Below are 72,089 nucleotides of genomic sequence, written 5' to 3' on the forward strand. Positions count from 1 at the left end.
TAAGAGTTTAGGGTATAAATTAATTTCCTATGGACCCTTAAAGGTTATTCTGCTTTAAGAGCTCTTAAAGTGTTTGCTAGTACCTTCTGACTATCTAAAGTAACTGAATACCTTGTGTAATTGGTTTGATCATAAACATACATCCACTAAGGATTATGGGAATGAGGGTCGTCCTTAAATTAACCCGTTAGAGAAAGAATCTTCACTAGAGCTAGTCATAAGAAGTGTTAGAATTTATAAGTTATAATAAAATTTTAATAAAGAAATCAGGAACATGACAATCCCTGGACAAATGTTGATAAAATATTAAATTTAATTACCTTGCTATTTATAAATTTATGATTCCTTATGTTTTCTGATCCCCCAATATCTGTATTTTATTTTAGTTTTTAGTGTTTGCAGTAACATTTTCATTACTTGTTTGTAAGATTGAAGATGACAAATTAGAACTACATGCAACAAAAGGATTTAGCTTATTTTACATCTGACTTTTTTTCTTCCTTTATTCCTTCTTTACCACTCTCTTTCAGGTTGCTGCTAAGTGGGAGAAAATTAGCTCAGTACTGATAGATGACTTTCTTGGAGTTGGAACTGAACAAGTACTGCTACTTTTCAGGGACTCCTTGAATTCAGATTGCCTGAGTTCTTTTAAAATAACGAACCTTGACAACTTAAACTATTCAGTAAGTTCCGTGTACTTTTTATACATTACTTTAAGAACATTTTAGAAAATTTGAGCACTTCAAAGCTTTTGACCTACCCTTTCAATATTTTTGATTTCATACTTAAAAGTAAACTTGTTGAACTTTGAAAATACATACATTGAATCTTCTAAATAATATGACTCTCCTTTCAACAAATGTTTTACAAATTGACTCCTTTTGATATAAATTTGGAACATAATATATCTGGTGTTCACTCAAGTGACAATAATACTGTAAATTATCTTTGCTTCCAAAAGGCACATTTTATACCAATAAACATAATATTGGATTAATTAAGGAATACAGTGAAGTGAAACTGCTTTATTAAAAAAAGTAACAGTTCATGATATTTTAAGATCTTGAGCATAAGGGAAATACTACCCTGTAAGTTTCATATCTATATAAAATATCTCTGAGCCTCAGGGCTTTTCTTGCGTTATTAAAATGAGTATAATTCTTATTTTCTCTAGTTACGGAATTTTATAAACACCTAGTAAGCTGATACTTTTTGAATCAGTATGCAAACTTTAGGTGGGTGGTAATAGTGGTAATAATAGTTTCTATTTTCCCATTTACAAGAAGATGATGGGGAAAATATGTATCTTTTATCTAACAGTGTATTGTGGCACACCGCCTTTTGGATAAACTTGTATTGTTTTTTGTATTATATTTTCTTAATCTTAAGAAATTTCAGTTTATTTCTAAATTTCAGTTATAATGTATTGTTTTATTTATTAGAGTGAAACTTTGGATTGCAATGAAGATGATTTACTTGATGACAAGCAAGCGAATTGTTATTTGGTGATTCCACCTCTGGAAAGAAGATTGAAAGTTAGTGTCTATGTTTGCTTTTTGCTTTTGCCTTTTTGGATTAGTGCTATTCTAAATGAAGGATTGAACATTTAAAGAGCTTAAAGTATAAACAACTCACTGATTGAGGGGGAAAGAAGTGGTACAGGTATCCCCCGCTTTTTGGAAGTTCGCTTTACGGCCACTTTGCTTTCTGCCACTTAGCTTTTACGAAAGATCTGCATTAGCACCTGTTCTTGCTAACTGAAAGAAACCGGAGGAGGAGTTTTGCTTTTAGGAAAAAAGGCAAAAAGTGATTTGCTTTGCAAGGAGCTGTTAGAGAGGCAGCGCGCATCCCGAGCAGCGAGAGTGGCCCCACCCAGCTCCTTCCTGGGAACTGCACTCAGCATCTCAGCATCCAGCCGCCATAGATTTGACCTGTGTCTGTGAGCATCTGTGCCTTATCTCCATTTATTCTGTGCATCCCTTAGCAAGAGTGTCCTAAGGTAATTGCTTTTTCGCTTTACATCATTTCATAATGGATTACAAAAGGTTTCATAGGCGTGTTCTACTTTCAGATGGTGGGGAAACTTGTATTTCAAAGGATCTATTAACTTTTCTGGTACCTCTGTAAAAACTATTATGACATTTCTTATAAATATACCATCTGAAAATGATTCCTTTTTGTAGTAAGATTGTATAAATTTAGTAAGCCTCATAAGATAGCATATAAGAAGCTGACTTTTGACTCCTAGTTTTTAGGATCAGTATACCATTACTCTTGTAAAGGAGCAGCAAATATGATGAATTGTGACATGTTCCAAAGATTAACAGTTTACTTTTAAGTTTTCCATGCAAAGCTCTCTTTTAAAGTTTTTGATTTTTTCCTAATGTATGAAGGTAATGAGCATTCCCTGTAAAATACTCAGACTGTGCAAAGAAATATTAAAAAGAAACTAATAATTACCTATGATTCCACTACTGAGATATAACCTGTTTTAACACTTTGCCTTACATATTCTTGTAGATGTTTTTAATGAATATATGCACGTTTACATGGAAATGTGATTATAAGATGCATGTTCTCATGTAACCTGCCTTTTTTCATTCATAAACATTTTGGCATATATTGAAAAGTTCAGAGAATAGTGCAGTGCTTATCTCTAGTCCCCGCATAGATTCAGCTGTTGTTACTTTTTAAAAAATTGTATTTGCTGTATCTGTTTGTGCTGTTATGTGTGTATGTGCATGTATATGTACATTTCTGCAGAACCGTTTGAAAGTTGTGAATATTGTAATACTTCACTCCTCAGTATTTTAGCAGGAGTCTCCTAAAAAATAGGGACATTCTCCTGTGTAACCCTGACACCATTATTGTACTTGGAAATTTAGTGTAATAATCTCTTAATCTTATTTACTATTCAGTCCATATTCAGATGGCTTCAATTGCCACAGAATGTTTTATATAGCTACCTTTTTAAGGATCCAATCAGAGTTTACACTTACACTTGATTATTATATGTTTCATTGTTTTTTTAATCTAGAATAATGCCTTCTCTCCCTTTTTAAAAAAGTGACGCTAATGGATTTGTCAGTTTCCTTGTGTTGTCATTCATCTTTTTCCTCTATCCCTGGCAAACGTTTTTTGTAAAGGGCCAAATAGTAAATATTTATGATTTGCAGGCCCTTTAGAAGGTTTTTTTGCAAGTATTTTAATATTAAAGTGAATTCACTAAATGCTTATTGAAGGCATAGTAGATGTGAATGTGAACATTAGGTAAATAAAACATCGTAATGGATATAGAACTATAACGGAGAAGGTTGATTACATTAAAACTGTGGTGCTCTGAACAAAGTAAAATAAATAAAAAATAAATTATGTAAAAAGAAATTGTAACATGTGACAAAGGATTAATTTTCTTAATATAAATATACATTCTAAAACAGTATTGTTGAATATGTAAAGTGGGCCGACCGCCTCAGAAGGGAACTTGTTATAACTATTAAAATATGAACTGCACGTATCTTTTTACTCTTGCAATTTCACTTCTAGAAATCTGTTCTAAGGATATATTCATACATGTAAGCAAAACTAATTTTACAGGAATGTTTATGTAGTATTTATAAATAAAATTCAGTCAAAATCTTAATTTCCATCATTAGGAGCATGGTAAATAAATTATGATATAAATGAGCCACAGAATAATATGCAGCTGTCAAAAAGAATAAGGCAACTCTTTATACTGATTTTTAAATGATGCTAAAACAATTAAATTTATGAAAGCATGACTTTCAGAAATTCCACTTCTGGTAATATGTCACTTAATGTATTTGAATCAACTCTCCTGATAAAAGCAACTTAAAATAAGAGTTGAAATAGGTTTCAAAAATCTTCAAAGCTTCAAAAAGCTGAGAATATAAGAATAAATTAGCAGGCCAAACCCTAAAGGCTGGAACCCAGAGAGAGAAGCACAACACGATGCTGCTCTTGCCCTAGGAGCATTTGTACTTAACCTGAAGCAGGAGTGCCCTAACCTGGCAGAAACTACATCGAGTCCTCTTTCAAAACACAGGTTTATCCTAGGCCTCTTCTAGATCTCAGAAGTAATTTTTTAAAGAAAATGAGCCACCCACAGAATAAGCACATAAAGAAACAAAGCATCATGATTAATTTTTCACACACAAAAAATAACCAAATATCATAAAACTAGAAGCACATTGAAATTAAAAGGAAAAACTCAACAGATGAGTTGAACAGTTGATTTAAAGAGATGTGAAACAAATAAACAAACCAGACTGTTAGAAAAATTATCCAGAAGGTAGCCCAGAGACAAAGAAGGAAAATACGAAAGGAACTGAGGGCAGGCCCGGAATAAGGGGTAGCGGAGTGTCCATTTTATTTCAAATATCCACATGTTACCACTAGCTCTCAGTGTGGATACAAACATTTCTAAGCATCGGAAGTCCTTTTAGAGCTGAACAAATCTACCCTCTCCCCAATTTTGCAAATACGGAAACAAATGGAGAGCCAGAAACGTTAGGTGACTTGCAGAGCTGAAACTAGAGTTCGGCTCACTGGTCTTTCCCCTGTGACGTTTATTCTCCAGCTGCTTGTTGGAGGGGATGAGGAGAAACTGGGACCCTGGAGAAACTCGGGCCTAGGTACAGGGATGTTCACAGCAGCATTGTTTGTAATACTCCCCAACTGGGCGTAACCCAGATGTGTAGCAATGGGATACTGGACAGGGCAACTGGTCGAGTGAGCTGATGGAATAATATAGAGCAATGAAACAAGTGAGCTGTAGCTACTCACGACAGATGGATGACTTGAAACCCAAGTCCATACAGAACAGTTCCATTCATGAAAGGCTAGGAAGCAACACGCACACACACAAACTGAACATATTCTTTAGAAGTTGATATAATGATGGTAACATTGTGAGGACAAGCAAGGAAGTCATCTTGAAAGGCCAGGGTAGCATTGCCTGCGGTGGGGACAATTTGGTGATTGGGGAGGACCCACATGCTGCTCCTGAGGGGCTGCTTTTTTGACTCGGATGTGGTTACATGGGTGTGGACTTCACTGTTCGTCTGTACGCTTGTTTTTTTTTTTTTTTTTTGTCTTGTGCATTCTTCTGCATGTATGCAAGAGATCACAGTAAGAATTAGAAAGCAAGTTTTGGTGACAGGCAGTGCAGTATGTGCCTATATTTGATTTGGGGTGGGTTTTATTTGTTTATGGGGAGGAGAATGAAAGCATTCCTTAACATATACATGGAAAAGTTCTGGAAAGGTAAATAATCTTATGGCTGTGCAAATGGGATTGAGGGTCTAGGAAGGGAAGGTGAGATGTCTTTTTATGTTGTTTAAATGGTTTATCATGGGCATATTTTCATAGTTTTATAACGAAACTTATAATAGCATAAAATATTGAAGTAGTCTAGTGACTCGGCGTTTATTCCTGGAGTTGAAGGAAGCAAGGAAGAGAGAACACGTAATTTCATGGCCTCGTTGTCAGTCTGTCCACAGCCCTGTCTTCCACTCCCTGCCCCTCCAGCAGCCTCAGGTTTGGCCCTCCTCCTCAGACAGGTCCATCTCCCATCCCCTCAGTCCTGAATCACTCAGCCAGTGAGTGATGGAGTGTGAATGATGTGGTGCCCACAGAACTAGGTCAGATGTGGTTTTAAAGTATTAGCTAGACGCTTTACATACCTTGTGCAACGAGGTAAGATTGAACTCAGTCTTCACTCTCCAACTGATAATTCATTGATAAAAAGAAAAAGAATGTACCTGCCTTAAAATGTAATTTAAAAGAAAGACAAAATACAGGATGCATTTTGTTTTTTCAGTCTCGAAAAACATGTTATATTAAAAGCTGAATTAATACTTAAACAGTCTCAGATATCCATGTGAAGTGAAATGGTTTCTAGTAGCTCAATGATGCAACTCTTTTTAAATTTTCAGGAGCAAAATATATTTCATGAATGTTTCATCCTTCGTACTGAAATTTGTTTACCTGCTACAATAAAAGGAGCCATTTGCCCTTTGCCCAGTTCAGAGCCAGTCCCCCCGCCACCCAGTGATTAAGAGTTGACCCCAGCCCTGAGTTTATTAGCACAAGATAAACTTGTGACAATTTTGGATCTGTTATGTGTTATCTTTAAAATTTTACTATAAAGGTTATATGAACAAAGGATTTCAAGGAGTATCAAATCAAAAGTGAGCATTTCTATTCATAATGGTACCTTCTGCTTTTTGAAGCAGAGTTATTTCAACAAGAAAATCAGTTTTCTTGTTGGGGCAGGAATGCTTGTAGGCCTTGACTTTTATTCATATTGATTAGAACTCATTCATATTCATATTGATTCATTACTTAACTCAGTAGGGAAACAGATGCAAATACATTGGCATTCTCTCAATTTGATCCATAAACTATTGTAATTATTTGCTGTTATTTTCCTTTGTAATTAGAGACTTAAAATTTATAATTAAAACAGTTTTGCTCTGAGAAGTAGTCTTTGCTTTTCTACAGAAAATGAATTAATAAGCAAGTTTGGAGAAAATACTTAGTGAATTAATGGTATATTGGGTTTCATTTGAAATTTATGTCTCTGGCGGTGATTCTTCTTTATCCTTTACAGGTTGGTTTCATTTCTATTCACGAATTTCAGCAGCATCTCTTGCTTAAGGAAAAAATTATTTCAAAATCTTACAAAGCTTTAATGAACCTGTTTCAAGGGAAAGATGATAGTGCGTCAAGTACAGACGAGGTAAAATGAATCATGTGACCATTTCATCATTTTATGAATTGGAAATCTACAAGATACTGAAGTGATATTTAAATTGGAATGTTGGAATATATTAGACAATCCTGCTCAATGGATCAAGAAGCAGAGTGGCAGGGATTATAATGGTGGGCTTCTATGACATTGAAAACTATTTGGTTAAGAAGCCAGTGTTTTACCAGTTTGCAATTATTCTTATTCTGTGGGATATTAAAATCTCAGTTATCAGTAACCTTGGGAAACAAGTCCTTTTTGTTTAAAAAGATTTAACTATTAAACTTTTTTATTTGTGTGGTTTAGATAGAAATTACTCATGGATGGATTACAGTTAATCCATGGACAACATGGGGGTGAGGGGTGCCAACCCTCCACTCAGTTGAAAATTCATGAATAACTTTATACTTAGCCCTCTGTATCTCCAGTTCCCCATCCGCAGATTCAACGAACTGTGGATCGTGTAGTACTGAAGTATTTACTCTTGAAAAAATCCACATATAAGTGGACCATACAGTTTAAAGTTGTGTTGTTCAAGGGGTGACTATGTTTTCTGACTTCTGAAACAGAATATGTTGAATATTATTTAACCTTGTTTTAATGGTGCCATAATTTCATCACTAATATAATAATTGTTCTTTTAGTCTCTTGCATGGTTCATTTCTAAGGATATTTATTACTCTAGTTACTAATGTCCCTAAGTTGCTGTGCTTTTTTAGTCCTTACATATGCTTTTTATAATTTTACTCTTGTTTTGTTTGGTGGTTGACCATCATAAGAGCCTCTTCAGGTACCTTGCAGTTCCTTATGCCAGTATGGTAATGTAGAAGTTAGCAAAAACTTCTTTGACTTCATAACAAACAGTATTTATGCCCATTAGTTCCATACAGAAAAAGACAGCATACCAAAATTCAAATAAATCAGGAAAAGCTGGACATAGAGAAATTTGATGTTGCATTTTATTCCCTCAAGTCACTGACTCTAAGATTTACCATTCTTGTAATAGTCTATGCCTTGTGTCTGTATTTCAGCCTTAGCAATATGAGGGTTTCACCCCAAAGTATGATTCCGTTAATGTAAGACAAGAGCACATCATGTTGCATTCCTGTATTACTGTTCTAATCTCCTGGGAAACGTCATGCAAGTCATTGTTGAAAGTCATTATTTAAAGTCTTCCCATTTCTCTTCCCTACTTGACCCCAGCGATTTTACCAGTATTAGAAAAGGGGAAGAAATGTTAGAACTTACTGCATTGAAACCACTCTGTGCAAGGCACCATTTTAGGCCCTTTACATTCTTAACTTTAAAAGCAATTCTGGCAGCTAATAAAAATTTCTGCAGGTTTTAGGTGGATAGTCGGCCTCAAATCTCACAGCTACTGGCAGAAGCATCAGATTCCTAGGAACTTGTTGAGTTCACTATAGTACAAGTACTCATATTTTTTTTCAGTAATTACCACATAAAGGAGGAGTATAGACAAATGGTTAATATAGATCATGGGCTCTGGAACCAATTGGCTTTGGTTCAGATCCCAGTTCTGCCTGTTGCTCACTGGGCGTCCGAGGGTGAGGTACTTAACCTCCCTGTGCCTCAGTTTTCCTTACCTGGAAAATGTAGAAAATAATACTACTGACCTAGGGCATTAGGGTTATTGAGATGGTTAAACAAATGGATATGTGAATGGCATTTAGAACAATGCCTGACATATAGTAAACATTTAATAAGTGTCGTGTATTATTAGTTATCACTATTTCTCCTATTTTCATTTGTATTATAAATCCATGTGTGTGGAAATGAATGAGTATGGCCTGGACTTAAAGAAAAAAATTTTAGCTGTAATTGATCAGCAGTCCAAAGATAGTTTAATCAATGTTATTCATACAAAAATTTACAGTTATTAAGTTTAGTTTAAGTCACTGACAAAGACTGGATTGTTTTCAGCATGCCTTGGGCACATATTGTCAGATTATTTCTCAAAGTGGACTTGACTTCAGGTTTCCATCCCCGCTGGCTCTGTGTTGGATACTCAGAGCCTTCTTTACAATCAGGTCGTGCTTCATGATCTGAGTCATAGTTAATTATATGTTTTATAAATTTTATTTTAGTGAATTATATATAATCTATTGTATATATTGTAGATGTTAATGTATTTTAAAATATGTCTGCCATAATGCCTAGCCTAAAGCTGCTTTACGTTATGTTTTTAGTCTTGCTACATTTGGCCGGTTTTTTTTTTTGTAATCAGTTATTTAAACATATTTTTCTATAAGGAATGTCTTGTTACTCTTTGTGGTAAAGAAGAAAATCCTGCCAATACCTTTGATGAAAAGTTATCAGGCAATTTTCAAGATCCAGAACAGCTAGTAGAGAAGATATGGTATCGTGTAATAGAAGATAGCTTGGTTGTTGGAGTGAAAACCACATCTTCTTTGAAGCTGTAAGTAAATTCTAACATGCTAACATCATCTTGATGCCCTGGAATAGCACTGGCCAACAGAAGTATAATGCATGCCCCATAAGTAACCTTCACTGTTCTGGTAGCCATATTAAATAGAAACAGAAACACATGAAATTAGTTTAAATAATATATCCAAGACAATATTATTGTTGATGGGTAAATGATATTCTGTATTAAAATGCAGATTTCATTCACATCATTTGGAGGAGTATAAAATACAATTTTTACTTTAGAGGTATTTCATTCTAAATGATTACCAAATTAACTCTTTTAAAAAATGAGTACTTTTTCCCATGTTTAAGAGGAAAAGAGAAAAATCTACCTCAAAAATAAAATACAAGCATTATTTTACCTTTCCTTTTTCTTACAAATTACTTTCCTAAAGTCCAGCATATTTACAGTGTTTTTGCTTTCCTGTTTCAAGAGAAGTGCTATTACAGGATCTTTAAAAATGTGTTTGGTTTTTACACTTAATTTTCTGATACACTATACATTTGAAATGATAATTCCTGGGAAAGGAGAGAATAAAAATTTTTTGTTGTGTTTGTATGACCTTTAATCATCTGTTTGATTTTAAAGAATGAGCTTGTAGACTAAACTGAGCTGTATTTTTTACAGGTCCTCAAGTCTTGTGACTTTATCGCTGTCAATGGATCAGGCCCATAACTCCAGCTTTCCGCTTATTAAGTGTCAAAATAGGGTGATCACGTTGAGTAGGAATTCTTCCCCAGTGCCATGTGAAATAGGATCAGAGGTAAAAAGAATCAAGATGAGTGTTGGTAGTGAGGAAGAGGAAGGGAAAGAGGAAAGTGTTGTTTGTGAACAACCCTTGGAGAAAGACTGTATACAAATGATTACTGCTGTAACATCTCTGTCACCACTTTTAGCGTTCAGTAATTTTTGTTGCATTGTGCTGCTACAAATTAAAGAGAGAGAGAATGGTAATTATTCTGAAGCTCGTTGCGTTCAGTGTGGCAGAATTTGTTTCAGTCTAGAAGATCTTTCAAGTGGGAAATACCTGCTGACGTTTCCAAAGAAGAAACTTCTAGGTAATTTTTGTAGGTCCTTTTTAATCATATACCTAATCGAATCAGAAAATTTTAAGAACTCCCTTGATGTGGTAATGGCCAGGGTTTGATGACAGTGCTTGTGACGTGTTTTTGTTGTAGAACACACGGAAGATCTCTTCGCACTTCTCGCTGCATTGCGCGAAACTTGTTTTCAAATCACATCACCCAGCTATGCTCTGACTTCAGTGAAGGTGTGGCTCTTAGAACACATGGAATGTGAAGTAATCAAAGAATTTCCAGAAATGTACTTTTGTAAAAGGCCAGGAAGTTTCTATGGGACACTTTTCAACTGGAGACAAAGAACACCATTTGAAGGGACTTTAATAGTCTATTCCAGGTAATGCACATCAAGCTGGAATTGGTCCAGGGAAGTGTGTGTGTATAGGGGGGTGGTCCAGCAGGGATCCCCGCAGTAGTGTTGTGTACCATTGTGGGACATGTCTAGGTCATCACCTGGTACAGCACGAGTGGACAGGTGGTCTCATTTAGGAGCTGAAGCTGTTTTAATTTTATGTTTGTTTTTGGCCTAATAATTATTTTAAGGGTTCCTCTCACCTCTCCCCAACAATGAAATTTTAAAAATACAGTTTTGATCTTACTACTCCGAGAAAATGTAATCAGGAAGCAACCTGATGAATATTAACTGAGTTGATTGAGCATATGTATATAGTTGTTCCTCTGTATCTACAGAGGATTGATTCCAGGATCCTGGTGGATGCCAAAATCCACAGATGCTCAAGCCCCTTCTATAAAATGGCATAGTACAGTCTGCCCTCCATATCTGTGGATTCCACATCTGCAGATTCACCCAAACATGGGGCCACCTGTACTTAGTTGCTACAGTCTGAATTGTATCAGTGCCCACATGCATGCATTATTGGTTCTGTTCATCACTGGAGGGTTTATAAATGAAGATTGATTGATTACTATGGTATGTTGTATATGACTGTTTTGTGCTCTTCTGAGTTTTCTAATAGTGTGTTTGATTTTTTCATTCCAGGAATCAAACAATTTTGTTCCAGTGCCTTCATAATCTCAGCAGAGTTCTACCTATAAACAGTTTCTTCAAAAATCTAAAATTAGGAAGTGAGGATTTCCTAATTGATCATTTGGCATTAGCTTTGGAGAAGGAATTGGTTACCCTTGGTTCTCTTTCTTCTGCCATAGTTAAGGTTGAAAGCAGCTCGGTGCAGAGGTGTGAAGCAAGCCAAGAAAAGAGTAGTGGTGATGTGGCTGCTTTATCAGAGGAAAGCATCCATCTCTACAGAAAAGAACTTCAGAGAGAAAAGAAGGAAACGTTGGGGATGAACCTAAAAGTGAGTGGTGCCCTTTATAGAGAAATAACTTTGAAATTAGCTGAGGTTCAGCTGAAATCAGACCTTGCTGCCCAGAAACTGACTGATGTATAATTACAATCTCAATTTGATTACGTTTTAGAATATTTTTCCCTGTCAGAAGGTTTTGGTTCTACTTGTTTTCATTTTACATTATATGCCTCCTCTGTAAAAATAAAGATTGAGGCTTACTGTAGAATATTTGGTTTTGAAGATGCACACAATAGCATGCCTTAGAGCAGCACTTCTCAACTGGACCTATTTTGCCTCCCAGAGGCTTATGGCTATGTCCAGGGATATTTTTGGTTGTCAGAAGTAGTGGAGGTGGGGAGGGCGGGAGAGGGGTGCTATTCCAATCTCGTGGGTGAGACAAGGATGCTGCCGAACTTCCTGCCCTGCACAGGACAGCTCTACAGCAAAGAATGATCCAGCCTCAAATGTGAGTAATGCTGAGGTGGAGAAATCCTGCCTCCAAGTTACCACTTAAGTGAAGAGACAAGTGATGTAACGGTATTTTGTTCTAAATCTTCAAAAAAGTTAAATAGCCCTTTTATTATATTCTGCTTAATAAAACCTAGCATATAAAAATCAGCTTCAAACAGACAAACAAGGTTGTCAGGATTCAGAAGTTTCTGTAAACATCAGGCCCCTATGGAAATTTAAATGGCAGAGTCTCTAGGTGAGACCATTAAAATGAAAATGTTGGAAACCCTTGTTAAAGTAAATTTTATTAGAAAGCTTCTCTGAAATTGTGTAAGTTCATAGGAATGTGAAAATTTTAGGGCATTTCTCTGAAAAGCATCTCTTTCAGAAGGCTAAGCATACTTCATAGGCCACTCTATTTAAAAAACTGAAAACGCCTTTAAGCCATCTGAAATCCCAATGCTAGGCAAAGCTAAAACATTAAATTATGACTAAAATAACTTAAAGAATATGGTACTCCTTAGGGACTGAGAAATTGAAAAATAAATGAAAATTCATTTCAGTTAGGTGATTTTTAAGGGGTCCAATGAGGCATTTCAAAGGGATAAAAATTCAGTCTATTCTCTTTCCTTTTTGGAGAAATAAGAATCTGGAGTAATAAGAGAATGTCAGGAGAAAGGAAAAGACACAAAAAGATATGAGCCAAAAGGAATGTTACCGATCCTTTTTGCTCTAAAATCCTTAAGTACTTGAGATGAAAGTTTCTATCTCAGTTGAAAGAAGTAAAGATGATTATAGGAAGTGGCATTTTATGCTTGCAGTAATGAAGCACTAACCCCCCCCCCCCCGTGCCTTAGAAGTCCTTGTCCCTAATGTTCTGGGGATGCAAGTGGGTTTTAGAGAATATCCGTTATTATTGCCTCGTCTCGGTTTTTATGGTTGTCGTATAATATGCTACCTCCTTTTTTAGTAATCCATTGCAAATTGAGAGAGAGCTCTATAGCTCTATTTCTATGAAATGTCAATGGAAAATATTTCAGACTTTCTGGAAATGGAAATGTGATAATGTCAGGATTAATTGTGGAAATCTGGATCCAGCATGTGTCAGTAGATATAGTGCAACTGCCCATGACATGTTCTGAAAGAACAACCAACTCAAAAATATAGGAACTAAATTGTAAAATGGAGGCTGTCAAAAGACTAAACAGAATTTAATTGTAATAGTCTATCTGTATGAAAGCTAGGATAGTTTTTAAAAACTGATCTTGCTTATTTTTTATTTATAAGAGCACTGAAGGGTATTAATCTATACGTACCAAATGCCCGCTTTACAAGTGAGCTTTGTACTCCAGCAAAACTTTCCTACTGAACTACAGGCTAGAGAAGCCAGAGTTTAAGGAAGTGATGTGGTTGCCGTGCCCTCCTGATTCAGTTGCATTTCCCTCTGAAATCCCATTCCTCTGACCGCTTCATCGTGAATCTGGCGCTCCCCTCAAGAACCTGTCCTCCCAAATCCACACGGCTTAAGTGGAAATCAATTTTGTTTTGGAGCAGAGCCCTCCACAGTTTTCAGACACAAAACTCTGCGTTGGCCTCCTGATCCCTTAATTTAGGAATATGTGCAAGCCAGCTTCGGCTGCACGTTATTCAGTTTGGTGACCAGGTTGAGGAAAGGGGGAAGAAATGTAACATGTATTGACTATCAACTCCATACCAGTGAGTAGGCTTGAAAGTAGGCGTGCGCTCGCGCACACACACACACGCACGCACACACACATCCGTATCTACACAGATGTATGGTTTAATCCTTCATAGCAGCCCATTAGTGTTGTCCCCAGTATGAAAAAAAGATGCTAAACCAAATTAAGCGAGTACATGCAAGCAACTGGATCCTATGCACTTGTTACAGATTTTTTCAAAATCAGCAGACCCGTTAAGAATTCTAATAATATATTAGTGAATCTTTTGTTGTCCTGGTAACTTCTCTTTATACCACATAGAATTGACTGCTCAGTTTTTTATCAGTCTCAGAAAGGAAAAGATCAAATTAACTTATTTCTTTGCCTGCCCTTCCCAATAACAGCAAAGCTTTCTTACCTTTTTTCCCCCCTAAAACTTGGCAATGCCAGGTATTGAAAGGTATCCTTTCTCTTGTATTCAAATTATGAAAACATTACTTTCCATCCTCAGAATTGAGTGAAAGCTTGTTCTTGGGCAATCCCGTCTGGGGAACTGTAGGCTTTTACTGCTAAAGAAGAGAGTGTGATGTCATAGAAAGAATGCTGATCCATAAACCATGTGTTTAATTCAGTCCTTCAAAGATTTGTCCTTTTTTCACTTTCTGAGTTTCCTGGATCTGTTACATCAAGTGCTTACTGCCTCAGCAAGCCTATCAAACTCCATCCTATCAAATCTTGCTATGTTGAGTATCTTCACAGTGCTCACAGTGTGGCCACTTTCTAGAACCTTACTTCAATAATCCTGTCTTGCCTTTCTGTTCAGTAGGGTAGCCGGCACTATTCAGGTAGTGAATGTTCATAAGGGCAGAAGGTCAGACACCTCTCTGGCCCTCCCTATGCAGGTTTTTCCCTGGGCTACACTTGGGAGCATCTGCACGGGACAGAAGTACCCGTATGCCTCGCTACAGGGCAACACAACACTCCTGAGTTCAGCTAGGAAAATAATTCTTCAGCATCTTTAACTTCATCTTGAATTATCCATTTCCCCACAGCAGCAGTCCCTTACCCAAAAGTAGAAGTCATGTTATGGCCAGTAAAGCATACTCTTCGTGACCAGCTGAAGAAAGCACTTCACTCTAGATACCAAGTCCGTCAGGAGTGGGAGAGAAGTGTGATGCACTCTGTTGATTACCTGTTCTGCATCACTTTCCTCCTTTTCTCATACCAGAACTCTCATTTTGCTCAAGAAACTTCCTTTCCACCGTTCATGTGATTGCACAAGTGGACTCTGTCTCCAGTTGCAGAGGTGAGTCCTGACTAGTCTAAGCCAGTTAGTACGAGACATTTCCCTGGCAGCTGGTACTCTGGGATGGGTACAAACTTAAATTGGGCCTAGTTGGACCGAGTCCTTCCCTTTAGTCTGACTAGGAGGAGGCTCTTCCTATCCTGCTGGAAGTAGGTGGCCATAACTTAAAAAGTTGAGAGTTATAATCACAGGAAGTTCGGCTTTAGAATGAATTTGCCACTGTAGACTGCAAAATTGTTTTACTGTGCTGCTGACTCAAACCTGAATTTCACCCATTCCTGGGACTGCCTCTTATTTCAAAAAAAATTCCTTGTAACAGAAATCAAGGTTTCTATTACTTGCAGCTGAAATAATTTCTCACTGTTAGAAATGGAATATAGAATCCCAGAGAACAAAACTGCTCAGACGTGCAGTCCCAGGACAGGAAGAGTTTACTGTAGAAACAGGGTGCTTGTACCTGCTAAAAGAAGATGAGGGGAACTGACTCACTCTGCTGTACACCTGAAACTAACACAACATTGTAAATCAACTATATTCAATAGAAAGCTGTTAGTTTTGGGGAAAAGAAAAAAGGAAGAGCCTCCCCCCAACCCCGGTTCATTTCTGGACTGTGGCTCATTAGGCCACTTTCCTGTGTTTTTTATTCTTTTAAGTTTACAACTCAAATTAGTTCATACCTGATAGTGGTTTATATCTGAGATAAGATATATATTTTTAAAAAGCCTTCATCTTTTCTTTATTCCTTAGCTTTCCTCTGGTATTACACTTGGTTAATTATGCCTTCCTCATTCGCTTAGTGGTACATGTCAGATTATTTAACCTATTTCTTCATATTTCCTGTTTTAGAATATAGAATTATAAATGTAGGGGCCATATCTATTGTATTTCTTAGATAGCGGAAGAATTCAAGCTTGCAATTCTCTTCTGACAACTTTTCTCATATTCTCAACTGTATCTTCTCCAATAGGAAGAGGAAGAAATCTTTACCAATTTTGATTGCTCTAGGAGTCTTTGTGCTAAGAAAAATGAATTTGATATTATGGGACTGTTTTGGAAATAGGGCAGTATTGCTATATCAAAAGACATGCAGGGCCTTATTGATTAAAAGTTTGTATCCTTTTCGAAGACAACAAATATGTGCCAGAACTTGAGTGGTTGCCTTTTAATATATACTAGGGAGCAAAAGATAAGCTGTCCAGACTTCACTCTAACTTCATAAAAAAAAATCAAGATGATGGAGATACTCAGTGTAGTCTTTGTAAGCCTGATGAGATATTTTAAGGTGTAGAATGACTAAGTCATTTGGTTATGTCAGGTGTGATAATAAAATCCTCTTAATAAGTTATCCAAACAGGAAATGGATATACACTAACACTTGAAAGATGCTGGTAAAAGGAGTAAAAACATTGGGAGTGGGGGTAGCGCTGAGCATCTGAAGGGAGACAGAACCAAGTATGTTCTTGGCAGTCTGCAAAATCTTCAGAGCAAGTGTACGTGTGGTGCATGTGCTGGGCCCACCAAGACGAGGTGGGGCTGTGTGTGCAGACTGGTCTGGTGTTTCCTGAAGCCAGTGCCACCTGGAAGGGGAAAGAAGGAGCCTAGAATTATAAACAGTAGGAAGAATAATTAGACAAAATTTAGGAAAAGCGTTGAAGAAAGCGGTAATCCACACTCGCATACCAGTTTTCTATAATGTGACATGGTGGGAAATAGCAATAGTGAACATCTATGGATCATTTTGTGCCAGACATTGATATGAATGCTTAGCCTGTAAGATGCTTACAACCCTATAAAACTCTGCTTTCCAAGACATTGCCACTAGTCATGTTTGGCTATTTAAATTTACATTTAAGTGAATTAAAATTAAATTAAAACTTCAGTTAGCTGCACTAGCCACATTTCAGATGCTCAATAGCCACATGTGGCTAGTGGCTACGATTTGGGCAGTACAAAATAGGACATTTGCAAAATCTCAGCAAGTTCTGTTACACAGTGCTGCTGTAAGATGTGTACTTTTCATGATCTCTTATTTACAGACCAAGAAACTGAGACCCACACATGTTAAATAATATTCCCAAGGTCATATAGTTAGTAAGGAACAGAGCCAAGATTCAAATCCAGTGTAGCTCCAGGACCTTTGCTCTTCCACTGCTATGCCATTTGACTTAAAAAGTCAGTTTGATAAAACAGTGCTGTGTCTTCTGATAATTTAATATTAACAAAATACAGTTATTTTAAAAATTTGCAAAAAATGTGCAATTGAATAGAAGTATAAATTTATTAATATTGAGATATCAGAGGAAATGTGGGCCATGTCATCTTTTTTCAATATTATTTATTGAAGTACAGTTGACATACAATATTATATGTTACTGGTGTACAATATAGTGATTCACAATTTTTAAAGGTTATACTCCATTTATAGTTATAAAATACTGGCTATATTCCCTGTGTTGTACAATATATCCTTATAGCTTATTTTATACTTAATACTTTGTACTTCTTAATCTCCTACCCCTATATTGCCCCTCACCTCTTCCCTCTCCCCACTGGTAACCACTAGTTCTCTGTTATCTCTGAGTCTGCTTCTTTTGTGTTATATACTAGTTTGTTGCATTTTTCAGATTCCACATTATAAGTAAAATATAGTATTTGTCTTTCTCTGACTTATTTCACTTAGCATAATACCCTCCAAGTCCACCATGTTGCTGCAAATGGCAAAATTTCATTCTTTTTACGGCTGAGTAATAGTCCACTGTGTACACACACACACACACACACACACACACACACACACCCCATGTCTTCTTTATCCATTCATCTGTTGATGGACAGTTAGATTGTTTCCATGTCTTGGCAATTGTAAATATTGCTGCTATGAAAATTGGGGTGCATGTATCCTTTCGAATTAGTGGTTTTGGTTGTTTCAGATACATATCCAAGAGTGGAATTGCTGGGTCATATAGTAGTTCTATTTTTAGTTTTTTTAGAAACCTCCATACTGTCTTCCATAGTGGCTGCACCAACTTACATTCCCACCAAGTGTACAATGGTTCCTTTTTCTTCATATCCTCACCAACATTTGCTATTTGTAGATTTTTTTGATTATAACCATCTGGCAGGTGTGAGGGAATATCTTATGGTTTTGATTTGCATTTCTCTGATAATTAGCTATATTGAGCATCTTTTCATGAGCCTGTTAGCCATCTGCATGTCCTCTTTGGAGAAATGTCTATTCAGGTCTTCTGCTCATTTCTTATGAACTTTCTTTTTAATGATTTGTATCAGCTGTTTATATATTTTGGTTATTAACCTCTTTTCATTCATATTATTTGCAAATATTTTATCCTATTCAGTAGATTGTCTTTTCATTTTGTCAATGTTTCCTTTGCTGTGAGCCATGTTATGTTAAATCCTGTAATGAACAAGTCCTTAGAGTTGACTGATGGCCCCAACCTGACTTTTATCTCTTGACTACTGCTTCTAACTGTATCTAGATAACCTGAGTCTCTCTTCCCTGTCTCCTTTCAGTTGTCTTTGTTAGAGCCATCACTGTCCAGAATTATTGCATTTACCATTGATCATTCATATTTTGGGGTTTCTTAAAAGAAAGTGTCATTTCTTTAAACAACCATTGAGTAACTTCTCTTTGAGACATCTCTAGGAGGTCTTGAAATTCTCTGAAGTATTTGTCATTGACTGGGAATCACTGCAGTAGAGCTTACAATTCCAGGAAACATTAGACTAGAAAACTTGCATCTTTATTCCAGATGAGTACATCACTTGAGAAGAAAAGGGGTGGAATTCAGTTTTCTTTTTTTACCCTTTGTGTGTGTGAATCCTTCCAAATGATGTGCCTGTAGAAAACATTTCATCTGTTTGAAAATTCAGTGGTGTATGAAGTGGACGTGGATACAGAGATCTTTCATCCAGTCATGTGTTTGTTGACATTTCATTGAATACACTGTCATGCCCAGGCTTATAAGTAGGTGCTAGGGATATAAAGATAAACATGACTTTTCGCAGCTTTCAGAGAGCTTGCAGCCTTAATGGGAGAGACAGTAGCACAGAGTTATATGCTACACTGAGATAATTCATAGAAGTATTCCTGGGGTTTCATGGGAATACCCTTATGGGGCACTATACCCGTTAGGGACACCATCTGAGAGCAGGAGTTGGTGATTTTGCATAACAGGACTCTTTAAGGATCTGATAGATTTTAAGGGTATTCATGTTGGGGTGGTTGTGGATTACAGTGGTATTATAACATACTGGAATTTTGCCTGATGATTCAGGGATCATCCAGCAGACCTGTTGCTGCCCCATGAAGAAAGGCCTAGAGAGATATGTATACACAAAGAAAGACGTTCAAACTAGATCACTTGGGACACTAAAAAGGGGTCTAAAATATTTAAATCATGCAATTTTGAAATATTCATTGATCGAAAAATTGGTTTTACTATATTGGTGGACCCATAAAATAATTATATTCAGAACCCTTTTAGAAATAAAATTTGTTCTCAGAATTAAAATACCATATCTGTGTATGTTAAATTTTAAATTGACTTTCTGAATTATTTTACCTATTGTGGTAAATGTATAATATTAAGTTTACCGTCTTAATCGTTTTTAAGTGTACAGTTCAGTAGTGGTAAGTATATTCACACTGTTGCGCAGTAGACCTCTAGAACTTGTCATCTTGTGAAAGTGAAAGTCTTTACACATCACACATGAATACGCCCTCTACCTCTGCCTAGCTCTTGCTTTACACGAATAATTCTCAGCCATGGTTGTTGATAAGAATCAACTGAGGACTTGTTAAAGGGGTTTACTTATCTTAAGCTGCACCCCAAAGATTCTGATCCAGTTGGTCTGGTTTCTGCCTTGGGCCTTGGCATCAGTTTAAAAATTACCCAGAGGATTTTGATGTACAAGCCAGAGCCAGTGCTTTACAACAAGCAGCAAATCCACTTGACCATTTCAGGGGGCACAGCTTCACAGATTTTTCTATGTAAAGGAAATCTCCCCTCATGTCTTACTACCCATATTCAGTCTTAATATGGCCTATGGTCGTTTGAATATCGTGTGTTGATTGGCTTAGATTATGAGAGGGAGACTTCACTGCTTACTACTACTGAAATGTTTTTCTGTAGGCATTTGTTATGGGTTGAATTGTGCTCCCCTCCACCCACGCCCCCACCAAAGATATGCTGAGGTCCTAAACCTTAGTATCTCAGAATGTGACTTTGTTTGGAAATAGGGCTGTTACAGATGTGATTAGTTAGGTTGAGATGAGGTCATACTGGAGTGGGGTAGGCTCCTAATCCAGTGTGGCTGGTGTCCTTATAAGAAGATGTGAAGACAGCAACAGGGAGAAAGCAGTGTGACAATGTAGGCAGAGATTGGACTTACATAGCTGCAAGCCAAGGGATGCTAAAGATTGCCAGCAAGTCACCAGAAGCTAGGAAGAGGCAAGGAAGGATTCCCCTACAGATTCCAGAGGGAGGATGCCCCTGCATACATCTCGATTTCAGACTTGTCACCTCCAGAGCTATGAACCAGATTTCTGTAGTTTTAAACCACTCAGTTTGTGGCCTTTTATTTCAGCGGCCCTAGGAAACTAATATAACACTTATTACCCAGTTATCCATTACGTTAGTTTTAAAAGTTATGAAATCAAGGATCTTTAGGAAGAAGAAGAGTAGGTCATTATAAAGGAAAATGGAAAAAAAAAAAAAACAAACCAGCATGATGTTTGCTTAGGACTGTAAGCAGATGGTTCTTAGTGCTAAAGTATAAGATTCCATCATTATAAGATTCTGTCATTATCTTTCCATTGTTTCAGTGTTCATTCAGTGGCTTCCCTTTACTTTTAGAGTAAATATCAAAATCCATATGTGATGTGTTAAGATACAGTGTCATCTGATCTACCTAGTGATCTACCTAGTGAGTCTACCTGTCCTTGTGGGCACTAGTCACTGACATCCCATCTGTTCTTCAAGCATAGCCTTTTGCTTCCCATATCAAATTCTGCACATACTGTTCCTATTATCTGTGCTGCTGTCTCTTCATTCCTAGTCTCCCATTCATGCAGTTTCATGCTCATTCATCCTTCAAATCTCAGTTCTGAATTCACTTCCTCATGGAAACCTCTGACCCTCGAAGACCAGGTCAAGTTCCCCTGGTACATACTTTAGTAGTACTCTATACTTCTTTTCAGTGGCTGTAATTATAATTTAATAGCTAACTAATTATAGGCAGGTACTATAGTTAACTCCGATTTGAAATCAGGGCTGTTGAGTCCAAAATGTAACCCCCTCCCCCCCAGTGCTCTTAACTTCTTTATGGGCAGGGCCCATTTTCTGTCTTGATCACCTTTGTATCCCATCGGGCATAGTACTTTGCACATAATTTGTGCTTAACTGATATTAGTGTACATTTTTTCTAAAAAGAAAAAAGTGAATGAAATGTAGTTTTAAGAAATTTAAGTAAAGAGCCAACCTCAGTGTGTTTGTGTGTTTGAGGTAGGGGAGGTTTTCCATATCATGTATCATATTAGGTTGCTTGTACTTAATTCTTCTATCACTGGTTCCCAGCCTTTGATCATGTGAGTGGGTGTAGTTTTCAAAACTGGGGAGACCAGCATAGATTTGATAACTTTTTGCCATGTAAGGATGTTAAACAATGGCACCCATGCCACCATCATTTCATAAAACAGAATATATGGATGCTAAATGTGTAATCATAGAATACAAATAATTTAAACTGAATAAATTTGGTCTCATTAATAAATCACTACGTTGTCTTTATTTTTCTCAGTCTTATTGTACAACACAGCAATGGAAACTTATGGACTGACACTAGTCAGTGGATCAATGTTTAGGAATCATAGATGGGAAGTTTTGTTGGAATTTATGTTGGCAGGTGGCCACCCTGATACTGAAACCAGACAAGGATATCACAAAAAAAGAAAATTATAAGCCAGTTTCACTTATGAATATAGATTCAAAAATCCTCAACAAATTACTAGCAAATTGACTCTTAACAATGCATTAAAAGGATCATACATCATGATCAAGTTGGATTTATCCCAGGCATGCAGGGATTTTTCAATATATGCAAATCAATCAACGTGATACACCACATTAACAAATTGAAGAATAAAAACCATATGATACTCTCAATAGACACAGAAAAAGCTTTTGATAAAATTCGACACCCATTTATGATCAAAACTCTCCAGAAAGTGGGCATAGACGGAACTTACCTCAACATAATAAGGGCCATATATGACAAACCTACAGCTAACATCATACTTAATGGGGAAAAGCTGAAAGCATTTCCTCTAAGATCAGGAAAAAGACAAGGATGCTCACTCTCACCACTTTTATTCAACATAGTTTTGGAAGTCTTAGCCATAGCCATCAGAGAAGAAAAAGAAAAAGGAATCCAAATTGGAAACGAAGAAGTAAAACTGTCACTGTTTGCAGATGACCTGATACTATACGTAGAAAACCCTGAAGAAGCAACCAGGAAATTACTAGAACTCATCAATGAATATGGTAAAGTAGCGGGATCCAAAATTAATATGCAGAAGTCAGTTGCATTTCTATACACTAACAATGAAATAGCAGAAAGGGAAATTAAGGAAATGATACCATTTACCATCATGCCAAAAAGAATAAAATACCTGGGAATAAACCTACCCAAGGAGGCAAAATACCTGTATGCCAAAAACTATAAGACACTTACGAGGGAAATTGAAGATGACATAAACAAATGGAAAGGTATATTGTGTTCTTGGATTGGAAGAATCAATAATGTTAAAATGGCCATACTGCCCAAGGCAATTTACAGATTCAGTGCAGTCTCTATCAAGATACCAATGACATTCTTCACAGAGCTGGAATAAAAAAAGTTAAAATTTGTATGGAAACACAAAAGACCTCAAATAGACAAAACAATCCTACAAAAGAAGAATGGAGCTGTGGGAATCGTGCTCCCTGACTTCAGGCTATGCTACAAAGCTACAGTAATGAAAACAATATGGTACTGGCACAGAAACAGACACATAGATCAATGGAACAGGATAGAAAGTCCAGAAATAAACCCACACGCATGTGGTCAATTAATCTATGACAAAGGAGGCAAGAATATACAATGGAGAAAAGACAATCTCTTCAATAAGTGGTGCTGGGAAAACTGGACAAGCTACCTGTAAAAGACTGAAATTAGAACATTCTCTAAAACCCTGTATAAAAATAAACTCAAAAATGGATTAAAGACCTAAATGTAAGACCAGATACTATAAAACTAGAGGAAAAAATAGGCAAAACATTTGTGGATATATATTACAGCAATGTATTTTTTGAACCAGCTCCTGGAGTATTGGAATTAAAAGCAAAAATAAACAAACGGGATCTAATTAAACTTAAAAGCTTTTTCACAGCTAAGGATACCATCAACAAAATGAAAAGACAACTTACAGAATGGGAGAAAATATTTGCAAGTGATGTGACTGATAAGGGACTAATTTCCAAAATATATGAACAGCTCCTACACCTTAATATAAAAGAAACAAGCAACCCAATCCAAAAATGGACAGAAGACCTAAACAAGCAATTCTCCAATGAATACATACAAATGGCCAATAAGCACATGAAAAAGTGCTCAGCATCGCTAATTGTCAGAGAAATGCAGATCAAAACTACAGTGAGATATCACTTCACACCAGCCAGAATGGCCATCATTGAAAAGTCCACAAACAGTATATCCTGGACAGGGTATGGAGAAAAGAGAACCCTCCTACACCATTGGTGGGAATGTAGAATGGTGCAGCCACTATGAAGGACAGTATAGAGGTTCCTTAAAAAAACTGAAAATAGACTTACCACATGATCCAGCAATCCCACTCCTGGGCATATATCCAGAGAAAAATAAAATTCAAAAAGACACATGCACCCCAATGTTCATATCAGCACTATTTACAATAGCCAAGACATGGAAACAACCCAAATGTCCATCAACAGATGACTGGACAAAGAAGCTGTGGTGTATTTATACAATGGAACACTGCTCAGCCATAAAAAAGAAGAAAATAATGCCATTTGCAGCAATATGGATGAACCTGAAGACTGTCATTCAAAGTGAAGTGGGCTGGAAAGAGAAAGAACAATGCTATATGGCATCATTTATATAAAGAATCTAAAAAAAAAATAATAATGACACAACTGAACTAATTATTATGTTGATTTCGTGAATATGTGTAAGCACATTTGACTGTCCTTTATGATTGGATTACTACATTCTGTTGTTTCTTATTTTGTAGTTGGCTTTATTCCTTTGATAACTATGTAAGTTTAAAAAGCTGAAGATCTACTCCATTCTTAGATACAAAAATTAGTACATATATGAAAACTAAAAAAATGTGCAGTATACTGTTTGTATGTATTTATGTGCAATATAATGTGTATGTGCAGTCAAAGTAATAATTCTACGTAATAAAACTGGAAGGAAAAAAAGGAAACAAAAATTAGATGAAAACAAGGGATAAATTCCTTGTTAACTTAGAGTTGAAAAGACTTATCAATCTATTTCACAAAATCCAGAAGCCATAAAATTCAGTTACATAAAAAGAACAAAAATTTATTAAAAAAGAAGTCAAAAGATAACACTGGAAAAACATTATTTGTGGTATAACTCAAAATAAGTTCTAATTTCTACTATGCAGAAAAAATATCTTGAAAATGGTAAATGGAAAGTATCAATAGAAAGAAGGACAAAGAAACAAACAAAATTAATGGAAAAAATGCAAATAAACATTTAACAACGTGCAACTTCACACAATAAGCAAAAAAAGAAAAGAAAAAGCCCACCAAAGAAACAAAAACCTGCATTGATAAAACTGGACTTTCATGTAATAGTGAAATGAAATATGTTGCCACTGGCCCTCTCTCCCACCAAAGAAAACTGAATACACTACAAAAATCACATTTTAAAGGATTCAGAGAGCTGTGGAAACAAGGACTGGATGGTGTAAAATTACAGAAAAGGGGAAACTGTTCCCAGGTAACTTGATAATTGCCAGCCCTTTGTTTATCTGAGGACAGGCTGTAGATTAGGCTTGTTTCAGACAAAGGGCTTCTGCTTGAGGGCAGAGACGTCAGCAGCCTTTTAGCAGTTGCTTGGTGCTGTAGTGACAAATGTAATAGTAAGGGGCTGTAAAAGCACACAGTTTTCACCTTGGGATATTTTCATAGTTCTATGGCTACACAAGAAATGGAGGAGCTAGCACAAAATCTTCTAAAACACAGACTGAAATATCTTTCTATTGTGCAGTGCTGCCAGGGAAGAGCTCTATGTCAAACACAGCGCGTTTCCTCTTAAAGACATTTGCCAAGTTTTGAGGCTGAATGAAGTAGGAGGCTAAAGAAAGCTGAAAGCTTCTGAAGGTCAGAACTGTCTGTTAGCTTCTAGGGCTGAAGAGATTGTATTTCCAGGATCTAGGAGCAAGAACATACCAGAAGGAGACTGGGTCTTACTAAACATGCAGCAGATCCCAGATCAAGTTCAGTTTCTGACTGGATTGAGGTCATTAGCTACTCACCTTAGTTACTTAATGAAATTAAAGGGAAACCTTCTTTTCCATGGAACTTCTGTGGTTCTTCTAGACACACTTTAGGGCACTGCAACAGAATAATTTCTAGATATGCAAAAAGGCAAGACTGTGTGACTGATATTTAAGAGGAAAAGAATAGGTGCAGATCCATAGATGTTGCCCATATTGAAGTTAGCTGATAAGAACTCTAAAAAATATATATTTAAAATAGAGGAAAATAACAAAATAGATGAAGGATAGAAAGTTTAAAACAATTGGAGTATTTAAACAATAATCAAGTGGAAAGTTTAGAACTGAAAAATGCAGTATGTGAAATATAAAGCCCAACCTATGAGTTTGACAGGAGAGGGGATATAGCAGAATGTAGGATTAGTGAACTGTGATATGGGTCATTAAAAAATAGGCTGAAGAAGAGAAAGAAAAGGCGGAAAAAAGGTAAGAGTCAAGTAAGACATACTCAAATGGTTTACCATTCACGTAATTGGAATTTGGAGGAAAAGAAGAAAGAATGAGGCAAAAGCAATATTTGAAGAGATAATCGTTTAGAATCTGTTTAAAATTGATGATAGACGTCAACTTGTGGACACAAGCAAGTAGGAAACCACACTTAGGTTCATCATGGAATAACAGCTCATAAAGACAAAGTCAATTACAAAATCAGAAAGGGGTTAGAGAAGAGCAATACATTGCCTTCAAAAGAGTGAGACGATAACTAACAGCCAATGTCTTAATCAGAAACAGTTGAAACCCAGAAAGCAATGGAATTTCAACTTTAAACTGCTTATGGAAAATAACTGAGCCTACAGTTCTATGTGAAGTGAAAATTTGCTTCAAAAATGAAGATAAAATACAGACATTTTCAGACAAGGACTGCCAGCAGGCCTGCTCTAAAAAACATTAAAGAGATTTCTACAGGCAGGAACAAAATGACACTATATGGAAATGTGGAATATATACAAGATCTTGTGGAGGCTCACAATGAAAAAAAATGTGACAGTGAATATATGTATGTTCATGTGTAACTGAAAAATTGTGCTCTACACTGGAATTTGACACAACAAGAAAAGAAACTGCAGGAGGGAATGAAGAACATATGAAAAGTTATATAGTGAGTAAATATACATGAATCAGTATTGTACAAAACAATAATTGTTGTGTTTTGAGTTTAAATTAAATTATTTTTAGAATTATAATGTATGACAACAGGTGAGTGACATTATCAAGATGGCAGAGCAGGAGACTGAAGCCCCTGCCCGTCCCCCCCACAAAGAACAGAATTAGCTATCCACAAATTAAAATAGCTCTGGGAGCACTTAGGAGTCCACTTAAGAAGCTTTAGCAACACAGTGGACCAAAAGCCTGAGAATAACTTCATTTTTAAAAAAGGGTAGAAAGAACAGTTTCATTTTGCCTGCATCATCTCAGTGCCAGGTTAACACTGCTCCGTGCCAAGTGGGCGCTCCCTGGCCCAAGATAATTCCTTTGCTGGGAGAACAAGAAAGGGGTGAGTGACCAGCTTACCCAGACTTTCAGGGCACTTGCACAAAAGACCCACTTCATTTCAGCCCACCCAGAGGCTGGCATAGCTGAGACATCTGGAGATGGCTAGGAACAAGGAAGAGACACAGTGCACCCCCCGGCAGACCCAGAGGCACTACATGCCCTCACATTTGGCACCTCACACCACTAGACCAAGGGCCGCGGCATGCACCGGCATGCACCAACATGCCCTGACCCACAACTGAAGGTTTTTTTCTAACCAAAATCAGTCCATAGAATGTGGAAGAGGTTAATCCTTCTTCAAACGCCCAGACACATACACAAGGTTCCATGGATCACAATGAGTTTGGGAAACATGACACCACCAAAGGAATACAGTAAACTTTCAGTAACTGATCCCAAAGAAGTGGAGATCCACAAATTGCCTGACAAAGAGTTCAAAATAATTGTTCTAAAGCTCAGAGAGCTACAAGAGAACATAGATTGACAATTTAACAAAATCAAGGAAAGGGTACCAGAACAAAATGAGTTAAGCAAACAGATAAAACATTAAAAAGGCCAAATTTTGGAGCTGAGGAATACAGTGATCAAAATTTTAAAGTTCCATAGAGAGCTTCAACAGCAAACTTGATCAAGAGAAGAGAGGATCAATGAACTAGAAGACAGGTCATTTGAAACTATCCAATCAGAGGAGAAAAAAAAAATGAAAAGGAATGAAGCGAACCTACAGGACAACATCAAACCAAACAATATCCGCATTATAGAAATCTCAGGAGGAGAAGAGAGAAAGGAGCAGAAAGCTTATTTAAATAATGGCTGAAAACTTCCCAAATTTGGAGAAAGATAAGGACATCCAGGTACATGAAGGTTAAAGGCCCTCAATTAGGTTTAACCCAGCAAAGACTTCACTGAGACATACTGAAACGGTCAAAAAAGAAAACCAAAGAGTGCATCTTTCCAGAGAAGCCAAGAGCAGCAAGAGACAAACAGCTCATCACATACAAGAGAAACCACCCCCCACCCCCACCCCCCACCATAAGGCTATCAGTAGATTTCTCATCAGAAACCTTGTAAGCCAGGAAAGAGGGGGATGACATTCTCAAATTGCTAAAAGAAAAAAACTGTCAGCCAAGAATACTTTGCCCAGCAAAACTGAACTTTAGGAATCTTTGAAGGAGAGATCATCGTATTCCCAGGCAAACAAAAGCTGAAGGAGTTCACCACGACTAGACATACCTTGTAAGAAATGCTAAAGCAAGTTCTTAAAGTTGAAAAGAAAGGGCAAAAAAAAGTAACATGAAATCCTATGAAACTATAGAACTTACTGGTTAAGGTAAATACATAGCCAAATTCAGAATACACTAATATTGTAATGGTGGACTTTAAATCATGTAACTTTAATGTAAAGGTTAAATGACAAAAGTATTAAAAATAAATATAGCTACAATAATTTGTTATTGGATACACAATATAAAAAGATGTAAATTGGGACACCAAAATTCTAAATTGGAAAAGCAAGTGCATTGTTGGTGGGAATGAAAATTGGTACGGCCACTATGGAAGACAGTATGGAATTTTCTCAAAAAATTCAAAATAGAAGTTAAATTTAATTAAAAATTAAATAATTCATATCCAGCAATTCCCACTTCTGGGTACATATTCAAAGGATATAAAATCAGTATCTCGAAGAACATCTGCAATCCCATGTTCCTTTCAGCATTATTCATAGCAGGCAAGATACAGATACAGCTTAAGTGTCCATTGATGGATGAGTGAATAAAGAAAATGTATTGTATATACATAAACGAATATTATTCAGCCTTAAAAAAGAAGGGAATCCTGCCATTTGTGATAACATGGACAACCTAGAGGACATTATGCTAAGTGACATAAGCCAGACAAAGACAAATGTCACATGATTTAACTTACGTGTAAAATTTAAAAAAGAAAAAAAAGTTGAAATAGCGTCAGAGAGTAGATTGTTGTGTACTAGAGGTTGGGGGAGGTGGAGGAAAAGGAGAGGTATCTGATCAGAGGGTACAAACTTTCAATTATAAGATGAATAAGTTCTGGGAGCATAGTGTACAACGTAGTGACTAGTTAATATATATTTGAAATTTATGGAGAGTGGATCTCAAGTGCTGTCACCATAAAAAAGGAGATAATGGATATAATAATTAGATTGTGGTAATCACTTCACAATGTATCAAAATAGCACAGTGTGTACCTTAAAAATACGTAATTTTTTTTGTGTCAAAAATAAGGAAATAAAGGGGAGGAGGGTATAGCTCAAGTGGTAGACCACATGCTTAGCATGCATGAAGTCCTGGGTTCAATCCCCAGTACCTCCTCTAAAAATAAATAAGTAAATCAAATTACCTCCTCCCCCCAAAAATAAGCAAATAAAGTATTTTAAAATAATAATATAAAATGCATGATACCAATTACAAAGCAGTCTGGAGGGTAAATGGATTATTAAGAGTATTAGGTTGTAAACACATCAGGAAAATGAAAAAAATATAGTTTATATGAGGCTGTAATAACCCCTAAGAGCATGTTGTAATCAATAAGTTAAACACTACAAGTTAAGAGATGTCTGGATGGCTTAGCAAGTCCACTACTAGGTACCTACTCAAAATAAAATTTAAATATATCCCTCAAAACTCCTGTACACCAGTGTTCATGTGGCTTTATTGGAATAAACCCTGAAGTAGACAATTCAGATGTCCTTCAGTAGGAGAACTGGTAAGCAAATTATAGTATTGTATCCCTTCCATGGAATACTACTCAGAAATTAAAAGGAACAATGCCATGGATTAATCTCATAAACAATGGTATATGGAACAAAAACATAAAAGAGTAAATACTTTATGCTTTCACTTACATGAAGTTCTAGAACAGACAAAATTAATCCCTGGCAGGGGAAGATGTTAACTAGAAAGGTGCATGGAAACTTTCTGGGATAATGAAAAATTTCTGTATCTTGATTGGAGTGCTGGTTACATAAGTGTATACATTTGTTAAAAATCATCAAACTATACCTTTAAAATCTGTGCACCTTATTTTATGTAAATTTACCTTGATAAAAAAAATTACTGATAAAACAACAACGTAAGGAAAGAGTAGCAAAATTTTTATTAATTAAAAAGAAGGCAAGTGAAAAGGGAAGAGGGAACATAAACCAGATGGGCCAAATAGGAAACAAATAGTAAGATGGTAGATATAAACCCTATATCAGTAATTACATTTAATGTAAATGGATTGAATATTCCTGATAAAAGGAACAAGTTGTTAGTGTTATTTGTATATCTCTTAGTTTAGATTTGTCTGTCCTGCATACAAGAGATACACTTTAAGTAATAAGATATGGAAGGGTAAAAAGTAGAAGGGTGGATAATGATAAGGCATGCCAACATTAACCCAAAGCAGGCTAGCATAGTGATATTAATCTGCAGATAGTAAGAACAGAATTAGTTTTTGGTTACATGTTGTCCAGAAACTAAAGAATATACTCGGGTATAAAGTTAACACCAAATATAATGTCATCCCCATTTTCACAAAGAAAAACCACCATGGTTCTTATGAGTGAGAAATCATTCTTTTCAGGTAAAAAGAGCAAGCAACATTTTGCAGTCATTAGAGGGAAGCAAACCTAGAAATATAGTTAATTAGATTCTTCCAGAGTTTGTCGAACCAGGAAAGAGTAATTTCCCTCAACCACACACAGCTTCAGAAGGGTTCAGACCAAAAATTAACACCAAAACCCTGTGAATTACTTGCAATGAGTAGCAAGTCTTAAGGTAAAGTTTACCATTTTGTGAACTCTGCGTGGAATGGCTCATTGTGGGTTTAATTACTCTCAGCTAATCATGTGTATTATTCTTATTTTAGAAAACAGTCTGGGTTCAAATCTGGGATCCACCACTTACTAGCTTGGAATATTTGTGCTAGTTAACTTAACGTCCACAGGCCTCAGTTTCTGTCTGGAGCTCAGCGGAGCTGGAGAGAGCTGAGCTACCAGGTGTGGGAGTAGATGATTAAGACATTAAGCCAAAATAAAGGTAGCCATTCAAGTATTTACTCTCCTAGTGCTATAGTGTAAGTGAGAGCAGAGAGAGCAGGCCCCAGATAAGGAGGCCTCTCAATGAGGGTGCCTGGGCTAGGAATGCAGGTACTTACAAGTATTAAGAACATGGCCATTCAGGGACCTGAGTCCTGGACTGCAGCTCCCTTCAGAGAGTGGCATTGGATTGGTTGTGCACTGTCTGCTGTGGTGGGCAGCTTTCCTCCTCCACCCCTCTAATGTGAGGCCTGCCAGGTAAAGTCTTTTAACTGTCTCTGGTTGGGCCTGAAAAATCACACGTAGGTTTTTGGCCAGAAACTGGACTCTCCTCAGTTTCCACTGTAGAATGGGAGATCATAAATGACAGAATGCATATAACATGTGCAGGAAAACACCTGGCAAGTGATAAACGCCCAATAAGTGTCTGTATTGTTATTTTGCTGTAGTTGTTGCTAATATTATCCCTGAGTTAAAACTCCTTACATGTTGTGATGTGATATATAAGAAATATATATAATGTGTATATACGTGTATGTATATATATGTATATATACACACACATATACAATTGACGCTGGAACAACACAGGTTTGAACTTACACGTGGATTTTTTTTCCATAATAGATATTACAGGATTACAAGATCCTCGGCTGGTTCAATCCAAGTGTTAAGGAACAGGGATATGGAGGGCCGACTATAAGTTATCCTTGGATTTTTGACTTTGAAGAGGGCCAGCCTGTCCAATCCCTGCATTGTTCAAGGGTCAACTGTATTAGGTCCTCATTTCAGGCACTGATCTCCTGAAACCCTTGGAATTTCCTATAATGAGAGTTACAAAATTGTGTTTTGTTATGTTAATGAGGTGACCATTGGGCTGCACCTAAAGATGGAGGCGGGTTGCCAGAGGGACCAGCCTTGTGCCTAGAGGTTTGGAATTTGCAATCTCACCCTCTGGGAGGGGAGGAGAGGGGCTTGAGATTAGATTCAGTCACCAACTGTCAGTGATTTAATCACTCATGCCTAGGTCATGAAGCCTCCATAAAGACCCAAAGGACTGAGTTTGAGACCTTCCAGGTTGATGAACATGTGGGAATTTGGAGAGAGTGGCGCTGGTAATCTAGTGAGTAAATAGGTTTCCTGAGTTCTGTGAGTTGTTCGAGCAAATTAATCGAACCCAAGGAGGAGTCATAGGAAAGTCTGATATGTAGCCCTTTGGTCAGAGTTCAGATAGCAACCTGGCCTTGCACCTGGCATCTGAAGCAAGAGGGCGGGCTGTCTGGTACAAGTGAACCCTTAAGCTGTGGAGTCTGATGCTGTCTCTGGTTAGATAGGCATCAGAATTGAGCTGAATTGTAGGACACTAAGTTGGTGTCTATAGAACTGTTTGTTGGAGATGTGGGTAAATCCCCACCCCACCCCCACATTGAAATTGGGTCCAAGAACCCAAAAGACTTATAAATGCTTACTTACAAGCAATTTCTATAATTAACTGCAATTAAGACTCTGATATCTGCCCCTCATATGGTACTGGTGAAAATAAAACAGGTAAAACTTTTCTGCAAAGTCATTTTGCATTATGTATCAAAGACCTTAGGTACTCAAAGTCTTTGAGCGTGGGCACTGCTAGAAATTTACTGTAAGAAAGCAATCCAGTATGTGGAAAAAGACACATGCTCAGAGATGATCATTGCACTGTTTCAAACAATAAAAAATGAAATGTCTAGCAATAGGAAAAATGATTTTAGAATTTGTTTCATTCATATGATGGAATATTCTGCAACTCTTAAAAATCATGTTCACACGTACATAAGCAATTCACCGAAATAATTTCCATTGACTGAACTGGCACAAATTGATTGATTGATTGATTGATTGGTTGATTGATTGATTGATTGATTTAATGTTGAAGTATAGTCAATTTATAATGTGTTAGTTTCTGGTGTACAGCAAAGAGATTCAGTTATACATATATATTATTTTTCATATTCTTTTCAATTATAGTTTATTACAAGATACTGTATAGTTCCCTGGGCTATACAGCAGGACCTTGTTGTTTATCTGCTTTATATATAGTAGTTTGTATCTGCTAATCCTAAACTCCTAATTGATCCCTTCCCCCTCCCCACTTTGGTAACCATAAGTTTGTTTTCTATGTCTGTGAGTCTGTTTCTGTTTTGTAAATAAGTTCATTTGTATCATATTTTACATTCCACGTATAAGTGATAAATGTTTGTCTTTGACTCACTTCACTTACTGTGATTATCTCTAGGGCCATCTTTGTTGCTGCTAATGGCATTATTTCATTCTTTTTTATTTATTTTTAATTTTTAAAAACATTTATTTATTTATTTTAAATTCTATGATGTATTCTACTTAAATGGCTTTACATTTAAAAAATTTTTTTTATTCAGTTATAATCATTTTACAATGTTGTGTCAAATTCCAGTGTAGAGCACAATTTTTCAGTTATACATGAACATATATATATTCATTGTCACATTTTTTTCTCTATGAACTACCATGAGATCTTGTATATATTTCCCTGTGCTATACAGTATAATCTTGTTTATCTATTCTACATTTTGAAATCCCAGTCTGTCCCTTCCTACCCCCCACCCCCTTGGCAACCACAAGTTTGTATTCTATGTCTATGAGTCTGTTTCTGTTTTGTATTTATGTTTTGTTTTGTTTTGTTTTGTTTTGTTTTTTAGATTCCACATATGAGCGATCTCACATGGTATTTTTCTTTCTTTTCTGGCTTACTTCACTTAGAATGACATTCTCCAGGAACATCCATGTTGCTGCATATGGTGTTATGTTGTCGGTTCTTATGGCTGAGTAGTATTCCATTGTATAAATATACCACTTCTTCTTTATCCAGTCATCTGTTGATGGACATTTAGGCTGTCTCCACGTCCAGGCTATTGTGAATAGTGCTGCTATGAACATTGGGGTGCAGGTGTCATTTTGAAATAGGGTTCCTTCTGGGTATATGCCCAGGAGTGGGATTCCTGGGTCATACAGTAAGTCTATTCCTAGTCTTTTGAGGAATCTCCATACTGTTTTCCACAGTGGCTGCCCCAAACTGTATTGCCACCAGCAGTGTAGGAGGGTTCCCTTTTCTCCACAGCCTCTCCAGCATTTGTCATTTGTGGATTTTTGAATCATGGCCATTCTGACTGGTGTGAGATGATACCTCATTGTAGTTTTGATTTGCATTTCTCTGATAATTAGTGATATTGAACATTTTTTCATGTGCCAGTTGATCATTTGTATTTCTTCCTTGGAAAATTGCTTGTTTAGGTCTTTTGCCCATTTTTGGATTGGGTTGTTTGTTTTTTTCTTATTAAGTCGTATGAGCTGCTTATATATTCTAGAGATCAAGCCTTTGTCAGTTTCGTTTGCAAAAATTTTCTCCCATTCCGTAGGTTGTCTTTTTGTTTTACTTATGGTTTCCTTTGCTGTGCAGAAGCTTGTAAGTTTCATTAGGTCCCATTTGTTTATTGCTTTTATTTCTATTGCTTGGGTAGACTGCCCTAGGAGAACATTTTTGAGATGTATGTCAGATAATGTTTTTCCTATATTTTCTTGTAGGTGGTTTATTGTATCTTGTCTTATGTTTAAGTCTTTGATCCATTTTGAGTTGATTTTTGTGTATGGTGTAAGGTAGTGTTCTAGCTTCATTGTTTTACATGCTGCTGTCCAGTTTTCCCAACACCATTTGCTGAAGAGACTGTCTTTATTCCATTGTATATTCTTGCCTCCTTTGTCGAAGATTAGTTGACCAAAAGTTTGTGGGTTCATTTCTGGGCTCTCTGTTCTGTTCCATTGGTCTATATATCTGTTTCTGTACCAATACCATGCTGTCTTGATGACTGTAGCTCTGTAGTATTGTCTGAAGTCTGGGAGAGTTATTCCTCCAGCCTCTTTCTTTTTCTTCAATAATGCTTTGGCAATTCTAGGTCTTCTGTGGTTCCATATAAATTTTACTATGATTTCTAGTTCTGTGAAATATGTCCTGGGTAATTTGATAGGGATTGCATTAAATCTGTAGATTGCCTTGGGCAGTGTGACCATTTTAACAATATTGATTCTTCCAATCCAGGAGCATGCGATGTCTTTCCATTTTTTAAAGTCGTCTTTAATTTCCTTCATCAATGGTTTATAGTTTTCTGTGTATAATTCTTTCACCTCCTTGTTTAGATTTATTCCTAGGTATTTTATTACTTTGGGTGCTATTTTAAAGGGGATTGTTTCTTTATTCTTTATTTTTTAATTGAATTATGGTCATTTTACAATATTGTGTCAAATTCCAGTTATTTCATTCTTTTTTATGGTTGAGTAGTATTCCATTATATATATAATATGTAATATAGATATACCCCATTTTCTTTATCCATTCATCTGTTGATGGACACTTAGGTTGCTTCCATGTCTTGGCTATTGTAAATAGTACCACTGTGAACATTGTTGTGCATGTATCTTTTCAAATTAGTTTTGTAGGTGTATATGCCCAGGAGTGGCATTGCTGGATTATATAATAACTGTATTTTTAGTTTTTTAAGGAACCTCCGAAATGTTTTCCATAGAGGCTGCACCAATTTACCTTCCCACCAGTAGTGTAAGAGGGTTCTCTTTTCTCTATACCCTCTCCAGTATTTATTATGTATAGATTTTTTGATGATGGCCATTCTGATCCTTGTGAGGTGATACTTCATTGTCGTTTTGTTTTGCATTTCTCTAATAATTAGCGATGTTGAGCATCTTTTCATATGCCTGTTGGCTGTCTAAATGTCTTCTTTGAAGAAAAGTCTTTTTAGGTCTTTTGCCCAGTTTTTGATTGGGTTATTTGGATTTTTTGTTACTGAGTTATATGAGCTGTTTGTATATTCTGGAAATTAAGCCCTTGTCAGTCATTTGCAAATATTTTCTCCCAGTCTGTAGGTTGTCTTTGTTTTGTTTATGGTTTCCTTTGCTATGCAAAATCTTGTAAGTTTGGTTAGGTCCCATTTATTTATTTTTGCTTTTGTTTCTATTGCCTTGGGAGACTGACCCAAGAAAACATTGCTACGATTTATGTCAGAGAATATTTTGTGAATTGGCACAGATTTAAATGTTCTTTAACAATACCTTTTGCCATCAAGGACATGGAGAATTTGGTGATACCTCAACAAAGTTGCAAATGCTTATGCTCTTTGACGAAGAGCTTCTAGGAATTTATCCCAAAATATATTTGCAAACATGTATATATATGTATGGGTACGTATCTGTGTGTATGTATTTACTTTGACATTGTTTGTAATGGCAAACAAATGAAAACTGGAAGGGAATGGTTAAATAAATCGCATACGTCCATTCAGTGGTATTTTATGCACTCGTAAAAATGGAGGATGTGCTCTCTGCAGTGATATGGAAAGATCTCAACATATATTGTTCAGTCAGTAAAGCAAGATGCAGAACTGTGTACAGTAAATTACCTTTTGTGTTAGAAAGTGAAAAAAAAAAAAAAAACAAACCATGAGTGTATTTTCCTGTGTGCTTGCATTTGCTTCTATCTGGAGAGATGCATCAGAAACTGGCAGGCTCAATAATGGATCCTAAAGATATAGCCACTTCCTAACCTCTGGGACCTGTGACTGTTACCTTATATGGCAAAAGATGTGATTGAGGAGATTATCCTGGGTGATGTGGGTGGGCTTTAAATGCCGTCACAGGTATCCCTATAGGAGAGAGACGGAGAGTGACTACAGATGCAGCAGAGGAGAAGGCAGGGAATAGAGTGATGTAGTCAAAGGTCAAAGGATGCTAGCAGCCACGAGGAGCTGGAAGGGGCAAGGAGCAGAGTCTCTTCTGGAGCCTCTGCAGTGAGCGTGGCCCAGCTGACACCTTGATTTCCTGGCAGTGACACTAAATGGAGACTTCTGGCATCCAGAGTTTGACAGAATAGATTTCTGTTAAGCCATCAAGTTTATGGTAATTTGTTACAGTAGCCGTAAGAAACTAATTCAGAAACTAATAATAATAATAACCTCTTATGGAGAATTAGATGACTGGAACAGAAGTGAGAGTAAGATTTTTCACTGATGATCTTTTTATAGTGTTTATTTTGTCTAACAAGATGAATACATTTACGTTTAAAATGTTAACTGTTAGACATAGAAAACAAACTTATGGTTACCATGGGGGAAGGGGGTGGGTGGAGGGATAAATTGGGAGTTTGGGTTTAGCAGATACAAACTGCTATATATAAAATAGATAAACAACGAAGTCCTACTGTATAGCACAGGGAACTACATTTAGTATCTTGTATTAAACTGTAATGGAAAAGAATATGAAAAATAATAAATATATAAATAAAGGAAAGAAAAATAATATATATGTATAACTCAATCTCTGTGGCTGTACACCAGAAACTAATGCAACATCGTAAACCGACTATACTGCAATTAAAAAGCGTAAACTGTTAACACATTTAACTGAAAGATTGCCCCTCTTCTCCGCTCAGGCCGGCCCCCAGTTCTGCAGACCAGCAGTGAGGGAGGGGACTAGACTGTATTCTGGGCCTCCACTCACTCTGCTGTCCCGGCTGGCTTCTGCTGTCAAGATTCAAGGCAAAGAGCAATCCCCCCCAAGTGGCCTTAGCGCAGTCTAGGCACCTGTGTCACAGCATGCTGAGGCGACTGCAAGCTCTTCATCTCACAGCATGTTTCTGTGAGCTATTCAGACAGCTCTTGGAGGCCTTGGCGCTGCCACATTCCACGACCAGCGTGAGAAACAACTTCCTCTGCCTCCCCTTTAACTCCTACTCTTTGAATCTTGGGAAGCAGGTACGGAGTTCCCATATCCTGCCCCTTACTGAACAACGGGGGGGCCTTCTCCTCTGGTCCTTACATAACCAAAGGAGTTCAGTCGATTTCACAGAACGATGACGATCAGTTTCAAGGAGGCCGTCCTCCACGGGCACTCCATTCAGTATCTGCCTTAACAGGCAGTCTATTACACAAGCAGTCACAGAGTTCTGCCATTTTGAATGCCAAGGTATTTCTCAGTTCCATTCATTTGCCTTGCCACCACCTCGTTCAGGCCACATCTTCCACCGGGATAATTGTGACAGCTTCCTAACCCTGCCTGCGTAGTATCATTTCGTTCCAGTCCATTTCCTAAACAGTAGCCAGAGCACTCTTTCCAAATGCAAATCAGATCGTGTCACCTCCTGGTTCAAAACAAGTCAGATGTTTCCCACTGGCCTCCTAGTGAACCCCTACTGTGATTTTACAAGGCCTTCACGATCTGGCCCCTTCTTACTTCTCCAGCTTTGCATGTCATCTTCCTCTGCCTCCCCCACTGCTCACCAATCCCTTTGCTTCTTTCCTAGTCCTGTCCTCCTGATTTGCTTTCCATTTCTGGCAAATACTAACCAGTTTCTCTCCCTCTCCCTCTCTTTCTCCAACCTTGCTCCTCTACCTCTCATCTCCCAGCCTTTCCCGATCTTGTTTCCCAGCCTGAAATTATCTTCCCTCCTTTCTTTACTGGTATGTTTCCTAATTCTCCTTTATGTCACAATTTAAAGCCACTTCACTGAAAAAGTCTTTGCTGATCCCTGAGACTAGGTTAGAGTCATGTTTTACATGCTCCCACAACTGTTGAACTAACTTTTTTGTATTGTAACATCCATCACATTGGTACTGTAATTGCCCATCTTATTTGTTTTGTCTTTCTTTGGTTTCCTAATTAGAAGGGAAACTCACTGAGGGCAGGGACTTCATAAGAGTTTAGTCCATAGAAGGTACGGAATAGAAATGTGACCATAGGAGGTCACATAAATGAATAAACCCTAATACAATTTAATATCAAAAGTAAGTGAACCAGTAAATGCAGAACAGTGGTAATAAACAGCCTTTGTTAGGGTACAAATCCAGTTAGACCTCAACCTAGATTTTACCTTCTTGAAGTTTAAACCTAACAAAGATAACTGCAAAAGATAGACGGCAGTAATCTCAGCTATCTCAAACTTTATATGAAAATAGTGTTTTTATTATTAAAATACATTTTATTATAGTTACATAAGAAGTTAACATACGGAGAAGTTGGGGGAATAGTATCCAGGAAATCAACGCTATTTTTGCAATCCTTCAGAAGTCTAAAATGATCTCAAATTTTAAAATTTTTAAAAATGCTTTTTTGTATGCATTCTTAGTTATGTAATTCTCTTCAAAATAGGAATTTCACTAATACGTTAAGACAAAAGAGATGAGAATCTGAACATTTTTTGAAGTTAATATTGATCTAGAATTTCAGATATGAATTTGGAGTGCCTAAAATATCCTACTCATTGCATTACTAAAAGTGCAATGAGTTTGGTCTATTACACATTCCCTTTATTGCTATAAAGATAAAAGCAGATATAGAAAATTAAGATATTTTTCCATAAATAGGTTTGATTCTCAAAATTCCATAATGCCTATAATGGCTAAAATATTTTTAGGTAAGAAACTGTCACATTAACTTAGTTGAAATACACTACGTTTGTACCACAGTTCAGTAATAGGTTACCTATCTCATTTACAGAAAGCTGTTGAGAGAGAGAGAAAAAAATCATATGAAAAGTGAAGCTCCATGCTGAGGGTATAAACTTGATAAAAGCCAGTAAAGCAGGAAAAAAGGCATTTATTTGTCTAATTTCATGTTTTCATTATATTTTAAAATATGTATTCAGAAAATGCTGCCCTCTAACAAATTAACCCTCTGTCATACAGCTGATAAATAGTTATGACATATGACTTGGCACAGAACATAACATAGACTGAGATAAAGCATTTAATATAATTTATGACATATATAACCTAATTATTTTAACAAATGATTATTCCAGAAGGTTTTCTTTTGATCTGCTACAAATTCATATAGTCACATAACCAGGCTATGTTTAAACTACTGTAAAGTGATATTAAATGGGGCTGTTTTTACTGTCTGGGGGTGGGGAGGGGGTCCCACAAAGCCCACAGAGCTGAGGTCAGAGGGTGTCAACTGTCTAGTCATTCTAAAGATAGGTGATGACTTAATCACCTAAGAGACAGATTCAGTGACCACGACCTACCACCAGCTTATGTAGGAGAAGCCCAGAGCAGCTTAACAGAAAAATTGAAGGGGAGGTGTTCTTTCAAAGTGAGAAGAAATCAGAATATCCTGGCATTTTTGTTCTCTTCTTCTTGGGGCCATTCTCTACTCTTGCAAACCAGGTCAAAGAGGTTCAGGAATCAGCAAGAAACTCCTTTGGGGAGATGAGAAGACAGGACTAGGAAAGAAGCAAAGGGATTGGTGAGCAGTGGGGGAGGCAGAGGAAGATGACATGCAAAGCTGGAGAAGTAAGAAGGGGCCAGATCGTGAAGGCCTTGTAAAATCACAGTAGGGGTTCACTAGGAGGCCAGTGGGAAACATCTGACTTGTTTTGAACCAGGAGGTGACACGATCTGATTTGCATTTGGAAAGAGTGCTCTGGCTACTGTTTAGGAAATGGACTGGAACGAAATGATACTACGCAGGCAGGGTTAGGAAGCTGTCACAATTATCCCGGTGGAAGATGTGGCCTGAACGAGGTGGTGGCAAGGCAAATGAATGGAACTGAGAAATATCCTGGCATTCAAAATGGCAGAACTCTGTGACTGCTTGTGTAATAGACTGCCTGTTAAGGCAGATATTGAATGGAGTGCCCGTGGAGGACGGCCTCCTTGAAACTGATCGTCATCGTTCTGTGAAATCGACTGAACTCCTTTGGTTATGTAAGGACCAGAGGAGAAGGCCCCCCCGTTGTTCAGTAAGGGGCAGGATATGGGAACTCCGTACCTGCTTCCCAAGATTCAAAGTTAGGCAGTCCTGTAAACATAGGCCAGAAAGACCTCTTCTGACATCAGACAGGCAGTGGGATTCTGTAAATACAATGACTGAAGAAAGGGGGCTGGTGAACAGGGACCAAGACAGGGATCTTGGAGTTTATTGAGAAGGGCTGGTGTAGGCATAATCTGTGGTTGGTCCTGGAGGCTTCTCTAGACCTAAGGTCCCGAGCTTTTATGGTACATGATGTGGCACTCCTTGTAGCCTGAGATGGGCTCTTGATCCAGCAGCAGTCAGCGGTACAGAAGTTGTTTACAACAGCAAAACTGTGGAAGAACTCTTTTCAATAGCCATTCTCTAGTTGGGTCTTCCCTTGGTATTTGTATGAAGAACCAAGACCATCCTTTCTACCCTGATCCCACCCCATTGATTAGGTAAGCCCTGGAGGTCATGGCCTATTATGAGATGTGATACAGAGGGAGGAAATGGACTTGCTACTACCAGCAGGAATGGAGTCTTGAATTTATAATTGTTTCTGTCTGTATTGAGCTCAGGGATGGTGAAACAGGTAGCACTGGTTCCAGTTGGGTATTAGGATTGAAGGAGAAGGAGGAGTCAAGAATGTTTCTCACGATTTTGTTTTGAGATCTAGGTGAACAGTGACAACGTTCCCAACCGTGTGGAATTCGCTGCCTATCCCTGTGCTATACTTGGCTAGGGTTTTATATCTTTTTCCAGACCCCAGACAATAACTAACATTTGCATAGTAGTTTACCATTTTTTTAACTTTAAAAAGTCATTTTTATTTATTTTTTATTTTTTTAAACATTTTTGATTGATTTATAATCATTTACAATGTTGTGTCAAATTCCAGTGTAGAGCACAATTTTTTAATTATACATGAACATATATATATATATATATATATTCACTGTCACATTTTTTTTCTCTGTGAGCTACCATAAGATCTTGTATATATTTCCCTGTGCTATACAGTATAATCTTGTTTATCTGTTCTACAATTTTGAAATCCCAGTCTATCAGTAGTTTACCATTTATCAGGAGCTTTCACACATATTATCATATGTGATGCTTTTCAGTGCCCTGCGATGTCCACTAGGCTGTCTGCTATTTCTCTTTATTGTGATAAAGAAATTGAAGCTCAGAGAGGTGGAATGAGTTACTCAAGGTAATACAGCTAATAAGAATTCCAGCTCTGGATCCAGTTCTTATAATTCAGTCATCTGCTTGTTCATTTATATATCCATTCTTGATTTCTTACACAAATATTGGGTGCTTCCTAGACCCGTTACTGGGGTAATCTCCAGAGATACAAAGGTATGCATGCTATTCCTTCCCTGAAGGACTGGCATGGACAGATGTGTTCACGCATCAAAAAAATGCAAGTAGATTTCTCCAAAAGAGTAGATGTTGTGTAAGGGCGCCGGAAAGTCCACGTGAATGATGTGTGAGAAATGTCAAGTGGAGGAGGAAGAGAGACACCCCAGGCAACTGCTTTATGTTACTGCATGTTCCATGGTTCTCTGATGTATCACTGAGAGAGTGAAGTTAATGAGACTGACTTTTATGAAATTTTATGAAAAATTTGGAGGGAAAGAAGTAAGGACTGAATTGAGGGACAGCATTGTTTTATGCAAATGGTGAGGTTTAATGAATAAATTCCTCCTTTAAAGGTCTTTTTTTGAAGTCAGCTATGTAGTGAAAGGAATTATGTTTCTAAGATGGGCAGTGTTCTCTATTGTGTTTCACAGTTTGAACCCAGAATGCTAAACATTCCTCCAAATTACAAAGCAGGGGAAATTGAAGTTTCATAACTAACAAATGTAAAATCGCAATTGTTCACCAGGATAGTATAAAAGTCTGTATTAGAGCAGGTGAAAATATGGTGGTCCCTTTGATTCTTAATGGAAAATATTGTGACATTTCTATGGAAAGAGAAGTTTACAAAGTCAGACTTTTTTATCCTAATTCAGTCTGAGCACTATTCCTTTCCACAGTTAAGTGGTATAACATATCATCAGTTCATATTGAACTGAATGTCCTCCGAATTTTCTTGAGTCATAATTTATGTCTTTTCTATACTTCCGCACCCATCTTTTTACAGCAACTAATAGATGGGGGACTGACGCCAACTTCGCTCCCCAAAGCCCTGTGTTACCTCCGGCACCGTCACTACTGTAGAGGAGATTTTCCCATCATCCTGACTCTACGCAGTCCCACCTTTTCTTTTCCCTTTAAGATCTGATTGTAATTACTTTGTTAGTGGTGGTAAAAGTAAGATCTTCCTTGAAGGGCGTTTTTAGAAGTGGTGGATGAAACTTCAAGAAAAAGAATGCAGTTTAGACTGGCCTGTCTCCAAGGCCAGAACCCCGCCAGTGACTCCTACTCCATTGTGGTGTAGGACAGAGACCCTGCTGCAGGCTGAGGCTGTCTGGGGTTCAGGCCTGGCTGCGACACTCGCAGTGCACTCCTCCAGGATGGCCCACCTCACTTGTATCTGGCATGCGAACACCTAGGCCTTTGTCTCAATAGATGTTGGGCGAGTGGATGAAGCCGTGGAGCAAACCCCTCTCCCCTCTCTCTCTCCTTCTCACCTCCCTCTCTGCGCCTCCCCTTCCCCTCCCCTCCTCTCTTCTCCTCTTCTCCTTTTTAATAATAGACCCTTTGCATTCCCAAGTGTTCCACCTCAAGAATCCACGAACTGAAAACCACTGTGGAAAATAATTTTCCCTATTGAATGCACGTAGAAGAGAGAAGAGGAAAAAAAGTGCACAGAACAAAAACCCAAACAAAACACGAAACAGGCAGAGAAAACCCAGATCCCTCTGAGGTCTTCAGATGGTGGCCCTTCTTCCGTGTCCATCTAGTCTTCAGTCTTGTCAGTTCCTCCATCCAACAAACAGCCTCTCGGACTATCGTCTCCCCCTCATTCCTCCTCCTACCTCCAGTTCCGGTCCTCGTTACTTCACACTTTACTTACTACAGTAAACTGTCCGCTGGTCTTCCTGACTTTGCTGTTTTCTGTTTGTTTTCTCTAGTCTGTTGCAGATTAGTGGCCCTAGACATCTCGATATCTCCTTTCTTCTTGGCGGGTGGTACAGAGTGGCCCCAGTGAATGTACTGGCTCATATGCGGACTCTCTCCAGGAGCTCTATGTCAACCATCCAAGGGATGTATGTCACCCAGCAACCCTGCTTTCCACTCCTGAAAGCCACTTATAGACCTGCGCGGCCCAACACAGAGCCACTAGCCATATGTATAATTGAACCTTCGAAATTTGCCCTGTAGGCCTGAGCAATCCAACTTTTAATTCATTTAATTTTAATTGTTTGGCTTTTAAATTTAAAAACTGAGGCAGTTTTGTCAGGGTAGCTGTGAATCTTAACAGAAAATGATTTTTGATGTTTGATTCAGTTGTGGGAAACCTTTTATGTATATGTATTTGGAGCATCTTGGGTAACTGAATTCATCTTTTCAGTTGTAAATTTGACAGTGTCTAAATGCAGATCAAATATTGCTGGTGAATTTAGCATCCAAATTGAGGTCTGTTGTAAGTATGAAATGCACATTAGATTTCTGAGACTTAGTATGAGTAACAGAATGTAAACTATCACATTAATAATTTTTGTATATTGAGTACATACTGAAATAATAACATTTTAGATATATTGCGTTAGATAAAATATATCTTAAAAGTGAATTTAATCTGTTGCTTTTTTGCTTTCTTTTAATGGGGCTACTAGAAAATTTTAAATTGTGTATCATGTATTATATTTCTATCAGATAGTGCTGTTCTAGAACCATTGAGCCATTTTCCGTGTTCTCCCTTCAACTTAGATTTTCCAGGGCTGGCTAAATTTTTAGTATTTCCTATAAGTGCCCCTCTATCTGTATAAATAACTCATAATTGTTAGATAACCTGTTTGAATGAATGGTTTAGAAAATGTGATCCAGGCTTCAACCCCCTTCTAGTGTTTTCTAACATTGTTCTTTGCATTTGGAACATCCTTGTTTTCTTTTCCAAAGTCTGCATATCCTCTCGGTTCAGCTCAGATGACCTGTCCCACCCTACCCCTCTGCCGTCTGTGACCGCATGCTGTGGGTTGATGTTTCCTATCTCTTGATTCCCAGAGCACCCAGAGGCAGTTTCCACATACTCAGATTCATTGCCACATTCCACACCACTCTGCATTGTTCTGACTTCTAGCATGTAAATCTTCCCTTCCCTTCTAGAAAGTTCAGCCACTTGAGTTAAGCATTAAGCTTTCTCCTTCATCTGACACATCCCCCAGGTTTAAACTACTTTTTGAGCAACAAAAAGGCCAGTAAGGACCAGTGCAGGAAAATTCCGCATATTTGACTTGTACCCTTGTTGAGTTGCCAAATATTAAACTGTGCAATTTTAATTAACTAAAGAAAAAATTTATATTTTTGAAGATGTGCTGGAGTGGAAAAAGAATTTGCCACAGAGTCAGCAAGCGTTTAGTTCCAATCCTGCCTCTCTGGGCACCTGATTTTGGACAAGTACACTTCACCTTTCTGGAACTTTCTTCGTCTATAAAATAAATTAGGTAAGCTCTAAGGTATGTTGCAAATCACATATTTTATAAGTCCACGATGGAAATCTTTCTGAAATGTCTTACATACTACTCTGAATTTTTAAAATGGAACAGGCTGAACAGAAATTAGCATTTTTAAAAATGTCAGAGTCATCATTAGGGATGTCAATTATTATGCACTGACAGTGTAATGCAGCCAAGGGGTTATTGTAATGTGTCTGACTGCTTACTCTCCAGAGCATATGGTTTTTGTTTTTTAATTAATGTCTGCCCTTTAATTTCCTCATTTAATGTCAGACTGTCACCTGTCACTTACTGCTGACGCCAGTCCTGCCTGTATTAGTACCTTCCCTGTCCTCATCCCACATAATCTGGGCTTCTTAACCTCGGGTGATGTGGGGAAAGCCAGTAATGGTAAGCTTGTTTGACTTAGGTCTGAAAGAGGTCATTTCATCCCTCAGCAACCGTCGACCGGGTGTCTGTCCCTCGTGTGAGGTGCAAGTGGTGCGGGGGCTGAAGAGGAAATAATGCAGAAACCATCTGAATAGCCTTAGGGAACTTAACAATGGGGAGAGTATCTGAGCTTCAGTGCAAGGATTCTGTAGGCCTTTTTCTCCACCTCTCAGTTTCCAGCTCCTCTCCTGATGGCCGACTTTCCCAGACAAGTCGCCGACAGGTAATAGAGGGCTTAATAATAACAATGGTGAACCAGCATTGTGAGGAACTCTTGCAGGAATATGCTAAGAGACAAGAGAACAGAAAAGATAGGCCAGAAATAGACCCTGTGTATATATAGGAACTGGATGTATACAGAAGTAGTTTCCCAGAACAGAGAGAAGGGGGGAGGGTATAGCTCAGTGGTAGAGTAGCTGCTTAGCATGCACAAGGTCCTGGGTTCAATACCCAGTACCTCCATTAAAAAATTTAAAAATAAATAAACCTAATTACCTGCTCTCCTGCCCCTGAAAAAACCAACAGAGAGAAAGGAATGGGTTATTTTATGTCTCATTTAATTCTTACAGTAAGCTTGTGAGCCAAGTGACACTACTCTCCCCCTGTTACGGAGAAGGTAAAGAAAGGGTCAGAGACTTGCTCAAAGTCTCTGTGGTAGATCTGGGAGCAAGTGTGTTGTCTTTGGTCTATTTCTCGCCTTCCTCTGTCCTGCGTTAGATCATGTGTTAGATGATCTAAACACTTCTGACAGTCAAAGGAAGCAAATAGAAAAGTGGTTCTCAAACCGGAATAATTTTACCCCCTCCCGCAGAGGAATTTGACAATGTCTGGAGACATTTTTGTTTCTCCGAGCTGAAGTGGGAGAGATGCTGTAGTTCGAGACCAGGGATGCTGCTACATATCCTGCAATACAGGGCAGCTCCCAAGAATGACCCAGCAGAGGCTGAGAAACCCCACACTGTGTAAAAGAAAGCTCTTAGCCCTTGGCTAGTCCTGTGGATTGGATTAAACTAAATAATGTATGTGAAGTCTATGTTTTTATTCTTTTTTTCTCCTGGTCACACCACGCTGAAGCAAGGAACCAGTGGAAAGAAGATGAGAAAGAGCTGCTGCTGCTTGAAATACCTGGAAACATTTTCATTTTATCTATAGGAATACAAGTAAAAGTCTAAAGATCTGCTACATAGCTATAGCAGACATCACTAATACTTGCCAGCAAGATTTCTTATCCTCCGTTTCAGGGTGAGGGTGACGGTGGTGAGCACATGCTTCTTGAATTCAGGTGTAGTCCTGTGAGTGAAACCTGAAGTATGGATGGAAGCAAGTTCATGGTTTTCCATGCTCTCATCCTAGACCTCAGCAGCCACGGCAGTGTCTGTCGGTGTGGAGAACGCGCAGCATCTAAGCACCGTGGGAAACTGCTCCAGTTTGTGGAGAACAGCCGTCCTGCCCAGGCTCCCAGAGCTGCTGAAGACTTTGTATGAGTAAGGACTAATCTTCTACTGTGCTAGAGTCGTGAGAGTTTTGGAATGATGGTTGTAGCATATTCTAACTTATCCGGACTAATACATCCAAGTTAATTGGCAAGCACTGGAGGAATTCTTGAGCCTCCAAATTTCTGGGGTGTTGCTTCTGCCTTGGGAATCAGGATATATGAATATTCCACTACATGTTCATTCACACCGCTGCCTCAAATTCTGATTAGCATTGAGGTCCTAGAGAGATGTCAGTCTCTGTAAAACTCCAGTGACTCTGCAGTAAGCACCAAATGTTCTCACATATAATTGCTGGCTCTCTATGTGAAGAAATATTTTTTTAAGGCTTTGAAAATACATTTTATGTCAGAAATGATTTCTATTGACATTAAAATATGTCCTGAATTGTGACATCTCAAGCTTGGTAACTTTTACCTGCTTAGTATATAAATTCTGTTGTATAAGATATAATGTAAATTTTATTTGGTTTGCTGAATTTCGAGATCAGAGATTGTGAAAATTCTAGGACAATACTAATCAACTCCTCCCTCTTCCCTTCCACACACTTCATGCTCTCTTGCTTCCTAATTTGACTCAAACCCCTGGCATAATTTCTCTGACCTGTTGGAAACAATTCCCTTTTTTTGTAAGTTAAGGATCCAGAGACTGAACACCAATCTTTTCTTTCTAAGTTATCATCAGTACTCCTGTAGTGTTACTTTATGTCTCAAATCCAGTGTGATTTCTACCCACCCCCTTCTAAGTATTTAACTTATATCTAACATATTTATTATTGCATTTTTTTTTACTTACTCAAAAGTATTTATTTACTTCATAGCAATCCTATAACTTTATTGCATGAGCTGTGACTGTAACCCAAGGGTCAGTGGTCTGGAAATCCTCAGTTCTTTTCGCCTCGGGGTACTTTGTCTCCTTTTCCTCTGACGTCACATAAACCACTCTGAGGTGCACTCCCTCAGGCGGTAGAAAGTCTCCCATGCTGACCAGCGTCCGGGCTGTACCATGCATCTGACTTTCTCATGGTCAGTCCGCCCTGTGGCCTGCTCCCCTTTCGCCCCCTGCTCTCTAGTGGCTGCTGTTGTCTCTACACCAGCAGTGGCCTCTGCGTGTGTCCATCACTTCTGGTATGGGGCACTGCTCTGTGCTGGGACAGAGGGCTGTTGTCACAGATTCTGATGGAAGGTTCAGGGTAACAGAGAGGGACCGCAACGCAGACTAGGCACGACGAGCCGTGTAAGATTGGCTCATGGGCACTCCAGTTCTCCACAGTCCCTTGGCCACCCTCATTACCGAGAATTGGTCAGTGGGTGTCTTTCTTTCCCAGCTGCAGTCGTCACCAGGACACTGGGCTCCTTCATTTTCATGCTCTCCTAGCATCTCCCCTTCCCTGTTTCTCAGGGCTCTCACTCCACCTCCATCAGACTCTCGTCACCCAGCTCCTCTGAGGCCCATAATTCCCTTGCTCCAGTATGGACTACACTTTGACTTTTCTCGTCTTTAACTCAACCCTTGTCTTGCTTTTTTATTTTGTAAACTTCAGCTAGACATTCTGCCAAACAAAGGCCATCTCCTCTGGGTAGATGCCCTTTGAAAACGTATACTTTCAGATTCTTGTTTTCTTTAATCTAGTGCATTTGTTAGAAATGGGAGTTCCTAATTTCTAGAACAAGGAGGAAGCAATATGAGGTATCAAGGCACATGAGGAGCATAAGGAGTAGACAGCTTCATGGGAAGGAGACGTGGCATGTCAGAGCACAGGAGAGTTGTTGAGTTGTAGCCAGCGGGCTTGGAGTGGTCAGAATGGGCCATATAATGGAGGCTCTTGGGAAGTATTATGAGGGCAGAAGGAAGCTTTTGAAAGACGTAAAGGAGCAGAATGTCATGTCCAAAACTACATTCTAGAAAGATCACTCTAGGTTGGGTCACAGGGCCATAGAGTGGAGTGAGAGAGAGCAGTAATAAGACTTTCATGCCAGGAAGAAATATAAAATGTGTGGGCTGAGGTGGGTAATGGAGTGAAATGGATTTGAGAGCTATCGAGAGGGTGGCACTGAAGGGGCTTGGCAGCTGTTTGGGCAGATGAGTCAGTGCGAGGATGAGCCTGGCTTAAGCAGCGTAGGGGTGATGGTGTGCTCGCCGAGGTAAGGGAATGAGGAAGGAGCACTTTGAGGTGGGGCCGGAGGAAACCGTGGGTGCGGTTATGCCCATGGTTAGTCTGAGGTACCAGTGGTACCCTCTTGAAGATGCTGAGTAGGAAGCTGTAGATCCCCAGACGCCGGCACCCACGGATTTGGCATGCTTGGTTTTGATTGTTCCTCGGGGTCATGACGTTGTGGCAGCACAAGTGTAAATCAGGAGGTGAAAAGTGGGTGTCTCAGAGTGAATCACGTAGCCTGCGAGTGAGATTCACACATCTACCTTTTTGAGGATCAGGAGAATTCAGGAAGGATGGGTTCAGAGACAAAAGTGAGAAGTGGTGGCTAGTAGGCCGGGAAGGAAGAGACAGTAGGTAGAATTTAAGCCTGTGGAGTTGGAGTGGATGGAGTGACACCAAAAAGCCACTAAGTCAGGACTGGAGCTTGCGTGGTACCAGGACTGCACTGTTGATGAGGGAAGCAGAAGTCGAGTCCATTTGGACAAACTACAGCCTTTGATTTTTTGATTTCTTAGCTCTGTGAATTAGCTTGGAGCCAAGAAGCTGGCCCTAACATTTTGAGTTTGCTCTGCTTTCTTCAAGCACCACCCCCCACGACTGGCAGGGACTGGTAGTTCTTTAACAATCTGCAGAGGGATTGAGGCGAGCAATGAACTTGGAAAAGAGGGTAAAATCTAACCCGCATCAGCAGGGTTATATCTGTTATCTCTGTATGCCTGGGGATGAAAAATAGCATGGTATTTGAAGCCAGAAACGTGCTAAATTTTCACTTCTGACACTTTAATTTTTCTTGTTTTAAGTTTATTGATACTACATGGTGTCCCTCCGTTCCCCACCCTACTGCTCCCGCAAAAAAGCTTGGCAAGAGTTTCTTGTCCTCCCTAACACTCCTGTGCTACACCCCACCCCTGCCCCTGCGCCAGGTACACACACCCAAAGTCCTACTAAGTAATTTGACACAGACATTTCAAAATACAATTTCTTCATTGGTGAAGAAATACATGGTGATTATTTTAAAATGCTGGGTGGGGAAAGGAATTCCTGAAGTCTTAAAGGTAGCAGATTCAACTGCAGTCTGGTTCTGCAGTTACATTTTCTGGCACCAAGTTTATTGCTGAAATCCAAGTAGCGTCTCTGCTTTGCCCCAGCACCGCCTGTGCCTGTGGTTGATTGACAGGCAGATCTCGAAATCCCTGGGTGATCTGCACACCTTGTCCCTAGGAATAAACATCACTCCCTTTGGGAGAGCTCAAGGCTGAGTGATTCGTAACCACATCCTTTTGATGTCTACAAAACAGTAGCTTTCTTGGAGTCAGAGGCAAATTCGTGACTGATTCTTTGCCACCAGTGCAGATGTCTTGGCTCTCAAAATGAAGCTTGGTTTTCACACGGTGGAATGAAGAGAATTTATTCAAGTCTCAGTACTACCTAAATCTGAAGATACCAGCATCGGTGCCCTAATTTTTCCAGAATTTCCTGTATTTGCCGCGTACTGAATCTTTTCTCCTTCTGAAATACCTTTCCAAGGACCATAGTAGAAACCACGGCCTGGTGACTTTAAAGGAAAGGGTTAATTGACTGAAGGCCTATACGTTTCTTGGGTTGTTTGCATTTCAGCTTAGAAAACAAAAGAAAGAGGGTACCACATTCAGTTATCTAGTATCCTAATGCGTTTAGATGTTCTACAGTCACATTAATTCAGTGTAGCCCAAACTGCATTTTTTCTCTCTCCCCAGTGTTGCTTCTCCTCCCGCAGTTCCTGTCCTAACGGATGGTACCACCACCCATGCAGACACCCAGTCGAGAAGGATGGGAGTAACCCAGGGCTCCTCTTGCTTCTTTACCAGTCTCCACATTCTCTTGATTCTATCTCTTCAACCTCTTATTTCTGTTTTCTCCTCTGCTTTCCCACCACTTTAATTAAGGTCCCCACCATATCTTACCTGATCTATGGTCATAGCGTTCTGTCAAACTTTACTGCCTCCGAAAGCTTACCACCCCTTATGTCAGCAGTTGGCCTTGTTGTCCTTACAAAATGACCCTTGTGTGTTGCAAATCTGATTGCTTTATTCCAGCTTGAGACCCCTCAGTCATTTCCCATGACTACAGGATAGTGTCTGAAGTCTCTAGTATAACTGCCAAAGCTTTCCCCCTCTGACCTGGTCTCTGCCTTTCCTCCTGACTCTCTAGGCCAACATTCTGCCCTGTGACCCAATGTTTCAGCCATATGGTATGATGCCATGCCGTCCTATGACATACCAAGCTCCATGGACTTGCTGTTCCTTTCACGTACCCGGCATATTCCATTCTCTCTGGCTGGAGTGGCCTTCCCCCTCTCCTCTGCCTAGGAAACTCCTCGTTACCTTTTAAGAACATCTTACCCTTGGTAGCAGCTGCCTAGTTTTTCTTAACCTCACCCTAACCAGGGCATTTACAGCATTACCTTACAATGATACTATCTGAAATGTCCTTCTTTGCTATCAATCTAGGAGCATCTTAAGGAGGAGCCATGATCCATTTATCTTTGACCCTAGTGCCTAAATAGCCACAAGAAGGGAGGAAGATGAGTCAGGTGGCCTCAGTCCCAAGGTTTCAAGGAAATCACAGGGCTCTTGAAGGAGAATAAGCCCCAGAGCTCTTCTCGTGGTCCGTTTTGCCCTTTTGTTTGTATTTCCCAGGGACTGGAGTCTTCAGAATTCTTTTTTTTTTTTTTCCCTAGCAGCCACCAGTGCTGTTGGCCTGGGGACATGGTGTTAATAAAAAGAAGTGGAGGAGGGATGGATGTGTTAATGCGGCAAGGGGCTAGCAGTCATTTTAAACTGAAAGGAATTGGGAAATCATGATTATGCCTAGAGCTATATTTTTCAAACTTTCAGAAACATAATCCCCCCCCCAGAAGGATATACGGCTTTGTTATGCTCTCATACACATAAACACATGCACATACATATGTGGAAAAACAAGTGAAGAAAAAGGTTCACGAAATGGTTACCTTTCCTATGTGTCAGGCATTCTGATACTTTTTTTATGTTCACAAAATTAAAAAACAAATTTATTGACATATAGTCAGTTTACAACGTGGTGTCAATTTCACAGAAATATAAGTAAAATGAAAAAGCAGAGGAACCACTCCCAATTAAAAGAACAAGAGAAATCCCCTGAAAGAACGAACGACGAGATAAACCCCAACAGTCTGCTAGTCATGACTTCAAAAAGGGGGTGATAAAAGCACTGAAGGACATTCTCATATTTTGTATTCTAGTTAGTCTATCCTGTTCTATCTTGTTTTTTAAAAATTCTGGTTATGACCCATCAGATGATTTTACAATTCACCAGTGGGTCACGATCCCTATTCTGAGGAACCCTGTTGCCAGACCTGCCCCTCTTCCACTCAGGTGCACGCTTGTACGCGGATGAAGATGGCCACAGTCCCAGATGCCCTCCCAAGACACAGCTGTTTGTGGGAGGGAACCGTGCATGACAGGGGAGATGAGCATCCAGCTGAGGAAGAGAATTCCTTGCAGCTTTAAAGAACTGAAAGAAGTGTGCAGTGTAGCTCAATTTTGACTCCCAAAAGCTGAATAAAGCAGCCTGATTAACCGAGCACGAACTCAGAACCTGGAACAGCCGATGGCTGTTTGGTCCCAGCAACCTTGGTCATAGGGATTTGGAAATCTACACCGTGGCTCCACCAGTTGAGGTGGCTTCCAGCACCCGCATCGGGTGTCAGTCTCATCAGTGTGGGGCTTCTGCTTTGGTAATTTCCACTGCGTGGTTGTTCCCCGTGCCTATCAGACTGACTGACAATTAGTGGCTGAGTGTGTAAACAAAGCCCGGGCAGAATTTAAATCCCTTACTAATGAGCACTCATGTTTGTCAAGGGAACACTGTTGTTTATTCCATTGGATTTCACATGCAAAAGTATTGTTCGCTATCTTCACAACAATGTGAGAGGGGAAAAGGAAATTAGAGATCAAGGTAGATGTAAACAAGGCAAAATGACAAGTAGTATAACTTCCAAATCTGTCTTAAGCCAACTAAATAATGAAATTATTTAGTTAATCTAATCTAATCTAATCTGTTTATTAAATTAAAACACTTCTCTGTTGTTCCCTGGAGCAGGTACTGAATATATGCAGGTCCAGTGCAAGAGGAGACCTTAGCTAGTATCTATTTTCCACACATCCACTCTTCATTTTCTAGAACTTGTAACAAAGTACCACACACTGCGTGGCTTAAAACAATAGAAATGTCTTTCCACAGGTCTGGAGGCTGGAGGTATGAAATCAAGGTGTCAGCAAGGCCATGTTCTCTCTGCAGGCCCTCGGGGAGGATCTTTGCTTGCCTCTTCCTAACTTCTGGTGATTTCCAGCAATCCTTGGCTTGTCCATGTGTCATTCCAATCTCAGCCTCCATCTTCACATGGCATTTTCCTTGCCTTCACATGGTATTCTCCTCTCTGTCCCTCTCAGTCCAGGCTGACAGTGGTTTTGCTGCTATAAAATTCTCAAAAGCATGTCAGTATTCCGGTGAAATTCACAGGAATATGACCCGTTAGACAGGAGCATCCTCCACGGCCCCTTCCTGGATAACCCCATGTCTATTCCTGCTTCTGCTGTGACAGCTGAGTGGGTCCATAAATCACAGGTCCAGTCTCTTTAACAAACTGTTGTCCGGCCACACTCTCTGCAGAGCACACTTTCTCAGCTTTTCCTGCTATTTGAATAGGCTGAAAAATGTCCAGATCATCATGTGCTGGTCCCTTTTTGCTTATCAGTTCTTTCTCAATTTATTCCTTTCCTTTGGCATTTTATTATAAGCAGCAGAGAACACCTTTCATGCTTTGCTTGGTTACCTCCTCGCTGATAAGTTCTACTTTCTATAAAACTCTAGGATACAGTCCACCCAAGTGTTTTGCCACTTTAAACACAAAGACTGCCTTTCCTCCAGTGTCCAGTGACAGCTTCCTCATTTCCATCTGCGACCTTTAGTGCTCATATTCCTGCCAGCAGTCTATTCATGATGATATATGCATTCTCTGGGATGACAGGAGCTTTCTCTACTGTGTTCCCCACTTCCATATTAGCCTTTACCGGGATAACTTTTAATGTCCATGTTCCTGCGTCTCTTCAAGGCAATCTAGGCTTTTTGTATCAAGCATCTCAAAATTCCCCAACTCCAAACCCATTTCCACATTTTCAGGTATTTGTTACAGCAGCATCCCACTTCCAAGTACCAAATTTACATCAGCCAGGGATCTCCAGAGAAATAGAACTAGTAAGATATATATATATATCTAAATATCCATATCTGTATATCTATGTTCTGTACATCTGTATATCTGTCTCTGTCTGTGTGTCTGTCTATCTATCTGTCTGTCTCTCTGTCTAGTTTGGCAGGATGGAAACTCAGGCAAGAGTTGATGTTCCAGTCTTGAGGCAGAATTTCTTCTTAATGTGGATGGGCCTCATGCAATCAACTGAAGACTTGAATGCAACAAAAAGACTAAGAGGGAACTCCTCTTGCCTAATTTGAGCTGGGACATCAGTCTTTCTGCCTTCAGACTTGAACTGAAACTTGTATTCTTGGGTCTCCAGCCTGCTGGCTTTGGGATCAGAACTGAGACCATCGGCTCCCCTGGCTCTTGGGCTTTTGTACTGGGATTGGAACTATAACATTGCCTCTCCTGGGTCTCAGGCTGGCTGACTGCCGATTTGGGGACTTCTCAGCCTCCATAAAATGTAAGCCAGTTCCTTATTTTATATATATTTATATCCCATTGGTTCCTCTTTGGAGAAACTTGACTAATACAGCCTTCTGCCAATAGCCGTGTGAGTGAGCCATCTTGGAAGCCCCAGTCAAGCTTTCAGATGAGTGCTGCCTGATCTGGCATCTTGACTGCAGCCTCATGAGAGATGCTGAGCTGGAACCCCTTACTAAGCCATTCCCAAATTCCTGATCCAGAAACCATGTGGGATAATAAGTGTTCTTTGTTTTAAGCTACTAAGTTTTGTGGCAGTTTGTTATGTAGAAATAGATTGCTACCACACTAGGTGATTCCAGTGTGCAGCCAAACTTAAGGAGTACAGCCTTACTTTTCTACCAGTAAAAAATCGTGAAATACCTGCCTTTTAGGTCCTCAAAAGAATCCTGAGCACTTATTTATATTGTACGGGGCCTGTCAGATGTCTGCGTGAAGCGGCAACTTTTCTTTGCTTCTCAATATTTTCCAATTTCACCCTTACGTCCAAGCAAACTCTCCCATCGGTGAGTTTCATACCTGGGCCGTTTTACGTTGGCCCGGTCCTTGTCTCTGCACTCAAAATTGACTTCCCAGCTCCAGTAATTCTGTTATCTCATGTTTGGGTGTAGGCATCTTTGTGTTTAGGACATGGTAAAAGCCCTATGAAAGACATAATATTGTTCTAAATTTTCCTGCTGGCTTGAACCTTGCCTCTTGATTTTCAGAAGGAAATTGCACAGGAAAAATAATAGAAGCCACTAGACACAAGTTCCATTAATTTTCTTGTCATCGAACTGCTTTTATACCCAATCTTCCCTCTCCTCTGGCTGTTCTTCTTGAAGAGTGGCTGTCCTCTTTTTCACAGGCTAAGATTTCCAGTTGTGCTCTACAGTGCATCATCTCCTCCTCTCCACAAGGACTGGTCTGCATCCTCCCCACTCCCTCTCTTCTGGCTTCTCCTCATTGACACTACTCATGATTTGCACTTAAAGATTGAACTCTTTCCCCAGCAGAAGTGCAGTCTCCAAGAAGGCAAGGGCAGTGTCTTGTTAGTGGAGAGTCATTGAAAATATGAGTGAATGCATTAATTTTTCAAATACTGAAGCATTTAATGAAGAATAGAGTCACTCTTTCATTGTCTACCCCAAAATTTGTATTTCATTTTGTTGAGAATAAAAACCAAGATGGAAGTTAGAGCCTCTTCTCTAGAGGTGTAGTAAAAGAAGCTACAGTGGTATTAAAGTTAAAATAGGAATGTGTCTGATTGGTGGTCAACTACCAATTTGACAACCTAATGGCCACTTGACAGCATTGAAAGCATCATATTGAAACTGAGAAGCTGCAGATCTGAGACACCCTTTCTTTTATTGCCGCTTAAGTGTTCTTGATTTCTCTTTATTTTACAAAGTCAGAAAGTCACATTCACTCAAAGAGCCTAATGAAATTTTCCCTAGGAAGCAGAGTAACAGCCGTTATTAGGTGTGAAAATCACAAGGTGGCCATCGTCTCTCTCAATCACATTATTTATTACGTTCGCCTTTTGGAATGTGCACTACAAACTGACTATGTTTGATTTTTCCATCACATCCAATACGGTGCCTATTATCTCCTTACCCTATAGGCTTTTCATGGAAGAGTCAATCACTACCATTACTTAGAGAGGGTCAGTGAGACAGAGGAAAGAGCATAGACTTTGTATTTAGATTTAGTTGAGGAGGGAGGATAGAGCTCGGTGGTAGAGCACGTGCTTAGCATGCATGAGGTCCTGGGTTCAATCCCCAGTGCCTCCATTAAAGTACATACATACATACATACATACCCCCACAAATAAATAAGAATTGTAATAAAAGTTATTTTTAAAAAGTTTCCTAGAGTTAGTTGAATGCTGGTTCTGCTATTATTAGCTATGTGGCTTTGAGGAAATTATTTGGTCTTTCAGAATCTCAGTATCCTCATCAGTAAAAATAATGTACAGCCAGAGTTGTCGTGGACAATAGATAATTTTGAAAACATTTATTATGGTGGCAGTTTCTTTGCCTTCCGTATTCACAGATGACTTCCAAATATATGTAGCCCCACTCTTCTCCTTAGATCCAAATCCGTGATTCCAACAGCATATCTCAAAGATATCTCATTAAGGCATCTTCAACACAGTTGCTTGACTCACTGTCTTCCCTTTCATCCTTTCTCCTCTGGTGTTCTCTAGTTTAATTCACAGCAATATCACTCAGTCACCCAACCTAAAAACCTTTGCATTATCTTTCATCTTTCATTTTCCACTCTCTCTGTCTTCATCCCCGGGGGCTGTCAGTCAACAAACTGTTGATTCTGCCTTTAAAATTATAACCTGTCCTCTTCCTCCCCACTTCTACTGCCTTGGTTCTGACTCTTGACTCTTCAACCTGGATCATTGCCAGGCTCCATGTAAACAGAAGCAAGTCACTCATCTGATTATACACAAGACACATTAGTAACAGTGTCCCAGAGGATCCCAATATTCCCTGTGTAGCCTCTATGGATCCCCCACAGTGCTCACCAAAGACTGTGCAGTTGTTGATGCTATGAACCCCAGTACCCAGAACCACTAAGTCACCACAACCCCCCCAGACCCAGAGTTACCACTTACCTCTGCACCTGGCACCTTGAAACACTAGGCCCAAGGTCACAGCATACTCCAGCATGCCCCCATCCACAGATGAAGGTCTTTCCTTACTAACATCAGCCCATAAAGTCTGGAAGAGCTGACTGTGTCTTCAGATGTGCAGACACCTGTGGAAGTCTTCAGGGATTACAAAGGTTCAGGGAAACACGACTTCACCAAAGGAACACAGTAAACCTCCAGTAACTGACCCCAAAGAAGTGAAAATACAGGAATTGTCCCACTAAGTTAAAAATAATTGTTCTAAAAATGCTCAGAGAACTATAAAACAACCCATATAATCAATTTAATGAAATAAAATAATACAAGAACAAAATTAGAAGTTCAACGAAAAGACAGGAAAAAAATAAAAGAATCAAACAAATTTTGGAGCTGAAAGAAAACAATGTCTGAACTGAAATTCAGTAGAGAGTTTCAACAGCAGACAGGACCAAGAGGAGAAAGCATCAGCCAGTTCAAAGACAAATCATTTGAAATTATCTTATCAGAGGAACAAAAAGAAAAAGGAATGAAAATAAATGAAGGAAGCCTATGGTCTTTAGGGGCACCATTAAGAGAAATAATCTATGCATCATTGGAGTCCCAGAAGAATAAAAGAGGGAGAAAGGGATAGAAAGCTTATTTAAAGAAAGAATGGCTGACAGAAGGAGAAAGAAAAATACCATATGATATCACTTATATGTGGACTCTAAAAAAAAGAGAAAAAGAGGACACTAATGAACTCATCTACAAAACAGAAAGAGACTCGCGGACATAGTAAACAATCTTATGGTTACTGGGGGAAGGGGGGTGGGAAGGGATAAATTTGGGAGTTTGAGATTTGCAAATGTTAGCCCTATATATAAAAATAGATGAAAAACAAATTTCTTCCGTATAGCATGGGGAACTATATTCAATATCTTGTAATAACCTTTACTGAAAAAGAATATGAAAATGAATACATGTATGTATATGCATGACTGGAACGTTATGCTGTACACCAGAAAGTGACACATTTTAACTGACTATACTTCAGTAAGGAAAAAAAAAAGAAAAGAAATAATGGCTGAGAACTTCCCAAACCTGAGGAGAAACTTGGAATTTCAAGTTCATGAAGCTAATAGATACCTCAAGATTTCAATCCAAAATGATTCTCTCCAAATCACATTATAATAAAACTATCCAAAGTCAAAGAGAAAGAGAATTTTTAAACAGCAAAAGAAAACAATTCTCTCATGTAAGTGAACCCTCATAAGGCTATCAGTGGATTATTCAGCAAAAACCTTTCAGACCAAGAGAGAATGGGATGATATAATCAAAGTACTGAAAGAAAAAAAATTCTGCCAGCCGAGAATACTTTACCCAGCAAAGTTGTCCTTTGGAAATGAAAGTGAGATAGAGATATTTCCCTGAGCTGAGGGAGCTCATCACCACTAGACCTGCCTTACAGGAAATGCTAAAAGGAACTCTTCAAGCTGAAATGAATGTGCACTAACAAGTAATATGAAAACACGTGCAAATATGCAACACATTGATAGTCAGATTCAAGTACTCTGATACTATAATACGGTAGGGTGTTAACCACTTAACTCTAGTATAAAGGTTAAAGGACAAAAGTGTTAAAAATAGATACAGCTATGATAAGTTGTTAATGGATACACAGTATAAAAAGATATAAAGTGTGACATCAAAAGCATAAAAAGTAGGGGTGGGAGTAAAAGGATAAGAGTTTTGTGATCATAGTCAAGTTCTTATCAGCTTAAAATAGACTGTTATATCTATAAGGTGTTTCAAGTAAGCCTCAGGGTAACCACAAAGGAAAATCCTTCGTAGATCCACGTAAGATTGAGAGAAGAGAATCAAAGTATACCAACATGGAAAATTATCAGTTCACATAGGAAGACAGTAAGAGAGGAAGAAAGGGAGGAAGGAAATACAAAACAGCCAGAAAACAACAAGATGGCAGTAGTAAGTCCTTACCTATCAGTAATTCCTTTAAATGTAAGTGGATTAAATTCTCCAGTCAAAAGGTACAGAGTGGCTGAATGGATAAAAAGACAGAACCCAACTAGATGCTGCCTACAAGAGACTCCAGCTTCAAGTACACAGATAAGCTGAAAGTGAGGGGATAGACAAAGATATTCCATGAAAATGGAAACTGAAAAAAAAAAGGCCAAGGTATCTGTACTTACAGCAGGTGAAATAGTCTTCAAGTCAAATGCTGCAATGAGAGACAAGGTCATTATAGAATAAAAAAGGGACCAATTCATCAAGAGAGTATAACAATTGCAAATATACATCAACCCAATGTTGGAGTACCTAAATATATCAAGCAAATGCTAACATCTGAAGAGAGTAATAGACAACAAACAATAAATAACAGTAGGGGAATTTAATATCTCACTTTCAAAACAAGCTAAATGTCCATTGATGAATGGATAAGAAAATTGTGTTACATGTATATACAGTGCATATTATCAACCATAAGAAAGAGGGAAATCTTGCCATTTGTGACAACGTGGATAGACCTTGACAACGTTATGTTAAGTGAAATAAGTCAGACAGAGAAAGACACTGTACAATCTCCTTTATATGTGGAGCCTGAAAACATTAAACTCACGGAAACAGGGAGTGGAATGGTGGTTGTCAGGGGCTAAGGGGTGGAAAAAATGGGGGGATGTTGGTCAAAGAGTATAAACTTCCAGTTATAAGATGAATGAGTTCTGGGGGTCTAATGGTGACTGTCATTATCAATACCATATTTTATACTTGAAGTTGCCAAGAGAGCAGAGCTTTAACGTTCTCACCATAACAATAACAGCAAAATGGTAATTATGTCAGGTGAAGGATGTGTTGAATAAGCTTATCGTGGTAACCACTTTGTAATATATACATGTATCAAATCATCACATTGTATACCTTATACTTACACAATGTTATATATCAATTATATCTCAAGAAAACTGAAAAAAAAAAGAAGTAATGAGAACTTCATGCTAGAAAAAAATCTTTGCTTTAAATTCCTTATCCAACATAGGCCCTAAATGGCACATTCCTTTTTTAATTTACAGTATTATAAATGGAAATCTTATTTGTGACCAAGTGTCTAGATTACTTCCAACTTACTTTTTGTGTTTTTAACTCTTGACAAATTACAACTCCTTTTACAAGGAGGCAATCTGCCTAATTTTTAAAAAAAAATGGGGCATTGATATTGAAACCCAGCTCCCATTTCTGTTGGCCAACAGGATTCAATGTATATATTCATCCCAGAAAGTTGCTTAGCTTCAGGAAGGGGTAGGTCAGTCAGGTGAGAAGGGACAGTCAGGTTCTAATCAAAGTGGGGCATGAAAAAGTAACTGACTTCCATGGAGAGTCTTGCTTTTTCTTCAGACCCAACATATATAGTGTCTTGAAAAAACTCCTCTCACTAATTTGTGCACATATTTCTTTTGAGATTGATGCTTTTGGAAGGAAAGTACAAAATAACAGTGTCTGAGAACAGTGCTTTTAGGAAGATATTCCTGACCCAGTTAAAGAACCTCAGATTTCAAGCAAAAACCCATGCTCCCAATTTCCTCGGCAGTTCTGTGACACATTTTAGTGAATTCATTACAATTTTTAAACCTTTCCCAATGTAAAATATTATGAATATAAATGTAAGATTTTTATAGTTGTAACACAGTTGTCATCCATTTTTTGTTTTTGTCATTCTTACCCTACGAGGAACGGAGGCTGCTCTAGAAACCAGGCTGTTAAAATGTCCTGTTTTCAAATGTGTTAACAAGTGTAATTGGTTCATAGAAAAGAGGACATGGAATCTCAAAGGCTGCCTTAGCAAGAAAAGGCGTGTTACCAATTGAGAGGATAATAGGCGGCTTTATCATCGCTTCAAGTTTAATGAACACACAGAGCACACCTTTTGACAGTCTGGGTTCTAGTTCTAGCCATCGTGGGTTGTAGCTTTCACACCCTTTCTTTACGGGGAGCTGAGAAGCAACAGGGTAATCTCTTAGCCTCAGCGTGTCCACTGTCTAGGGACTCTGTCAGAGACGTCTTTAGGGCCCATGTCAGCTCCCTTGCCTGCTTCTAACTTCTGCCACAGCTGGGTTGCACAGTTCCTTGCCCGCCCAGACTCAGCATGACACTGTACTAGTGTGCCAAGCCTGCAGGAACAAAGTACCGTGAATCTCTCACGGTTCTGGAGACTAGACATGCGAGGTCAAGGTGTTGACAGGCCACACGCCCTCCTAAGGTGCCAGGGGAGGGTCGTCCCAGGCTTCTCTCCTCGCACCTGGGAGTTCCTTGGTCTGTGGCAGCAGAACGCCAGTCCTCACATGATAGTTTCCTTGTGTGCTTATGTCTGTGTGCAGGTTTCCCCCCTTTTCCAAGGATGCCCGTCATACTGGGTTAGGGCCTGCCCGAGTGACCTCGTTTGAATTTGATTACCTCTGTCAAAACCTCTCTTCGAATAATGTCACATTTCTGATGTGCTGGGGGTTAGAACTCCAACATGTAAAGTTCTGAGTGGGGGAGCAGGAAACACAGTCTAACCCACGGCAGCATCACACCTTGGACTTGCCTTCTGTCTCTTGGCCTTCTCAACGCTGAAGCTGTGGAAGTCTGCTGGGCTCAGGAGGTGAGGCCCTTGACATCCTTGGGGCAATCCTCCATCAGTCAGGGCTGGGACCCTGTGAGAGGTGCACCAGCCTCCTCTCCTTTGCGTGGATTATTCTGGCAGGTATTTTGTCTTTGCTCAGAAGTCCTGATGAGACTGCGTCCTAATTGCTAAAGCAGCAACTTCATGAGTGTGCCTGACACTGGCATTCTCCCTCGTCTCACAGCTCCCTTCTCTTAGTACAGCTTCTTGGGGTCCCCTCTCAGATAGATTATCAGCACCTTGCTGAGATTATGTCTTTGTCTCAGACTCTGCTTTTGAGACCATCCAAACAGCTGCTTTTGCTATCTTCAGTAGGAAAACTAGTCCCCTAGAAGGCTGCATCTCAGTTTAAGTTATACATGATAGTAGTGCCTGTGATTATGGCATTAACTATGAAAAGTGTATTTTTCTGGTCTTCATAACTGTGCCCTGTCTTGCTAGTATGATTATAATAGACATAAAGAAAATATAACTTTACTGCTGAAAATACCTACTCTCACTTTGGCAGGTGAGAAAAACGGAAGCTCACAGAGTATAAATGATAATACAGAAAGTTAGAAGCAGAGATGGAGCTGGACCATAGATTCTCTTATATCTAAATTAGCATTTTTCCCCCTTAACACGTTTAATTCCAGATATCAGGGATACTTTGTATGCTAATAAATGTTCCTTTTAGAGGGTGTTTTGTAAGCTTTTAAGGTAATGGAATATAAACTTCTTAAAGACAGGGAAAATTCCTATTTATATTTGTGACAAATAAGGTTAATGTCTTTCATAGAATAGGTGCTAAATAGATATAATGTTAGCTCCATATGGCACAGATTTTTGTCTGGTGTGTTGGTTGATATATCCCAAGAACCCAGAATAGTGACCATAGTAGGCATTTGACAAACATTTGTTGAGCGAACAAATGAATGTATACATGCTTAAGAGACAAGAAACAATTGTTTCTGTCTCTTTTGCCTTCTGTTAGAGGGCCACCTAAAATCCATTAATAAGAGCACAGTTAGACATGTCAAAGAATGTTCCAGATTGTTTACATATATCCATGATCTAATTTAATCCCGCAACATCCCTATAAGGTAAGGAAACAGAGACTTAGAGAAACGTCATGACTACTCCAATATCACAAAGCTAATGACCGACCCAGCCGTGTCTGGATCCTGTGGTCTCTGTTGACGTAGCTTCGATAGCTGCAGTGTTAATGCTGTCAAGAATGACGGCACATGGAGCTTTGGTCTGCACTCATCAATTAAGCAATCATCTTACAACCATCATAACCAAAAGGTGAAGGGTTCAATCCACGATATTTCTAAACACTGAATCTGATGGAGTATCATGACTCATCATAAAACCAGAAAGAACCTTTCTCTCTTCCTGTTGGGTTGTTGCAAGTCTGTAGGGAGGGAATTTTATGAAAGTGAAATTACCTTCATTGTCATAATTCCTTATGTTATTAAGTACTCTTCTTAATTGTTGGTTTTCTTTGTCCGCTTTATTATTTTTTTCTGAGGAAATAATGTTCTGCTGAACAATGGCAAGCAAATAAAATCTCCTCCTTGTGAAATGTCAGCTCTCTTTGACAGCCTGAAACACTATATTCCAGAGGTCACGTCAAGGGCTCTGCAGTCAGCCGTGTGGCTTTGACAGGTTCCTTGCCCACTGTCAGTTCCAGGTTCTATGTCTGTAAGATGGGCTCAAAAAAGTACTTAGCTCATTGTGCTGTGTTATGAAATGGAATACTGAAACCAAAATCCTTGGCACAGGACCTGGCTCTCAATGTAAATGCTCAGTAAAATATTGCCATACCACCACCACCACCATCAAATTCAAGAAAAGTCCTTTTTTAATGGCGTAATACCATTATTTGTTTGAAGAAAGATCAGCTTTGCTAGGGTATAGATGGCTTCTTTGGGTTTGCAGATACAACATAGAAGGTGAAACTTACCAAGATGAATTGTGTTCCTTCTTATGTGATTTAGTAAAGGACTCACCATCCCCCACAGCTGTGCTGTCCAACATGGTAGCCACTAGCCACGTGTGGCTCTTGGGCGCTCCAAATGTAGCTAGTGCAGCTGAGGAACGGAATTTTACATTTTATTTAGTTTTCATGTATTTAAATTAAAACTTAAATAGCTACTTGTGACAAGTGACAACCAGACTGGACAGCACTGTGTCTTACCATGCTGAGAATGGGACTTTGCAACCCTTTGCCAGCTGATGCCCTATTAGGCTCTGCCAGTAGGGGGCCCTAGAGGGAGACTTCAAAGTTAGGAGGAGAAGGGACTTGTTCCTTTCTGTTCACTTCTCTTTTCTGACAGTGTCACTACAGCAGTGGTTCTGCACTCTGACAGTGGCAGCTGGTTTTAGTACTTGCCACACTCCCAGAACTAGCCCCATTGTACCCCTCAGAGTCGCGAAGACCAGCAGGGCAGTGCCCACCCCTTCCACCCATGCCCCCAGGCCTGGCTTCCAATTCCATGGGGCTCCTCCTCCAAACCTTTAAATCCCAATCATTCTCACCTCATATAGGGATGAGTTGCTGCTTCTGTTTCTTCCTTTTGTCTTATCATTTCGCTGACACCAGGTCAGTCAATTCTCTAGGTTAAGTCTTTTCTGTTAACCTGGCATGGTGTCTGTTTTCCTGTCTAGACCCTGATACCGGCTTCCTGGGATCCCAGTCCGTGTGGGGCATATTCCTGCTCCTGCAGCCAAATGCAGCTCCAGCCCCATGGCCTCACCTAGGACTTCACCTCTGACCCAATCTAGCCAGATTCCCCCCCTTTTTTCCCCCCTGCTAATAATTCTTAAATTCACCTTTTAACCAAAAAGTTTTCAGTTTCATTTTAACCATACCATCTTCAACTTCTGTTTCTGTTACTTATCTCAGTGGATTATTACTGGGTTTTTTTTTCTTTTGGCTTTCTCCTGTCTTATTCCTGATCTCATTTAAAGTCTCATCTGTTTCATTTATTTTCCCTTTCTATTGTTGATTCTGAGTGAGTTTATTAAAAAAAAAAAAAGCTTCAAAATGAGCGAATTAACTTTCTTTTATTTTTAATTTAGAGATTTAACTCTCTTTGCTTCCTTTTCTTGATTCTCTTTGTTTCATATATGCTTTAGTTTAAAAAAATTTGTAGTAAAATACATGTAACATAAAATTTACCATGTTAACCATTTTTAAGTGCACAGTTCAGTGGTATTAAATACGTTCGCATTGTTGTGCGACCATCACCACCATCCATCCCTGTAACTCTTTTCATCTTGTAAAACTGAAACTCTGTACCCGTTAAGCAGTAACCCCCTGTTCTCCCCTCCCTCTCAGCTCCTGGAATCACCATTATACTTTCTGTCTTTATGGATCTGACTACTCTAAGTCCCTCATGTAAGTGAAATCATACAGTATTTGTGTTTTTGTGACTAGCTTATTTCCCTTAGCATAATGGCCTAAAGTTTCACCCATGTTGCAGCATTTTGCAGAATTTCCTTCCTTGTTAAGGCTGAGTAATAATCCATAGTATGTGTATCCATTCATCTGACAATGGATACCTGGGTTGAGCCTACATTTTAGCTATTGTGAATAATGCCGCTGTGAACATGGGTTACATCATACATGTTTTAAGTGACTTTTCATGAGGAAAGCAAGAACTGAACAAGTCTCACAGATGAGAGAATACTTTAAATACTGAGGAAAATGGTGGCTTTTTTTTTCCCTCTCTCTTCTTGTATTGACTTCTCTGACTTCCCCTCATGGATCCCCAAGCCTAGGTGAGGCTGGTTCTCCCAGCAAATTCACTGCGTAGTGATATAGAAAAGTTACCTCTCCTCAGAGTCACAATCCCCATTTTGCCTTTGACCCACTTTCTTCACTGGAGCGTTTTGCATGCTGACATTCCACATCATTTATCTCATTGACCTTTAAACCCATGGTCTATGAAATATATTATCATTGGGTTCCGGACAGATCCTTCTGGCGTCACAGACCTGGAGAGCTCGGCATGAAGGAGGTGGTAGGCAGGGCGAGGCTGGCCTCGTGGTGCTCTCAGGTGGCAATGAACTTCCTGGTACCAGTGGAGGCCCAGGACAAGTTACGTTGCCGCTTCTTGGACAGTTTGACCGCAGCCTGCTTCCTGCCTGCTCACGTGGGGCAATTTCTCCTCGCTTTCTTATCAGGGACGTGGAGGGGCTCAGTCGAGGCACGCTTGTCCTCTGCGCCTTTCCCTGGCCACGAGGGCCGAAGAGAGAGTAGCTGAAACAGACGTTAGTACAAATAGGAGTTAAAAAATAGTTTATTTCCTTTCAGAGAGGTTCTTTGATTTGTCAGGTTCCATTCTTGGCAGCTGATGACAAGAAGGACCAGACCCCCACCATTTTTTGATGACAAGTCCAAGATGCCACAGCCTCCCCCCGGAGGGCAGGAAATGACCTCTCAGCCTATCAAAGCTGCTGGGGTGAGGCTTTTTAAACCCCCCTTTTTTTTGCCATCGCCCTGTCGCGGATGCTGCTGTGTATCACCCAGGTTTTTCTTCAGGACTGAAGCACCAGTCCCCCCAGCTGCCAGGAGCGGGGGTCCCTTTTCGGGAATTGCCCTTGGCTGAAGAGAACCACCTCACAAGGGTCGCATCCCTTCCCCGGGAGGGCAGGAGGAGAAAGCCCTGGCCCCCTCGCCTCCAGGCAGGGCGATTTAAAGGGCCGTCTCAGCTTCAGGACGCTCCACGTGGGCTCAGCTGAGGCTGGTGGTGTGCCCACATTGCGATTAGCCTCTCTTTGTGCCCAGGCTTGCTTTCCTCACACCCTTACATGTGTTCCCAAGAACACTCCTACACTAAGAGATTTGGTGCCAAGAGAGATCTGAGGAAGCTCGCTCTAAAATGGGATTTGGAGGGTGGATTACCCACCAGGTAGCTGGCAAGCAGGGCCCTATTACTCTGGGGCAATGAAACTCTCACAGCTTCTGGCATATAGTAGCTCTAGGATTGTTAACACTTTCAACGGTGGCAAACCAGGATAGAGTGCTTTTATCTCCTGCAGCCAACTAGGGGATAAATTAGGGTGATGTCACAACATAACCCTGCCAGAGAAGGGCTGGCCTTCCGAGGGAGGAAGGAGACTGTGTCCCAAAGTTGCTGCAGGATCTAGCCGACATCTGCTGTGAGGATCCGGAAGAGAACTGTGGTACTGCATCTTGAGATTCAGGAGGAGGGAGCAAAAGCTTGGACCAAAGAGAGTGTACTGATTTGGGAGCACTCTCCTGGGATGCAGGATTGGGCACCCTGGCAAGGATGCAAGGAGACCATGCAGGCACGCAATTGGCATGGCTCTGGGAAGCTGGAGGAAAACAATGGCCTGCACCAAGTCAAGTAAAAATGGCAGAATTACCATAGCAGATGGCAGAAGAAGGAGCCAAAAGGCTCCGAGAAGTGGGTACTCTAGCCTGGATATACTGTGAAAAGCTGGAAAACTTCAACAATTGATGATACTGCTAATCGCTGGAACCCGTGAAAGTGTTATTGTACATGGCAGAAGGGACTTTGCAGATGTGATTAAATTAAGGGTTTTGAAATGGAGCGACTGTCCTGGATTACCTGAAGGGGGGCCCAGTGTAATCACAAGGGTCTTAAAAAAGGGAAAGAGGGAGGCAGGAAAGTTGAAGAAGGAGATGTGATGAATACGCAGAGGGTGAAGTGATATGATTGCTAGCTTTGACGATGGAGAAGGGGGCCGTAAGTCAAGGAATGCAGGCAGCTTCTGGAAGGCAGAAAAGGCAAGGGAATGAATTCTCCTCTGGAGCCTTCAGAAAGGAAAGCCATCTTGCCAACACCTTGATCTTCACCCAGGGAGGACAATTTCAGGCTTCTGACCTCCACAATTTTAAGAGAACACATTTGTGTGGTTTTAAAAAGCCACCGAGTTTGTGGTTGTTACAGCAGCAACAGGAAGCTAATACTCACACAGGCAGGCATTGCTACCGTAGTACATCTGCATCCGTGCGCGTTTGTAGCTGTTGCATTCACGTGGTCGGGGCAAGTGCCAGATCTCTCCAGAGTACCTTCTCCTGTAGTCATGCCCCAGCAATTCTGTACTGAAATATACATTATTTTTATTGTGAAATACATTCCTTTTCATTCTTCATATATTCTTCCCTTTGGGTTCACAGTGCTCACAGTCTGTTCTCACAAACATCCCCCTGATTTTTGTTCTTATTGTTTAACAAATTCCTGAAGGTATCCATCATATAAGCCTTCCCTTCCCTAGTTTGATTCCACACTCAGCTTCTCTCTCAGGGCATGCTGGGATCTGATTCTAGTTACTGCCTGAGCGACAGTGACAATGAGTTGGGTACATAATATGACCTTTGTTCCACAAGGGCACATGCTCAGGTCAGGAGGTGAGAGTTTCTCTAAACAGGGGGAGGAGACCTGCTCTGCAGACACAGGATGGCCAGTGGGAAGCACTTCATGGGGGCTTGGGGATTCAGGGTATTCCTCAAAGTGTTCCAGATATTTGCATTCAAATTGCTGGAATTGCCCTCTTTCCAGGTCACTGCCATCACGCACATCAGAGACCTGGCAGGGGATATGAATCCAACTGGTACTGTAATTCCGGCAGCACACTTGGATTTGATCAGACTCACAGTCTGAGTTAGATTTTTGGATATTTTATTTTTACTGCTGTATGAGATAAAAGGTTTTAAAGCATGTTATAGAAAATCTTTGATTTCAGTCTGTGCCTTCAGGTGAACGCTTAGGCACATGAGGTTTTTGTTCTTCCCTCTTTAAGTTCAGCTCCACCATCCGGAGTGGCCTCCCATCCTTCAGAGGTACGTGTCTGAGGCCCTCCCCACCCCTTTCTCAGAGGGTCTCCAGTGGGATGGAGCCCTGCTGCCCTCAAAACTGACACAATAACACATCCTTTGTTGTTCTTTTTCTCTCTTCCAGCCTCTCTCTTTCTTGCCCCATGTTCCTTTAGTCCTGCTTCCTGGGGTCACCTCCCGTACCTGCGCCCCAAGCCTTTGCCTCTGTCCTGCTTTGGGGAAACTCCAAACCGGAGAGCCAGGTTCTTGGACTGAACCCATCCCACTGCCTGTTTTTAGGTAGCCCGCTAGTGAGCTAAGAAGGATTCTCACATTTTTAAATGGTTGCAAAAAAATCAAAATAAGAATATTTTGTGACACATGAGAATGATATGAAAATTATATTTCAATGTCTGTAAAGTTTTATTGAAACACAGCTACACCCATTAATTTATGTATTGCCTACAGCTGCTGTTGCACTGCAGGGCGGGATTGAGTAATTATGACAGAAACCATCTGGCCTACAAAGCCTCAAATAATCACTGTCCAACTCTTTCCAGTAAAAGCTGGCTTCCCCCATGGATCTGGGCAATAAATGTTCTACTAAAATTGAATTGCAGCGTTATCAAGTATAGGCTAAAATCTAAGTTTTCATGTTATATCAAAATCATTTATTTCAGAATGTTTTGGGCATTTAAAAAGCTGGGCAGAATTTCTACCCAGTTATCATGAATAACCTACTTTTTAGACCTCAGACTAAGATTTAATGTTGTAGAAAACTCTCTTCTGGTTATATGTACAGAACATAGTTAAAAAACCCAGAAGATGATTTCAATATTTAACTTTAATATTTACTTCTTAAATAATCTATTAAGTGCTTGGCCCACAGTAAGCGGGTAGGAAATATTCAATACTAAACCAACAGTAAATGACCATACTTTTATGAGATCCCAAGTAGTTCTCCTGTTTCATGTTAGAAATTGAACTTGTAAAAAAAAAAAAAGAAAAAAGAAATGGAACTTGTTGTAGAGAGAAGTGTTTCATTTTGTAAAAAGCGGTCCCAGGCCACAGGGAAACAAGCCTCCTTTTCATGGCTGGCCATAATCATGGTTCAAAGTCATTTGATCTATTCATGTGTATTTAGAGCACAAAGCCCCTTTGTACATAGAAAGTAATCAACACCTAAGAATTTTTCATGTTCCTTTATTATATTTTGCTATACTTGCAAGTTTCCCATTACTTAGTAATGCACTTGGAAAATAACCAATATATTACGTTTAGTATCAACTAAGGTTTATTAATGTAGCCAATTCAGCTTCATGTGGAATGTTCTCCCTTACTGAAAAAAGTTGTTAATAGTTTTCCGTTGCTCACAGGCTGTGTCCAGATTCCTTAGTTAGGCTCCTGGTAGGTGCAGCCTGTGTCTCTGAACTTATCTCCCACTGTCCTCCAGGTAAATATCCTTTTACTCTGAGAAGCATCCCTAACCTCTGTGGCCGCCACGTTACCTCTTCTGATGTATGAGGGGCCCCCAGAAGCAGACTTAGAGACAAGGATTTGTGTGCAAGTGATTTTTTACGGAAGTGCTCTCAGGAGGAAGCGGCGAGGGGATGGGGCATGCAGGCTGGGGAAGGGTCGGGTGGCGGGCCAAGTCCCACATGGGGTTCCCCAGCCTCACCCCTCAGGGGAACTCTGGAGTGTGAGTTACTTCTCAGCCTTTCTCTTGCCTTGAGGAACAGGACCTAGACTTTTATACCCTCAGGGCTCTGAGTTACTGGCTAAGTGCTGCTCAGGGGAAGTGGAATCTTGGCCACTGGGGACTTTCTGTGCATACGGGCAAAGTGGCTCTAAGCATCCAAAGTCATCTTCTAAACAAGATCACAGGTACAAGCTGTTACAAGCAGAATCACACTGAAGCTAGGGAAGGTGCACAGAAGTGATAAGAGGGGTCTCAGTTTCTCTCCCATCAGTTCCTCTAGCATCACGTGACAGGTACTACCTTCTCTTTCCAAATACCACTAGAAGGCAACAGCCCTGCTTGTGAATCTTGGCTCCCTACCCAACCAAGGAATCTTTGTCGTATGTCTAAACTTCTCTTAGTCTCTTAGACTGGGCTTCTTTAAATGAGCATTGTTATACGCAACTAGCACACAGTAGGTCTTCCATACAGGTCAAGTCTGAAATTGTCCCACTTTGCCGGTCTCTGGCACCTCTGTGCTCTCCTAACCATCATCTAGAATTAGTCTCTATTTTATGACGTATGGAATGAATTATGAGCGTCTCTATTCAGTACAGTTAAGCACCATTACCCATGATGCATCATTTGTAGTTGGGTTAATAGCAGGACTTTCCAACCTCTATTGACATTTTGGGCTAGATAATTCTTTGTGATGATGGGGGTTGCCCTGTGCACTGTAGGGTATTTAGCAGCATCCTTGATCTCTACCCAGTGCATCCTAATAGCACTCCCTCCAGTTGTGACAACCAAAAATGTCACCAGACATTGCCAAATGTCCC

At 39.4% G+C, this 72,089-nt stretch overlaps 1 protein-coding gene across 1 annotated transcript; it reads left to right on the top strand.

Moving 5' to 3' along the window:
- Window positions 1–488: 488 nt before the first annotated feature.
- LOC123613401 (Fanconi anemia group B protein) lies at window positions 489–21,851 on the top strand (the record flags this gene model as incomplete). Its single annotated transcript, XM_074351424.1, has 7 exons — window positions 489–683; window positions 1,443–1,535; window positions 6,635–6,763; window positions 9,043–9,209; window positions 9,849–10,279; window positions 10,400–10,637; window positions 11,301–21,851. Coding segments are annotated over 7 exons (1,662 nt in total), but the record flags the coding sequence as incomplete, so codon positions are not given.
- Window positions 21,852–72,089: the final 50,238 nt, after the last annotated feature.

This window comes from Camelus bactrianus, chromosome 22 (assembly GCF_048773025.1).
Source record: "Camelus bactrianus isolate YW-2024 breed Bactrian camel chromosome 22, ASM4877302v1, whole genome shotgun sequence".
NCBI classification, from domain to species: Eukaryota; Metazoa; Chordata; class Mammalia; order Artiodactyla; family Camelidae; genus Camelus; species Camelus bactrianus.